The sequence below is a fragment of the Sprattus sprattus genome (genome assembly GCF_963457725.1).
Source record: "Sprattus sprattus genome assembly, chromosome: 11".
NCBI lineage: Eukaryota > Metazoa > Chordata > Actinopteri > Clupeiformes > Clupeidae > Sprattus > Sprattus sprattus.
The window spans coordinates 3,344,206-3,416,294 of NC_137909.1; the positions used below are offsets into that span (position 1 = coordinate 3,344,206).

General features: G+C 41.8%; 2 protein-coding genes across 3 annotated transcripts in view; one reads left to right on the forward strand and one right to left on the reverse strand.

The window, feature by feature from the left end:
• Positions 1 to 15,646: 15,646 nt before the first annotated feature.
• Positions 15,647 to 35,382, reverse strand: prag1 (PEAK1 related, kinase-activating pseudokinase 1). The gene is made up of 6 exons (XM_080847037.1): positions 35,283 to 35,382; positions 32,332 to 32,720; positions 30,699 to 32,152; positions 25,022 to 25,164; positions 20,514 to 21,385; positions 15,647 to 19,727 (listed from the first exon to the last, which is right to left on the reverse strand). The coding sequence occupies exons 2-6, from the start codon at positions 32,584 to 32,586 to the stop codon at positions 18,639 to 18,641; spliced, it is 3,813 nt and encodes a 1,270-aa protein (XP_080703163.1). The 5' UTR covers positions 32,587 to 32,720; positions 35,283 to 35,382; the 3' UTR covers positions 15,647 to 18,638.
• A 32,609-nt stretch (positions 35,383 to 67,991) lies between these two features.
• Positions 67,992 to 72,089, forward strand: part of taf1c (TATA-box binding protein associated factor, RNA polymerase I subunit C) — a 12,574-nt gene continuing 8,476 nt past the window's right edge. The window contains exons 1-4 of one of the 2 annotated variants that reach the window (XM_080848191.1): positions 67,992 to 68,360; positions 69,092 to 69,200; positions 69,294 to 69,352; positions 69,483 to 69,578. In XM_080848191.1, coding sequence (XP_080704317.1) covers positions 68,247 to 68,360; positions 69,092 to 69,200; positions 69,294 to 69,352; positions 69,483 to 69,578 — 378 coding nt within the window. In that variant the 5' untranslated portion in view covers positions 67,992 to 68,246. The remainder of the gene's footprint in view (positions 68,361 to 69,091; positions 69,201 to 69,293; positions 69,353 to 69,482; positions 69,579 to 72,089) is intronic. The other variant, XM_080848192.1, reaches the window with a different exon arrangement.

A 72,089-nucleotide genomic window follows, 5' to 3' on the forward strand; every position in this document is an offset into this window, starting at 1 on the left:
AAAGAAGAGGACACTGGCTACTACAGACTGGTAGAACATCTGCAGCAGCCTATTACATACTTTAAAGGACCTGAGCCGTCTCAGGAAGAACAAGGCGCTCTGTTCCTTCCTGTAAAGGGCCTCAGTGTTGTCAGTCCAGTCCAGTTTGTTGTTAATGACAATTACAGAAACTTGTAATTGTCCACCGCCTCCACCTCCTCCCCTCGGATGGTGATAGGGATCGGGCCCCTCTTCTTGCTCCGCCTGTTGTCCACCACCAGCTCTTTGGTCTTCCTGTTGTTGAGCTGGAGGTGATTGGTGTCACACCACCCTACAAAACTCTCTACCAGAGCTCTGTCTTCCACCTCGTTGTCATCCGTAATGCAGCTGATGATGGAGGAGTCATCGGAAAACCTTTGTAGGTGGTATGTACTTGAATCGAAGTGGAAGTCTGAGGTGTAGAGGGTGAACAGGAAAGGTGAAAGCGCAGTTTTAGGCTCTGGGCTCTGTTAAGCGCCTAGAGGCAATTGTATTGTTATGGCACTATACAAATAAAATTGAATTGAATTGAAGTTCCTTGGTGAGGTAGTCCGTGATCCAGGCCTCCAGGCCATGGTCCACCTGCATCACTAAGGTGTAGGAGACAGGATGGGGCTGTGATCTGGGGGGGGGGGGGGGCATGCTTCTGCCTCCTGGGGTAGGGTGCTGGTGGGGGGAGACAAGGTGTGAGTGGGGGCACTGGTGGTGATGAGTGGGGAATCAGGCTGGGGTGGTGGGCTGGGGGCAACGGGAGGCGAGATGTGAGTGGGGGAACTGGTGGAGTTGATGAGTGGGGACCCCATCTGCCCTGCTGAGCTCATGGGCGTTTGGAGGTCAAACCTGTTGAAAAACTGGTTCCTCTCGTTTGCACGTTCCATGGTCCCTTAAACAGCAGTGCTTGACTGTTTGTAGCCAGTTATTCCCCCCCCTCCCCACCCCCCAGGATTACTAGGCTACAAGTTGGGTTACACTATTTATATTGATAACAAACACCTAATTAGCGATTATTTTTTATGCGGTTGCGTAGGGAATGCTACGATACATATACAGTGGTGGCCAAAATTATTAGAACACCTGATAGATCTGAAAATGTTTGCCTCCAAAACATGATTTCATTTCATAATGTTCATGAAACATGCAGATGGTTGCTCTGAGCACAACACATATCAGATGAAGTGAATCCTACTGCTTTTATTCACTTTTAACTTTAATATTTGGTACGTCCACCTCTATGGAATCAGATCAATGCCATAAATATTTTGTAATCTGTAATATAGATGTTGTATCTCTAATATAGATTTTGTATCTGTGAAACCATCTACACTTTCAAAACCTATCTACAGATACGGATTTCAAATACGAAATATAACTACACTTTTAAAAACTATCTTCACTTTCAAAATCTATTTACAGATACGGATTTCAAATACGAAATGTATCTACACTTTCAAAAACTATCTACACTTTCAAAAACTATCTTCACTTTCAAAATCTATCTGCAGATACGGATTTCAGTTACGGATTTCAGTTACGCATTACGGATACGGATTTCAAGTACGAATTACGGATTTCTGTTATGAATTACAAAATCTTTTTGGCACTGTTTTTACAGCCTTTCTAAAGAGCCAATCAGCGCTTTTGGCAAATTTTCTAAAGCGCCAATCAACACATTGTATCCTGTACTGACTAGCCAATCAGTATTGCTGGCCTGGGAAAGTTGAGTGAAACGGTGTATGCAGCAGTCATGGATCAGAGACCGAGAAATTGTAAAACGCACAATCACAGTCAGTGGTTTTCACTCCACACTTCGTTCCACCTGTTTCAAAGGTCCTTTGTATGAAGAGAGTCGTTGTATGGAAGATATTAGGATCTGCTTTGGTAGCTAACGAAAGCTAACGTTAGCATTTTCGTGACCGATCTCCTATTCACATTTAATTAAGTTAACCATGAACAGTATTCATATGACCCATTATCACGATGAGAACATTTAGCAGACAGACTGCTATTGTCTTGTTCTACAGACACATGCAAAGTGATGGTGGGGGTATACCGTTAAGTGCATATGCATCCTCAACAACTGGATAATGACCGGCCTGATTTCAAAACCACCTTGCAATGTCATTTTCATTTCTTTTCATGGCACTTTGGGGTAGCCTATTTGTAACCATTTTCTGAAGTCCTTGAAAACGCTTTATTGTGTATTTTTTCTGGAAGCGAGTTTTCTAGTGTCTCAGTGGAAGAGATATATGAGGCAGCAAGCTGGAGTTCTCGCCACACTTTCATTAGATTCTATTTGTTAGATGTAGCTGAGACCAATTTCTTAGTTACAATGCGTTCTGCAGCCAAGCGATCTCTGAATCGCCAGAGCCTTAGATTAACTAAATAGTACAGGTGTTCATCAGCCCTTTGGGCCAGACATAAGGCATGCTTGTTTAACTTCCCCCACGGCGTTCGTACACCCAATTTTATTCAAACCATGCGGGGGAGACCCCAGATCTCTCCCTAGGCAGAGCGGTGGCAGATTTAGGTTAGAACTATTGAATAATGAGCGGGCCAGCAGTTGCCAGCAAGCTAGCACTGATTGGCTAGTCAGTAGAGGATACAATGTGTTGATTGGCGCTTTAGAAAATCTGCCAAAAGCGCTGATTGGCTCTTTAGAAAGGATGTAAAAACAGTGCCAAAAAGATTTTGTAATTCGTAACAGAAATCGGTATCCGTATCCGTAATGCGTAACTGAAATCCGTATCTGCAGATAGATTTTGAAAGTGAAGATAGTTTTTGAAAGTGTAGATAGATTTTGAAAGTGTAGATACATTTCGTAATTGAAATCCGTATCTGTAAATAGATTTTGAAAGTGAAGATAGTTTTTGAAAGTGTAGATACATTTCGTAATTTGAAATCCGTATCTGTAGATAGGTTTTGAAAGTGTAGATGGTTTCACAGAACTTCAACACTAATGTTATCCCATGCCTTCTGCAAGTCAACCCAAAGGCTTTTCTTTAAATATACAATAGATCTGTCCAGTTTATTTTCAAATTCGCCCCAGATTTGCTCAATGGGGTTGAGGTCCGTACTTTAAAGGGGCCAGTCCATTATTTTCAATGTTCCAGCAGATTCCTTGTGTCGCAGGTAGTTCTGGAAATAGATAGAAGAATGATGAGGGTCATTGTCCTCTTGGAAAATAAATCCAGGCCCAAGTCAACTCCCAGATGGTATTCTGTGCCTCAACAGAATGTTGTGGGATACTTTCTTAGCACTATGCACTCTTACACTGTTTGCTAAGCTCATGATGCCATCAATTTTCACTAAGTCACCTGTTCCTGAGGCTGAAATGGCACCCCACACCGTAATACTACGCCCTCTGTGTTTAACTGTTGGCAAAAGACACAAATTTTTATATCTCCCCCCCTCCCTCTGTCTAACATACACTCTTCGCATGTTGACAAACTGTTCAAACTTGGACTCATTAGATTACAACACTTTATACCAATCTTCCTTTGTCCATTCATTGTGTTCTTTTGCAAATTTCAGGCGTTTCACTCTATTTTTCTCTTTCAATAATGGTTTCTTTGCTGCTATTCTGCCAACAAGTTATTTCCCTCCCAGTTTCTGACGCACAGATCTTGTAGACACTGTTGCACCATTAGTCATCGTGGTGTTGATCTTGTAACGCAGTTCTTGTGAGGTCTTTCTTCGGTCATTCAGATTGAGAATTTTTAGATGTTTCACGCTCTTTTTTCTACCTCTCCCCTTTCGGTTTTGGTGTAAATTGGTGGTGTCATTGTGGTCTGAAGTGTACTTTACAGTGCTTGGGCTGCATCTCAAGTCCTTGGCTATACGGCGGTTCCTCCAGCCAGCATCAAAAAAGGGCATTTAATCGAACCCATTGCTCACTCGTTAGCTCCTTCTTCACCTAAGCCATGTTCAAAGAGCAACATGTCTTTCAAGACTACTTCTAGAGGCTTTGAATTTATACCAATTGGTGGTGTTGCCTCAGTGACAAAACCCTGATGTGACCAATCACTTAATGAGCAGGTTAGGCCTTGTACATTCAAAAGAATCACACAGCTGTGTCATAAGACTCTTGCATTACCATCAATTTAACCACAATTAAACCTTTCAATGATTCCCCAAGTAATTTGGCTTCTTCTGTGAAGGAACATGATTGTGTGACATTGACTGTGAAATAGGCCTAGCTTGTTTTTTGTAAGGAAAATTACCTAAATCTCCTTATGATGGCTCGTTTCTATGGTTTATAGAGCATATTGATGACTTTGTGGATATTTAATTAATTTAATGGGTATTCTAATTGCCAATTCAACAATACAACTGAAACCTCTTAAATATGCCAAGTGTTCTAATCATTTTGGCCACCACTGTATATATATATTTTTTGCGTTCACTAGGGGGGCCCGTCAAAATATCTTGCACCTGGGGCCGTCGTTACTACGTTACGCCACTCAGTAGAGTGGCAAAAAGTGTGTGTGCAAGGTGAGGAATGCAGGAGGTCAGCTCACTTGCGTGTTTGCTGCAGTCCATGGGAGGAATTTTCATGTTTACAGGCAGGGCCGGTCCTAGCACATTTGGCGAGCTTCACTCCTGGCACCCCCCACCAACCCCGGAACAATACAAAAAAACTAAATATGTTTTCCAAATATTTTCAGACGGTATTTTGCTCTTTCAGGCTGCATCTCTTTGAAATAAATACAAAAACTATCGCAACGATGAACAAACATTACTTATAGGACAAAATCACTTAGAAAATGTCACGTCTGGGCTGAACTCCGCTCCCGCCACGCCCCCATGTTCACACACACACCTCCGCTACAGCCTGTCATATTCACTCGCTCATCTTTCTAATCTCCTGCAAATAATGTTTTTTTTTTAAGTCTTCTGTTCCGTTGATGGATGGCAAACAACAATCTTAGAAGTTCTGGGTCACTTGTGGGACATATTATTCACTCATTTTAAGCCATCAATCTACCTAAGGGTGAAAAAATAAGCAATTATGTAGTTATTAAGCATTTTTTACTTTTAATTTAATTTCATTATATATTTTTTTGATCTTCATTGTGATATTAAGAGGTTAGATGAAATATATCTCTGCAGAGTTTTTTTTTCTATGTTATGCTATGCATTTTATGTATTCAATTTATTGTTCTCATCTTTATGCACTCTTACACTGTTTGCTAATCAGAGCTAATTTTAATAAGCATTATTCTCATTATTATTCTTTATTTATTTGATTTATTTGTTTTGCACTATATCTTATTTTTCATGTTTATTTGATGTCTATTTTTAAGTATTTGCTGTAAAGTACTTTGAGCTGCATTCTTTTGCATGCAAGGTGCTTTTCATTCAAAGATGCATAGCTCTTGATGAGTTGAATCATGTCTAATAAAACTGGCTAGCTCGCTACACCAAAACAAAAATTGTTATAATTCCTCAAATTTCAATTTCATGACACAACGAAAATGACGCAAATTGCGGTACAGCTGAGCTTGCACTATGTTTTGCTAAAGATAGCCTGATGTTTCGACTGAATGGCAATGACCTTTTACCCAACTCAGACACAGTTTTGAATTTGCAGTTTAGAAAAAAACAGTTACATATTTATTTACACAACATAAGACCCAGAGAAACACAAATATCCAACAAGGCAAAATCCTGGACAATTTTGGAATCCCTGCCGGACGCATTTTTTAGGTCTTGAAAAGAGGACATGTCCGGGCAAAAGAGGACGTCTGGTCACCCTACCATAGACATCCAAATTAATTACTGTCTGGCTCCGATGCCTGGGTACACACACTAAGGTACATACCCACACAAGGCAAATAAAGTGACACTCCTGCTGTGGAGTGCCAACAAGAAGGGCTTCGGTTTTGCTACTGTTTAACTGGAGAAATTTGTTTCTCATCCATGCCTTTATCTCCCCAAAACAGGCAGTGAGACATGACATGGCAGCAGAGGGGCTTGGGGCAGTTTTGATGTAAAGCTGCATGTCATCTGCATAACAGTGGAAAGATATCCCATGTCTGCTGATGTCACGACCGAGGGGGAGCATGTAAATAATGAAGAGGATGGGGCCGAGGACTGACTCTTGTGGAACAGTGGCGGAGTTCAGTGAGAGTGAGAAACAGACACTGCCACGTAAGGAGCAAGAGAGTCCAAGTTGAGCCTGGAGGAGTTCCGATAGTGAATTGGATACGGGACATATTTCCTGTCGCGAAGAGTGCTGGAGTTCGTGGTCTGGAGAGGTCTAGTGATGGCAGGCTTTTGTCTTAACGTGGGTTAAAGGTGATATTTGTGATTTTTGATAGTGTGTTTATTGTTCAGTTATTTATTAAATAAGCACTATGTACGTTTGAATCAACTCTGAGTTTTATCCTTATTTGCATTCACTAATTTTCGTTAAATTGCTGACGGTAGTATACACCTCAGTCAAGTGGCAGGATTTTGGGCCTGCCTGGCGCCTGAACTATTCACTACCTGGGGTGGCCACCGCTACATACTGCACCTGAATGGAATATAATACTATTTAACCACAATCAAAAGATTCCACATGTAAAATATGACTGTAATTAAGGTGTACATTAAATGTAATCACACACATGTTGATTGTGTGTATACATTTTAAAAGGTCTGAGAGATTACACCTCTATGTTAAAATTAGTGCTGTCAGTTTAACGTGTTAAATAAATAAAATGTTTAGATTAACGTTCTTTTGCCCTCCCAAACTGTGTAGCAGGCTAACCTTACGTTTGCGTGAATGGTGAGCGCGATACGGCAAAATGGATGATAAAAAGCTTCTGAATAGAAAGTTTACCTTTTAAAGTTGTGTTGTGCAACAAAAGCGAGCTTCACTGTTGTCTGAAAATGTCAACAGGCAGCTGGCTGAAAGCACAGAAGTAGTAGGCTTACCTTTTATTGGTAACCTAACTGTTACGGTTCATTGTTTTTGAAATAAGAGGCCTGACTTCTATGTTCACAGCAAACTTGAAAAAAAGAAAATATTAAGCCATGGTTTAACTGCACTATAGGCTGAGTCCTTGTTTATCTGAAATGTGCACTTTATAATTTTATTTTGTACCGCCCTGTTTGGCAATGTTGTTTTTCAATAAAATAAAACATTGCATAAAGCAAGCCAATCCACCTTCCCTGTTGATAAGAGCATTAAAATTAAATTAAAAGGATGGAAAGAGACATTTAGAATGTGCGATTAATTAGCTTGCGATTAATCGAGATTAATTTTGAGTTAACTATGACAAAAATGCGATTAATCGCGATTAAATATTTTAATCATTTGACAGCACTAGTTAAAATGTGTGTGAATTAACATGCTCATTGGACTGTTGTACTGTACGGATTGGAATTCCTCAACTTTTTCTGCAAATACTCAGAGTTATGCGACAGAAGTGCCAGCCACAATCATGAGCAACAGATCCCCTTTGATTTGAGAGGAAATGTCGACTCTAAGCTTAAAGGCACCCAGTGCAACATTAGGGCATCAAAATGGAAATATTCTGGATAAGACAATCTTTATGATATTGACATTTACTTCACCATATTAGCACATTTGCATCATTATTTGATACTTTGGGTGTTAAAAAGAGCTCTAAAACTAGCCGCAAGAGTGTAGCCCTTTATTTATTGGTGCCACCAATAAATAAAGATTTGAAAAAAAAATGGCCTCTCCTCACCGGTGGCGCTGGCAGCGCGATTTTCTGTCAGTTCTCACCACACAACGACGTCTCATCTTTGCTCCTCGAATGTCGATATGTAATGGTATGGAGTTATTGAAACTTACTATGTGTAAAAAAGACTAGAAATTGAATGTTTATTTTTCGAGTCTCAAGCCTCTAATGTTGCACTGGGTGCCTTTAAGCACAGAGATCCAAGCATTGGAAAATCATTGCAGGAGTTTGTCCGGAATCAACAGATAGAAGGCATTACAGTTAACTGTGTGGACAAACCCTGGTGGACATCTAAACACTTTTAAGCATGGACTTAATAAACCATGGATTTATAAACCATGGTTAAATCAAGACCTACTTCCATCACCATTTCAGATTAGTTCTGTACAAATCTTTTCGAAATTTCCAGGCCTTACCTTCATTCTTACAATTTAGAATCAAAACCGACTCAGTTCACTGCTGGCTTGTTGAGTTACATGCATATAAATTGAATAAATACAGTACCGAATCAGAAAATGGGTTTATTTCTAAGTAGGCTTTCACATACAAGGAATTTGTGCTGTTTGTGGCGTGCAACCAAGGGGGGCAAAGACAAAGACATAATATAGAAAGCAAAATCTGAATAGAAATGAACATATGAAGAATTGAATAAAATATAGGAGTGCATCTGTGATGGCTTTGAGGTGGGGCAGCACCGGATGCTCAAGGGGTCCAGGAGTGGATCTGTGATGGCTTTGAGGTGGGGCAGTACCGGGTGCTCAAATGACTTCATCACCACAGGGGTCTGCAGTCCCGTCCAGTGACCATTGGCTTTTTGGGAACGGGATTGTTGTGGAGGATTTGAAGCAGGCTGGCATATGATAGGTCTCCAGTGGGGGGTTGAAGCAGGCTGGAATATGATAGGTCTCCAGTGGGGAGTTGAAAATGTCTGGAATATGACAGGTCTCCAGTGGGGTGTTGAAAATGTCTGGAATATGACAGGTCTCCAGTGGGGTGTTGAAGCAGGCCGAAATATGACAGGTCTCCAGTGGGGAGTTGAAAATGTCTGGAATATGACAGGTCTCCAGTGGGGTGTTGAAGCAGGCCGAAATATGACAGGTCTCCAGTGGGGAGTTGAAGATGTCTGGATTGAATATGACAGGTCTCCAGTGGGCAGTGGCGGCGCCAGAGATATTTTTCTGCAGGTGCTATGGGGGTGCTCAGCATTTTACCGAGGGTGCTATGAAATTATAGCCTGACGATGTCATACTCATAATTATAGTCAGAATATGAGTCTGAAACTGAACCATTGGGCTGTGATTATGGGGCGTGTTTCAACGAACCAGGAAAGAAAATTCCTCTTTGCTGAATTGGATACCTAGAACCAATCAGAGCAACGTAGTATTACGATCTGATAGATTAAACTTTTACCTGATCCCGTAGGAAGGACGGCAAAAACATATTTTCAATCGACAAATGCCTTGATCGCGTTTCTCTGTTCCTCTTTCAAAATGAATGCGCTGTCAATATCTGTTGAGATATGCCTGCTCACGTTACTTAATTAGCACTCAAGGCTAGAAGCTACCATTTGTTTCAATGTTTTTTTGTCTACGCGTTAGCATAACCTATCAATAATGGTCTAGAGTGCTTCAGTTAAGACCTACAATCCTCGGCAAGATTTGTGTTGCACATGCACAACTAACCGAGTCAATGTAGACATAAAAAAAGTCGTGTAGATAGCTTAAATCATATAAAATATGTCCCACTAAGCTCCCGAGACGGCGCCATCTTTGTTCGATGTATATTCTATCTAATCAACTCAAGCGTTGGTTGGTCATCTGTCCATCAATGTATAAAGCCCGCCCTTACAATTTGATTGTTCAGATCACTTTTCTGAGACGTTTAATCTCTCCCAACTAGCTCAATTCCAGACTGAATCTCCCAGACCAAAAATGTTGTGGGCGGAGTTCAGGCTGGTATCCAGGCTAATGAAATTAAGGTGATACTAGCATATGTGTCACATGATTCTCTACTACAACACCTACCCAGCATATCGTCACATCTGTTTACATGTTTGCTTTCTGAAGCGTCTTTGTGGTCCATGAAAAGCACCATACAAATCGATCGTATTATTATTATTATCACCGACGGACACGCACATAGCCGCGTTCATCTGCGACGGTCACTGACAAATTGCATGCAGCATGTTATAGATTCCGCAATCCCAACTACTTCGCTTACTTCAGTTGGGGTTAAAGTTGGCGACAAATGACCACCAAGCCACCACTACCATGTCTGACAAATTAAACTAAACATAAATAGTTCAATACATTCTAAACTAAAGAGGGCAAATTAGAATAGCAGATAGATATTTCTAGATGGCCTATAAACATGTCCGTACAAAGTGAGACAATTATATTCACATATCAGTGCTAAAACAGTCAAAGAGTCAGAAATGCTTTCAAAAAGTATATATTATTTCAGGTCACAATCAATTAAAACGTAGAAGCGTATGTATACCTGGCTAGCACAGACAGACTGCTTCTCCTAGGCTTAGGGTTGCCACCTGTGTCTGACAAAAAACCGGGACATATTGATGACACGACATACCACGGCCCACCCATGGACGGATTATGAAACCATGGGCCCCTGGGCCTGGCCGTGTAAAAGGCCCCTAACTCTTCGCGCTGAAAAAAAATTCTTGTGCGCTCGCAAAACCTTGCAACATTGAATTGACATTGAAATGTTTTTTGTTGAACAGCACAATAACTTAATTCACCTGTACCTCAACAGTATACAGCGCACATATACATTTGCTAACACAGCGCAGGTACACTTAATAGTTAATAACAGCGACTTCATGCAGAGGCTCTGGCTTAGGGGCCCCCTGAGCTCATGGGGGCCTGGGCCCAGTATGCCTGTTCGGAAATCCATCCCTGGGCCCACCTGCATGAACAAAAATGTCCCTTAGACATCTAACCGACGCCACAGAATTGTCTTTGGTGCAGATTGTATGCACTGAATTTTTTAAACATAAAGCAATCTCATGAGTGGAAACAGCTTACCTAGTTCCTTAGATACAGGTGCATTACTTGTGCTTGCCTTCTCTACCCCTCAGCTAAACACATGAGGGATGACATTATTAGAGTTGCCTTTAACATACTTTGGCATCACATAGCCTCTTACGCTTAATGCATTTGTCATATAGGCCTTCTTGATGTAATAATTTTCTTACCTGGTCTTCCATTTATACTGTGTGTTTCCCTTTGTTGCAGCTATCAGTAGGTGGGTTTCCATCCCATGTTTTAATGCGCATTTTCTCTATGCGAATATAGAGAAATGTGCATTAAAACATGAGATGAAAACCCACCTAATGACACTTGACAGGTAGCTGTAACCATGTCGCACACCATGATAAGTAGCTGTTAATTCGGCAACAGTAACTTTGTCTGCTGAACATTTTGTAATCATGAATGAAATTGCCTTGGTTTGTCTGGTAACTTGAACACGATTCTGATGTTTTTTTTGTTTAAGCAAGTTCATCCAAAGCAGATTTCACTTCATGCTTAACGAGAATCTTAACTGAGCAATGTGAGCATAGGTTACATGTAGCAGAAAGTGGATCGCCTGGTGTGGTTATTATCCATTTGGAGTAATTTCCGTTTTTCATCCAATCATTATTAAAACAAGTGTTACGTTAAATGTTCTTTTTAACTGGCCTGTCAGTTCCAGTAGTGCCATCCTCGTCCTCAGTCACCCCTCCCATGTCAACATTGTTTCTATTCAGAACAACCTACTACAGTAACGTGCAGTAGCGATTCAACCTCTTTCACACGCCCTTCGATAGCAAGCATCAGTTGAATTATTGCGCGTGCGAGATTGGCTATGCTACGTCACACTCCTAGTGGCCGTGCAGTCTGCGCAGGAGAGAGAGGTTGAGCATAATGAGATACAACGCATATTTTGAGTGTATGGATGGACCCGCAGGAAAAAATATTTTATGATCAGGAATGTTCATGTTGATAGGCCCATGAAAAACCGGGACATGCCGTGTCCCGGGAGAATTTTGAAATTTTCCGGGACAGGCTACAAAAAAGAAGGACAATCCCGGTAAAACCGGGACAGGTGGCAACACTACCTAGGCTAGAGTCTCTGATGTTTTAAGGCGGATCCAGAAACCCCCAAAAAGGACCGCATTCATTAATTTTACACATCAAACAAGACCGTTCCACCTTAAATCTTAAACGGTGTAAAGATGCAGGCCCCTTTTAAAAGTGAATGAAACAAAACAGTTGGCACTCAAAACCACAATAATCAGAGCTGTATCATTGTACAATACAACTTAAAACTTTACTTCTTAAAGAACCGGCAACAATGCTAACAAAACTATGCTGGAAAAGCCATAAGCAAAACCAAAATCCGGGCAAGCCAGCAGACCAGGTGTAGCATGGCTAGCATCCTCAGTAGAGGTGTCTGGGTTCATCTCTTTAATCACGACGTCCCTCTTCTTCTAATTAAAATTCAGATACCCGTTGCATTCCTTCTTCTTCAACGTCACATGATTACTCTACTCGTGGAATTTTGGGTATCAAAAACCGTTCCATTATTGTGAATTTGTTGATCACTACCGCTTGACTGACTTTGACAGTGGACTAGCGGAACGGAGTCGAATATCGGCACACGTCGAATATCGGCACCATACCTCGTTGTCATGTTTACATTCACTCTCGTGATCAACTTCGGACACCAATGGAGAGAAACGTAATCTCCCACAAAAATATGGCATTTAAGCTTTACTTGTGGAAAAAATTAACTCTGTAGACCTAATTTAAGCTTGCGAAATAGTGTTTTTTTTATAGTGCACTTTTGCGTGTACCTAATAGTGTGGAACACTCAGTGGTGCGACGAATATTTCGTTTGGTCTTTGAGTTGTACCGTCGGATTAGTTCTCTCCAAGATGAAGTTTAACTGTCATTTTAAACTGTCATATCAAATGCCAAAACAGATACCATGACATAATGTAAGTACGGATGCTCACAGAGATCAAATCCGATTACTCTGGTCGTTTAGACCCATGTCAATATGAAAGGCACTAGTTGAGAAATTGGACGGAAGAAGTTCGCCTTCCGTAGTTGCATTTACAGTTTACCTAAAACAAAGTTGAATTAGATAAAATGTTTGTATTTCCACTAACAACAGTACAATTACAATACCCTTATATTGATGTCTTAATTTTTAATACATAACATACATAATCACGCCATGTTTGTTTTGTGCAGGTTTAAGTGAATAGACTGCACCTACAACTGAATCAGGTCAAAGCAAGCCCACAAAATACCCTAATTAAACGAAAATAACACTATTGAGATGAACGTTTTCTTGACAAAACATATTGTGACTAAGGCATTTGTACAGAAATTAAACCAGGATATGTCAAAGCAAGAGGAAAAGCATTTTATTATCACGAATTCAACGCGGTAAGTGGAACAAAGTGGGAGTGACGATATTCGACTCATTTAAAAACTTACTCGAAAACGTGTCACCGTAAACATTAACAGAAATATTTTGAAATACGGTTTCTTACGGTGTTAAATGAGTCGTACAAGTTGAAAAGGACAAACATCTCTCTCGAAAACCGTTGGTTTGGGTAAGTTTACACCTAACGTTAATCTATAAATAGACATAGTATAGCGATTTCTTAACAAAGCGGCCGATATCCGGAATAGTTACGCTAGCGCTCTTCCGTCAACATTCACGCGTGCAACCTGTCTGTGTCGTGCTACGTGTGAACTATCTGTTCATTTCAATCTGTTATTATTTTCTTTTGTGAATGAAATATTTTTATCACGCAATACATTTAATTAAGAACGCAGAATGAAACGAAATACTAATAATAAATAAACCATTATTTTCTTGGGGGTGCTTTGGGGATGCTATGGCTAATCCAGGGGGAGCTTTAGCACCCCCTAGCCCCCCCCTGGCGCCGCCCCTGCCAGTGGGGAGTTGAAGATGTCTGGAATATGACAGGTCTCCAGTGGGGAGTTGAAGATGTCTGGCTGCTTTGTGAGGGTTCTGTCTCTAATGTTTGTGAATATGACAGCTGATGCCAGTGTTGCAGGCAGTGTGTTTTTAAGCAGGTCAAGCAACAGACATTTTGATCTAAACCTAGCAAGTTAAGTTAATAACCCAAATGCATGCCATAACCATGCAACACCAACAGCCCAGAGATCACTGAACACAGAACTGCATAATGCCTCGATGGTTGGTGGGAACGATACATGTTTATCAGTCTTTCACATGACCATACGAAGATGATGCCAAAACTTGTGGGTAATAGAATCACTAGTGAGCAATGTAATGCAACAAAATCTGCTACAGCACAGAATGCCTTAATTCTAGATTGATAGCTATTTACAGAAAAAAACTTCAACCATTGTTTTCCTGTGCCTTTCCAGATTTGTAGATTCTCAAGTTCCATATTTCCAGACTTTCCAGACCGATACAAGGAGCCTCTGTCTGGCATAAGACCATTCCTTCAGTATCATGCTCCTGAAGCCCCCCAGCCCAGTACATCTCCAGTCTATCTTTGCTCCAGGCACACCTGATAGAAGCACATCTTCAGTCTACCCTTGCTCCAGGAACACCGGATAGAAGTTGGGCTAATTGAAACCTTCTTTTAAACTAGGTGTGTCCGTTGATTTGCTGGCAATGAAAGCTCAAAAGCATGACATGTTTTTCCTTTATTGGGACCATGTTTGATAGTTTACTTACAAGAGGCTCATTGGCCACAGCACCACAATTAACATGGAACGACAGCACAGGCACTAGCCAATCAGATCACGTTTCTGCTCAAGTCTAAAGAGCGTGAAGATCAAAAAAAAAAGATGGCGGACCAAACTCCATAGCTGGTCTTGTTTGTAACTATAAATAGTTAGTTTGACATTTTTTTGCTTAGATTTAAAAAAAAAAAAAAAAAAAAAAAGAGAAATAGACACTGTACAAGGTCAAAATATGTTAATTGTAACTGAAAAATAAGTCTGAGAGGATTTGCGAGGTGTATGAGCCCCCTACCTAATGTTAGCATGCTACTTCCTACAATCTTAACAACTTGCTAGCGGTGTGATTGGTTTGTTGACCTGTCAATCTCACTATAACATCTATGTTTTCAACACAACTCCATGCGCCAGACTCCTCCTCCGTCATCCGTTGGATCGTGTCAGTCAGGAGTCATTGAAAAGAAGATCTCACTAATGTGGGAGGATGTGTGCCATCGACAGATGCTTGAGGATTCACTGTCCCTTTTGTATGTATGATGAAACAAAAACATATATCTGTGAATTATTTTAATAAGTTGTTATTAATTGTTAGCGTTGTTAGAGTTGTTTGCAAGATGTAGGTTTATAAATGGCAGTGGCACACCCACCCTGTACCTTTCATGTTGTTAAATGTTAAATTAAATTCAAAGTTAAAAAATGTTAAGTTAAATTCATTGTTCAAAAATGTTAGGTTAAATTCAATGTTAAAAAATAAAAATGTAAATAAATATATTAGCCTTTGTATTATTTGGATAGCTTAGTATTGAATACACAATAACAGGGTAGCTATGTTTATTTGGCACTAGGCCCAGTATATTATAAACAAAATGTTTTTCAATTTATATAGTAGGGGGTCCCTGCTCATCTCGCCATCAGTTTGGGGGTCCCTGGCCTGAAAAACGTTGACGACCCCTGGTCTAAACAATAACATTTTGTAGGTTTTACCAATGCTTAGTTTGTGAAATTTGACGAAAATGCAACAGCGGATTCTAATCCATTCTTCCTTTGTTAGCTACAGTAGCCTAACGACACAATTACATATTCAGAACACCATTCACTACGTAGTTGAAGACAAATGAGCAAGATCATATTTGTGTGAAAGTATATTAATATTTATTGATAGATAGATGTATGTGAGGCTTATACATCAGTTAGTAAATGGATACTTAGTTGCAAATTCAGTTGATGTCTACATGATGAGCATTGTGACAGCAGTAACATTAGGCTCACATAACTTCACAGGTCAACATTGTCTGGCGGCAGCAAATCAAATGATACTGGTCAGAAGAAAAGCACATGGCAGGGTGTTTTTTAACAACAGAAGCAAATCAGAGGATTCCACGCAAGTAAATTGAGGGGAATTTTCAAAGCAAAGATAAAACACAGTCCTGACATACACAGAACTGAACAACTAGCCAACTAGCCGTCTGTTGCATTGTTTTACAATGCCCACAACACACCCAACAAAGAGAGTGGTGGTTTCACTTGCACTTAGTCAGCTATGAGGACAAATTATACAAATAATCACAAGTGAGCATAGCCAGAGCACTATGAATACAATCAAATGGAGTGACTGGTTGCATCAAGCTGACTGATCAGGACAGTTGTCCCTGCTATTAACAGTTGTGATATGGATGTTCAATTACCACAATAACTTTGAGTTGCAAAATGTGACTACTTCAACCACTGCAGTAATGAGACTTAAGAAACTTCAAAACAATAAATGAGTGCCTCCCGTCTAGAAACTCATTGCAAGTTGATGCAAGAGTATGTTCTTATGACAGCATCTGAGGGTTTGTTGGATAACCTACGTCAGTCTGGTACACATATACAAGGAATCTTTCATCATTACAAAAAGGAAACAATAATGCCTCTGCCAAAAACATCAAATTGTGGTTCAACTTTCAGCAATGTTTGACTGAATCCATACCTATCTGGAATTATCAGTGTGGATGATGGGAAATAGTTACAGCACCTTCATAGACTAAGAAATGCCAACAGCAGAACACGTTCCAGTTCATTGTATGGGCAAACCTGTTTAATCTTAAAAATGAGACTTAGTATGAATCTAATCATTTATGGTTAATTCAAGAACTACTCTGATCAAAATGTATCTTGGAAGAATTTTATAAAAATCTAGTTACATTTCTGGAACGTATATGTGAAATTCAATGCCTCACACAATAAGGGCTCAACACCGATTGGTGATTAATGGATTACATGTATTGAAATGGTAAAATGGAAATACAATACAAACATGTTGATACCTTTTACTGCTGGCAAGGTTTCCTGGTTATTACAAAATGTGCGAATATTAAAAAGGTTTTCCATCCATATTAAGGTGAATCTTTTTTTTTTTAATAATAAAAAAAAAATCAACAGATAATTGATGAATATGCATTCGCCAAATAGCCAGTTCACAACTCTACATGTGACAGTGCAGCAAGAATGTTACGTTATAAGCACCAAATCATTCATCGGAATAATGCCTTGTGTAAGCCATGATTTTTTTTTACATTTAAGTAAAAAAATGTCAGGTCCTTGAGGTACTCATGGGCAACTGCCCATCTCACAACCACTTCACCTAATGTTCCTGACTCATGTCAAGATCAGCATTGGAGATGTATGGTAGCCTCAGATAGCAGCTGCTGGAAAAGATGTGACCCTGAGCCCGACCCACATCAGAACAGGACCGTTTCCATTAGCAAGTAAGATGCTATTGTAGGTCTCAGGTTCTCAGTTCTTCTTTTTCCAGTCATAAGAGCCCCCAAACATGTTTTTCCATGGCAAGTCATATATTGGGGGGAAAAAAAAAAAAGAAAAAAAAAAATGCTTCAAATCCCCCAGTTGGAATTTGGATCAAACCTGTTTCTCGATCTTCAGGGCCGGATTATAGGACCCCAGGGCACTGAATGCATCCCTCCTTATGGTTTAATAATCCCCCAATCTACCTCGAGTTTACTGCCTGGCCATGAAACACTGAAACAATGGATTGGTGCCTGGTCAAGCCTTCAGCTCAGATAAAGGCCCATATGAGGTGCATACAGTCAAATGGAACAGAGTTGCTTCAATAAGACAAAATGGGCCCTATTATGAGGGCGAAAACGGCTGGCAGAAACGGCTTATTCCACCCGGTTGATAAACTACACTTCCCAGCCCTAGCATGGAGTCATATTCTTTGCTGACGGGGAACATCTGAATGCGCCAATCACAAACCATCACTGCCCAAGTTGAGGCCTGAATACATTATTCAGAATAGATATGAGATGGGCTATATTCATCTTGTCAAAAATAACTTTAGCTTCTCAAGGAATCCAAGTGAGCAAAACACTTTCTTCTTTTCCAGGCTCAAATTCCCATCCCCTGATGAACAACATAACATTCAGTCTGAAGGGATGAGACAAGGGTATTTTAAAACTGGTCTGACCAAGCTACAGTTTTGTGTCAACAAATTTAACTTGTTTGGAACAACCAAAAAAGCATACCGCTTATTCCTGGTGAACATTCCAGAACCTGCTGCAATATTGCCATTCTCTTACACTGTAATATCATTGGACACATTCAGTGTAAAGGGATTGCTCAACAATATTTTGGTTGATTTATCCTTTCACTTATTAAAAAGAGCTCCTGGCACTTTTAATGCTTGCTTTTTTCAGCAACAGTGTGCATGCTCTACCGTCTCCGCCATCAAAATAGGCCCCTTTCTGTTTCAGTCAGGAAGACAATATATAACTTTTAGCTACTTCACAGTTCATATTCATATTTCACATGGTGGAATGTGCCATGAACAAATGTTTGGGATTCAGACAATAGATTACTAACAGATTTAATTCTTCAATGGGTTCTCAAGATTACAAAAATCCTAAAAAAGTTTTCAGTGAACAATCATGGATATTGTATAATTCCGATACCATATATTGCGTGAATTTGAAAAGAGTAACCTCAAATCCTTAGCAACCAAAAAGGACTAAACTAAATCCAATGCTTACTTACAGTGTAGAAGACAGGTAATCTCCAGTTTAGTGTCAACAGTGCCCCCTCATTCACAGACATCACACACATACCTTGATACACACACACACACACACACACACACACATACACACACACACACACGCACCACATTTAAATTTCAGTGTGTGACTTTAAAGGAGTATAGCAATTCGGCTGTGTGACACAGTGACAATGGGTGTGCCGTGGAGAAGTACTGACAGCAGAGCCAATCCTCCAGCTCAGCATTCCTCTCGGGTTCTAGAGAGCGCTCAGCGAACTTCATCATCAGCAGTGCACGCTTGACATCCAGCCAGTTCAGCAGTCCCTCGTGCGTCTCCCTCCCTGTGCTCCTGCTGCCGCTCCTGCAGTGCTGCTCCATCAGGTCCCGCCGCGGACCCCACAACAGGCCCTGCAGCACCCGCTTAGCGTCCTGGATGTGGATCCGCTTGATGGGGTCAGACTGGAGCAGCAGGCAGGCCAGCCTCTGGAGGCCACCGGAGTACAGAGATACCCCTGGGATGGGGGGCAAATCCTCACAGCGGTACTCCTTCTCCTTCAGAGCTGGACTCACCTCAAACGGGTTGGGCTGGTGCAGTAGCTCATAGATCAGGATGCCAACCTGGAACTCGTCAAACTTGCGGTACTGGGCAGCTGACACGATCTCTGGGGCCAGTCGGGCGTGGTCCCTTTTGAGGCGGGGGTCGGTCCTGGCGGTTCCTTCAGTGCTGCGCTGCTTGGCCTTGGTGAAGTTGCTGATGAGCAGACGAGGGAGCTGTTGCTGCTGGGGGTCCAGAGCGCACACAGCCCGTCTGTGGGGGACCAGCAGCAGGTTCTCCAGGCAAAGGTCACGGTGTGTGACCCCATGTGCCTTCAGATGCTCTAGACCGTTGCAGAGTTGCAGTAGCAGAAAACAAATGCGCCGCTCATAGACTTCTGGCTGAGCTTTATGGAACGATACCCACCCCTGCACAAAGTCTGATGCACTCTGGTAGGGAACCTCACTGGTGATCACTACTACATGTTCCTGCTCACTCGGGGCAAGAGAGGGTACCGTGGGTGAAGGGCCCGGTGCCCCGGGCAGCTCCCCGGGGGGCAGCATGCTCTGGGGCACACAGGCAAGGAAGTGGCCACAGTCTTGCTGCAGGTTGAAGTGGGGAGGCAGACTCTGCTTGATAGAAAGACCGTATAAGTGGCCCTGCTTCGAGTCAGCAGAAGTGATCTTACAAATCTGCAGATAGAGAAGAGAAAGGAGCGGGTTTTTAAATCATAAAAAAAGTCCAAAGTACAAAAACACCATTAAAGTTCCCACAAAAGAATCTGTTCAATCATGTATCTCATTACCACTTTCACTGAAAAGCACAATATAATAATTAATATAACTTACTAAAAGGTACTTACTAACTTGCATAGGTTTAACTTAGATACGCCAATTAGTTCATATCAACACATCCTGGCAACTACCAACAGTTAAGATGGCTAGAGGTAGATATCTAGGATAGCTACGTTAACTGACATGAGACCTTAACTATGACTGACTGCGTTATGAATTATAATAATAAACACTTCAGTTGGATGGTCTGCCAACAAAGACTTTCCAGATGGTTTGTTGAAATTCAAGTTGACTTCCTAATTGTTCACTGAACATCACCTTAACCAAACTCAAGCCCTAACCTTAATGATTAATTGTAGTTAACAGACATGCATTTCTGTGGTCCTTCATCTTCAAATGTCGAGAATTTATGTTACAACATTGGCACAGGTTTGCAGAAGAAACGGGTTGTGTTACCCAATTTCAAACTATACTATTCATTGGTATAAACGGTATTGTCTCATCCTATACGTATCTCAGTTGAAATTTATATATGTATAACTTTATTATAGTCAATATAGTGCCCAACCCTACTCGCAATGCCTTACACACATATCGATAACCAGCCTTTTCACACATTACCGAACATGGTTCTTAAGTTCATAGATCCCCTTAGATAAACACCAAAACACTACTGCTTGTTACCTTGACAGCGTAGGGGCTGCTTGCATCTGAGGCACAGGAGGCTGAGTAGTAGATGGCATCCCCTGCCTGGCAGCTGGGCGTGTTGCAGGTTAATTTGAAGAGGGACCAGTTGCTCTCGTCAAAGCGCAGGGTACTCCTCTGGCTTCGACTGAAGTGATCTTCACACTTGATGGCCAGCCTGCGGAGTGACTCTGCGTAGAGCCCACCCAGCTTGGAGTAGATGCCCTCTCGACTGTCCATGTTGCTCAGCAGGGTCTGAAGTTGCATGGTGGGGCCAGAGGAGGCAGGAGAGCTCAGCTGAGGTGAGGAGGCTGTCGTCACACTGCCACGGCCGTGAGTACCCAGCCGGCCCACCACACCCAACCTGGCCTCTTCCACTATGCAGGAGCGCAGGGGCCGGTTCAAGGACAGGGGGGTGTTCTCCAGACAGTCAGAGGATGAGTGGAAGGGTCGTGCCACCTCAGGGCTGGTGGGGGCACCTTCAGGCCCAAAAACATTCCCCTCTGACCCATAAAATGGCAAGTGTGGTCTGCCACGCATTGTCACCCTAACCCCTGTCTCGCCAGGGGCGGACACTGTGCGGTTAACTAGCTTCTTCTCTGGGAGTGGAGGTGGCTGCAGTGACCGGTCCAGGCTGTGGCTTGGGAAGGTGTCGGAGCGGGGGGAACTTGGGAAAGTGTCGGAGCGGGGGGAACTTGGGAAAGTGTCGGAGCGGGGGGAACTTGGGAAAGTGTCGGAGCGGGGGGAACTTGGGAAAGTGTCGGAGCGGGGGGAACTTGGGAAAGGGTCGAAGTGGGGGGAACTCGGACTGGAGACAAGAGGGCTGCTGGGAAATGGGGAGGGGCACAACTGTGCTGTGCCATCCGGCCCACCTAAAGAGAAAGAAGGTGATAAAATAAAATTAATTTGGTTTCACATTTCCATTTCCAGTTAAGTGACAAAGCAAGGGCTACAACTACATATTTCCATATAGTCCTTAAGAACATTTGTCCATAATTAACAGCAAAGACCCTTTTATTATTTAGTATAGTATCTTTCGCAGGAAATTATATTTCCTCTGGAATCTTTATAATCCAAATCTGAGTCCAATTCTTCATACATGCTTAATAAAAATAATGTCACATATCCCAAATCAGTTAAAGTAGTTACTTTTCAAATCCACAACTGTGACTTTTCAAATCCTTATGTGGCCCTTTTATGTCCATATGTTCTGTTTTAATATGGACTGCTTCTAAATACATTTTAAAGTGGAAAATTTGAGATCCGAGAAATCCAACATCAACATTAAAATACAGGTAAAACAGTAATCCATGTACAAAGAAATAGAAAACTCTTTGTACATAATTACAAATGTCCAACTTGTATATTATGTTTTCATGAAAACACTCAAGCTGTTGTGGCTAAAGTCTGTGTGTACTTCTCTCTGACTGGCTGAGAGTTCACTGAAGGCTCAGCAAAATGAACAATACATTTAAACAGTCTGACTTAGGACCTCTGTTTAACAGAACAACTCCTTAAAAAGTGCAGTATGGGGGATTTTCAGCAATTAATACAAATAGTGGTTTTTGGGCCACGGTAACAGTACTAGAAGTGTTTCCACTCAATTAGCCAACAGTGGCAAAGCAATGCTTGTAGACTGTACTTTGTTTGTTTACAATCTTCTTAGCCTCATCATCGTATTGAACGCTGAATCCAAAAATGTTCCCACACAGGCTCCAGAGATGTTCTGAACGTACAACACGTGTGCAGTTTGCAACACAATAAGCAAACTTTGGAAATGAAAACATCTGACATATCATAATACCACAGTTCACGTATTGAACCCTAGGGGCTGTACCGAACCAAAATACCATGTACTGTTGCGTCCCTACTATAGAGTGGGTCCTCTTCCAAGAAAACAGCCATGTTTCTACAGTAGCCCAGATAGCTCAAACCCAAACACTGGCACTGGAGATGGCTTTTTGCGTTTGAAAGGCTCCTGCTTTCCACCATAGCTTCTCCTACACACTTGGTAGAGGTATTCAGTTTGGTTGCAATCTGCAGCCTCACCGCTAGATGCCACTAAACCCTGTATCTCTAAGCACCTCTATCAACTAATACTTTTAGGATTGTATGTTCCGGAAGCACTCCTACCATGGACTCTTAAGGGAAGCAAAAATACTTTTTTTGACCTTGGCGAAAAGTAAGCAGAAGAATTAGGGAATAGTTGTAAAGTAGAATGGAGCGGAAAATGGGCAGTGTCACAAAAACTGAAATGGACCATCATGTGTAAAACCTCTCAACAAGAGAGTGAATGGTAATTGCAGTACATGGTGGTGAAAAGTCTGGAGTTTTAATAATTGCGATAAAAAGAAAGTCCTTCACCGATACAATCTGGGTCATTCTGAGGACATGAGCAAATGACTCACAGGTCACCTGTAAATAGAGTTTTGCTTCCTTGAATTCTGGTGAGTGGTAAGTTTGAAGTTGTTCATTCCAACACACACCCTCCCAGGACATACCAGCATGCCTGAATCTTCATCTTTTGAACTTCTCCTTAATATTTAATTTGAAGAAATATGTCCCATTGAGACAATCTCAGAACAACAGCTTTAAAATATGCTGAGGTAAGATCATGTTTTCTTGATTAAGGTGTATACTCATTTGGGTAAGAGTATACACCTCAATACGTGAACTGTGGTATTATGATATGTCAGATGTTTTCATTTCCAAAGTTTGCTTATTGTGTTGCAAACTGCACACGTGTTGTACTTCTCCTTAATATTTAATTTGAAGAAATATGTCCCATTGAGACAATCTCAGAACAACAGCTTTAAAATATGCTGAGGTAAGATCATGTTTTCTTGATTAAGGTGTATACTCATTTCTCCAAGTACTTCCCGAAACCTTGAGAAAGAACAGACATTTGAAACAGTAGAGGATTCTGCAACTGTAATACCAGCATGAGTTTACCTTTATGTAAGAAAAACTGACTTCTATCTCATAGAACATCATGACTAGTTTTCTGCTTTTGAAATCAAACACCAACGCTCGACAAAGCAAGCCCACCTCTGCTCTCTTTGGTTTGAAGGGTAATACCCAGCTGGTCTCTTGATAAAGGCCGACCTTGTTTGGGTAAAAAAAACAGCTACAGAACAATTTCCTTTAATTTAAATGGAAGTTGTTTAAGTTGTTTAGAGAACATGCCTACAGATAGCCCCTAATTTCCTGTTGGCACAGGGGAAGGGCTCCATGGTTTATGATCCTGATACCCATCAGACAGAGTGATGTGGTTATGGTGCCATTAAAGTACTCAAACTGTTGGGTTGGATAGTTGGGCGGGGGGGCGGGAGGCCGGATAGTACATACTAGTTAGCACTTATGTCCCGTTATAGTGCTCCAACAGCTGTGGGTGCTGAAAACAATTCATTACCACAACTGCAGTAGCGATTTACTTGCCAAAGAAATGCAATTCCATGGCGTCTTTCTGTCGTTGGTTAGCATTGCCTCTACACCACAACCGTCACTTACCTACCGTTGTCACTGGTCAAATGCAGCAGGTGTCAGCAGACATGTAATATATCTACATTGTCTAATGTTATATATACACCTGAAAGGGCAAACTTATCTCTATCATGGTATTATATCATCAAGGTATTTTTTGTGGGGGAAACTGTAGCAATCTACAACAAAATGATATGCTTATCTTACACTATAGAAACTATTAAAAAACGATTCAATTAAATGCATACATTCTTATTTTCTTATTTCCGGTATTTGTCAGATTTTCAATGATGATTTCTGGGTAATTTTTGTGTTGTTGTCCAATGTCAAATCTCTATCTGATCATGTGACGAGACCATACGATGTGTAGCCTAATGTATGTTTACAAAGGGGCAACTGCTATCTGAATTATACAATAAATAAGTTGTGAAATGAGAGAAAACACATCACAGTTAAAGTTGTATGAGTATTGATTGATTCACATCGATATGAATGGATGACATTCCAAGTGGTTTTTAGTGGAGAAAAATGATCGCAACATATTGAAAAATCCCGTGCTTACGTTGTATACGTGGACTTCAAGTTTACAAGAAAAAACAAATATCTTCAATGGTAAGACCCTTTTGTTGTCTTCTGGTATAGCATACAATGTAAGTTTTATTTGGGCATAGCAGATGCCCATCATGTGTAATGTGTAGGCTATTTCATTCCGTTCTTGCAATGTTAATCATTTAATTTCAATATGCTTATCTCCCTCTCGTGCGCGGTTGTACTTTACACGGGGCTTGTTTGTGAGCCTCTGCATGTCGTAGTGGGCCAATCACGGCCAAGTAGTATCCGTCGCCATGAACGGACTGACAGAAATTTTTGCGGGGACATGGAGAGCTGTCCGAGGGCTCTGGAGAGCACGGAGAGGGCGTTTCAGCTACCTGAGAAGGCGTTCTAGCTACCTGAAGGCGTTCCTATGTGCCTAAAATCGTGCTGTACGGAGAAGTAAAATCCAGCCTTTAGCAGTGTCCACTCACGTGCGTCAGGCGTCAGGCTGTCAGTGGAGGCAGTGGTCAGGCTGTTGGCCAGCCCTCGCAGGGACTGCGTCAGACTGTCCACTGATCCCTGTTGGCTCACCCGGTCCAGCTCCACACTGCTCTGGCTCATCTTAGAGAATGGCCTGCATACACACAAAACACAAAACATTAAAACATGTTATTGAGTCTGTAACAGCACTTCTTAAAATCTCTTTTTTAAATATTTCCTTTGCACACTTTAAGTATGGAAGTTTATGGTTTAAATTAGCTGGTAAAAAACAAACAACAAAAAAAGTCAACAACGGCAAAGACTGGTACTGATGACATCTAAAAATGCAAGTCATTATCCATTGATTCACAAAAACTCTAAGCACACAAGGATTCTAGAACTGGGCACTCCTAATAACTGGCCTCATTCCTGTCGGCTGGAATAATGCAGTAAATCTTCCCCTCCAAGACAATAACTCTTCAAATGTTTTTAAAAAGCCGTCACGGATATTGTAACAAAACCACAGGAAGAGGTGACTGACTTTTAGCTATAAAGGGCCATTGCAAGACACATGACTAGTTTCACTTCCTCCTGCATTTGCTGCTTTTTCACTGATGGTTTCGGAAAACAGTGTATAAATAAAACTTTGCTTCGTGCAATGTTTGCGCGCATAGGCACACACACACACACCACACACACACACACACACACACACACCACACACACCACACACACACCACACACACCACACACACCACACACACACCACACACACCACACACACCACACACACCACACACACACACACACACACACACACACACACACAGTGTGATAGGAAAACTGCTGTGTGAGGCAGATATTCCAGAAGTGTGCGGGAAGCTGTAATTGGAGATGCCAACAACGGGAAGGGATAGGACAAGAGAGGAGAGGAGCACCTGCTCGCTAGCAGTAGGTTTAACCATGCCATCGATTTACAACCCTGCACCACCAAATCTGCACAATTCTGGCTCACATTCACCTCTAGGATGGCCTTGTCCATCTCAGCCTGTAGGCAATGGGAGTACAGATTAGTCACCACCTTTAGTGACATCCATATTTATGGACAGCTTAATTTACAAGAAAGAGAGCCTGCATCTCCCACCTTCTTGGTTTCTAGCCTTCATTTTATCTCATTATTCATTCACTTAACTCTTCCCTTCTTCCTGTGGCTCTTTTCATCTCTCTCCCCTCACTCTATCTGTGGCCCTGCTGGTTGTCCATCATCGAAAACTTTGATCTTTCTCTCTTGGTGCCACACTGGGCCTCTTCACAAAGATCTCACAGAACATCTACTGACGCCAATGCGGTCTGCTGTGTGCAGCAGGGTGTGGTATGCAGTGTTCATCCTGATATCTGTGTGTGAGGTGTGGTATGTAGTGTTCATCCTGATATCTGTGTGTGAGGTGTGGTATGTAGTGTTCATCCTGATGTGTCTGTGTGGTGTTGTATGCAGTGTTCATCCTGATGTCTACCACCTGATGTCTGTATATATACTACGTACATCGACCAAATGCTGGCTGTGTACAACCCCTGTTGTTTCCCTTCACCTTCTGCCCACAACCCTCCCCCTTCCCCCCTTCCTATCTCCACCCGGCCGACCTCAAGCAAATGGGTCCCCCCTTATGTGCCGTGGTTCTGCTTAAGGTTTCTTCCTGCCTAACAGGGAGTTTTTCCTTGCCCCTGTTGCCATTGTGCTTGCACAAAGGGGGTTCAGGCTCTGGGCTCTGTAAAGCGCCTAGAGGCAATTGTATTGTTATGGCGCTATATAAATAAATTTGAATTGAATTGAATGTCTCTGTGTGGTATGTAGTGTTTATCCTGATGTGTCTGTGTGGTGTGGTATGCAGTGTTCATTCTGATGTGTCTGTGTGGTATGCAGTGTTCATCCTGATGTCTGTGTGTGCAGCAGGGTGTGGTATGCAGTGTTCATCCTGATGTGTCTGTGTGGTGTGGTATGCAGTGTTCATCCTGATGTGTCTGTGTGGTGTGGTATGCAGTGTTCATCCTGATGTGTCTGTGTGGTGTGGTATGCAGTGTTCATCCTGATGTGTCTGTGTGGTGTGGTATGCAGTGTTCATCCTGATGTGTCTGTGTGGTGTGGTATGCAGTGTTCATCCTGATGTGTCTGTGTGGTGTGGTATGCAGTGTTCATTCTGATGTGTCTGTATGGTGTGGTGTGCAGTGTTCATCCTGATGTGTCTGTGTGGTGTGATACAGTGTTCATCCTGATGTGTCTGTGTGCAGGTGTTGCAACTGCTGGTTTCTCAGCAACAGAGCCTAGTGTATAGGTGTCTGTGGGTCTGCCACCGACTCATCAAACCAGTCAGATTTACAGCAGTATGACATGGCTTTTATAGAGGGAGTGCCATGCTCTGCCAGTCCAAGACCAACCCTCAGCAAACCTGCCTCTCTTCTGTTCGCCCATTTCTTACCAGGAAGTATATGTGTGTTTATGCAACCAAATCCCAGAGATCCCTTCTTATACATGAAAGCTAGTAGCAGTTTGCAAAGAGGACCCCTGGACATCATTTGATGGTACATGACAGTGATCACCTACATTTGACTTGGTTTAATGAGTTGACAGTTACCACACGTCACACATTCTCTCACAGTTACTAACTCATTCATCTTGAGAGACACCCCCCCTTTAAAATGGTTCTCTAGCTTATTTAGGAAGTCACAACACTAATTGCAGATTGCCTTTAGACAGCACAGCTGATAAATTATAAAAGTTCTGCATCCCCTGGTTGATCATAACACGTACACAGACGCCAATCTGCACTTGCAAGTATAATACACAAACTCTCTCTACAACTCTAACTGAATTTGAGTCTTAACCACTTCACTTTCCATAAATACAAAAGTACCAATTCAACACTACGAAAATACATGGTGTTTGCTTCAATTGATAACATTAATATTTTCCACAAACAACAACAACAACAACAACAACTTACCTCTGCTGAAGGTGTGCATCGGAAAAGCAGTCCTGCTAAGATGCTACTAAGTCTTTGGTAAACCAGCATCATGAAACAGAACACCATCTCTTTGAACTCCTGCTGTGGAGTATTTAGAGTCAACCTCCGCAAATAATATCACCGCACCACCAAATAAACCAGTTGCGTTACAGAAGCCACACACATGCACCTCTTCCTCAGTGCTAGTTCTCTATTTGAACCTAGCACCTATATGCTATCAATTTCCATTCATAGAGTGGGGACACAGTAAGCCTTGAGGGCAGGGGGCTTGGCAAGGAACCCCGTGAGAAGCTGCTGGAGGGGACAATCTGCTCACCAGAACCACAGAATCCTTGCTATGCCTCTGTGAGCCACCTGCTGCTCACGGGTGACTAACTACCCTGTAAAACCCGCACAGAAATGGAAAGGTAAGCTTATCATCCTGGAGCAGTGAATGCAACCCACACTGTAAGATAAGAGTGGACAACATTGCATCAAATGCTTCAGGTCATTCCAAACTCAAGCCAAGGTTGTAGAGGGAAGCAGATTTCCGAACCATCTGGTTATTAAATGATTCACTCGCACAAAACAACCGGTAGTGCATAGCTCACAGCTAGCATGACTCGTTCTGTACAGTCTGTAGTGAACATGTGAAATGACTCACCATTATCAAAAATTCAGTTTCAAATATTTCTCTGATGAAACCCTTTTGAATGGTGCTAATCTTTATGGGAAGCCTGTATGGAGTTATGACTTAAAAGCCCTTACCTTTTAATGAGAATTTTGCTCATAACTATGTGTGTGTGTCTTTTTTTAGATACTGGACTATTTTGATTATTTCTTCGAAACCTAAAGGACTGTAAATGTCTTCTCAGCAGCAGAGCTCACCCAATAGCAGGTAAGAGTAAACTGCCAAAAGAATGTCTGCTGTTGGCCAAGACTTTCTTACAAGTTCTTACATGTTCTCAGAGGGAGTATTTTTATCAGCTCCTCATCTTAGAATGTAATAATAGGGGGTACATAGGCACTCTCTAAAAACAAACACAAGGATCTTGAGAACAAACGGATCCCATGTAAGGGCAGTGGAGCCTGTTGAAGAAGGGATGCTAAAACAGATTAGAAAGGGGGACTTTCACAACTCCGTGTTCAAAATTGAGGATTATGCTAACTTTTGACAACAAGTAAAAGAAGGCCCAAATCTCAGTCATCCCCCAACATGACATGTCAAAGTAATCTACTTCTAAATCAGCTTTGCTCTGCACAGCAACAACACTGGAATATCTGATACATATTGTACACGTCCAGCCAGATCTGGTTTATTTTAAAATGGTCATATGACTACTTCACAACATGCTTTACAACCTCCCGCCTGGCTTGACCCATGGCTAGGTGTATAAATAATGAGCCACTCATCCATATCAAAATAGCATTCTGAAACGTCAGCAGAATATTAGAAACTACATGGGAGGAGGTAAAACCAGTTCAGGAGAGATGAATTGGAGCCCATTCCAAAGCCTAACATTGCAGATCTATGACTGGGAGACCTGTCGTCTAGTAAAAAAGCCAACTGCATTGTGGGCTAAGAAAAATCTGTTTCACCTGAACTGAAAGGCCACCTTGTGAAATGTGTTTGCCCGCCTGTCTGTCACCCCTTAAAATTAGCTGTTTTTTCTTGTGTGAAAATGTTAAGCAGATTTTACAATTATAATTTCTGATGTCCATTTAACCATTCAAGGAAACGTATTGGTCTTTCCCCATTCATTAAGGTAGGAGCCTGTTCTTGTATTGCTGAAATAAATGCCTAAAGGAGTTACCAAAATGGCTGCAAAGTGGACAGACTATAGAGACTTTGAGGATGCTAAATACCATTACAACTGGTGGGTGAAGGCATTAAAAAATGTCATAACACTGAAGCGTGACATAATATATAGAAAGATAGAGGGTCTACTGTATTAAATGAGGCACTGGCATTGTCCATATTCTCAGTGAGACATCTTCCTCCAAAAACAAACTAGGCGAGTTTAGTGCATATATCTGAATGAACATGTACAACACTGTCAGTGAAACAAGGAAGTCATTATTAAAACATTGGAACATAGAGCACCATTTGGATGATCCAGGATAGCAGCCTTAATAGGCTGAACAATCTCACAATGAAAAGGGAGGAGACAAAAGAAGAGGGCCAATGAAGAGATAGATTGTTCGAAGTACTGCCAAGAATTCTATTATTTGTCCACCAAGTGCACATGAGACTGGTTTGTTGGTGTACAAGAACCAGATCAGCTGAATTTATGACCTTGGCTAAAATAAGACAGGGTATCAACCACTGCTTTAGAATGTTCCAGCTCAAATAACATCACTCATAGGATCTAAATATGACATTTTGAAAAACTTTCAAAGATCTGTAATATGAAGCATGATTAAGAACAAAATTGTTGACAAGTACAACTTGTCTTGCAACATTATCAGAACACCAAAGCCAGTATCGTACAACAGAGACAAATAATAATGAATGGCCAGTTACCTTTTGTGGTTTGCCTATTTCTCCATTCAAACACATTACACAAAGCAAAAATCACTGAATAAATACCACTCAAACACTGGAACGGAATTATAACAACTACCTGTCTACTTTTCCACAGAAAAAGTTTGTACAGACTGTAGCTCATGTACACAAAAGCCATCTTACCTGTGCTGCTTCTTTGGAGGAGGTGGAGGTGGTGTGGCCTCCCGGTTAACAACTTTTCCTTCCGAACGTATACGTGGGTGGCCATGACCGTGGATCAGAGATGCTGCTGTCGACCCTGTTGCCAACATGCTGCCACCCCAAGTGCCCTGCACGACTCGGACGACTGCCTGCTCCTGACTGGCACCATTGTCTGTGGTGCCCTCACCCTGCATACTGGAGTTACAGTCCTTGTCCTCTCTCCAGACAGCAGTCCCATTGGCAGGATGCTCACTGAGCCTAACCTTTTCAGCCACACCCTCCTCTGCCTCCTTCTCCTCTTCCTCCTCTATGCGGACCTCTGGGGTCCAGGTGCTACTGGACAGTTTGTGCCTCCTCTCCATGCTCCTCTCCATGCCATTGCCGGCCAGAAAGCCAGACAGGCTATTGGAATGGTGGGATTTGCCCACTGTGGAGATGGAGATGAAGCTTACATCAAGAAGAGGGACAGGGGAAAGACTAGAGGCTCCCAGCTTTGGGGAACGGGAGTTCCTTTTAGGGGGAAGGGGAGGGCTACACTGGGGTTTGGGCTGAGGGAGGCCTGATGAGGGTGTCTCCATAGAGAAGGTGGGCGTGGGCCACTTGAAGGTAGGACTGCGGGGGTCTTCAAGTGCTGTGGGGCTGAAGTGTGGCCACTGTGTGCTAACAGCTGAGTCTGGGCTGCTCAGGTAGAAGGTACGATTATTCTTCTCTGTGTGGGCAGCCATAACGGTGATGGCGGCCCTTTGACTCTCACCAGCCTTGACCTCTTGCTCCAACTGCTCCTGTTGCAGTTCCTTCTTCTCCCATTGTGGCCTCCTCTTTCGCTTACTGCTCTCTGCATAAATGGGCTCACCACTGATTGGCCCATTCTGCTCAATAGAAGCACTTGGACTGCTCTCTGGGCCAATCGGAGAAAAATCTGCAAGTCGTCCCGTGACTGAGTCAGTGCTGCTGTAGAAAGAGCAGGAATCAGACAGGCTGGCTGGCCGGGAGTCTGGGCTGAGTGCGGGGGAAGGACAAGTGGTGGACAGCTCATTGATTGGACAGCTGGTGGTGTCACTGGAGAAGGCAGTGATTTCATTGATCCCGGTACCCAGAGGTGATGAGAGTTCCTGCTGCTGCTGGCTTTTTGATGTAGACGTGTGATTTACCCTGTCAATCTGTGGCCTGTAGGATGTGCTCCTTCCATTTTCCATCAGAGTTTGAGGGCCAGGGCTGTCATCCTGAGTTCCAAAAATGCTCCTGATGATTCTAGAGTCTTTCGGGATCAAGACACCAGGAGAAAAGCTGCTGGAATAATCAGTCTTTCCAGGAATAACATTCTGGAATACTGTCTCCTTCCCCACACTGCTGTAGGTGTTATTGTCGATGTAGACTGGGCCAAAATCCAGAACCTTCCGTAGCTTCAATCTTTCTGTAACACTCTTCTCATTTGCCTGAAAAAGAATTCATGTTCATTGTTCATTGCTTTTCCTAATCACAATAACATCTCACACAATAGCCATCGCATTAATTGGTAGTGACAGTATTATTAAGTGATTGTGTATGTAATCGATTTAAGACATTTAAAGGAAGAGCTTAAGAAATGACAGTTGACCAGTATGGTTCCCTCTATCTGCTCTGTGTTCATGTGGTCACTAGCCTGCGTCTCAGAAGACTCCGAGCTCATCATGGTGGGCCGGACAGCAATGGTGGGCTTGGAGTAGGGTGAGGGAAGGGTCACGCCGCCATCGTCCTCCTCACCACCCCCCACGCTTGTCCAAAAGCTGATGGGAACAGTGCTGGCGCTGTGGGCACTACGTGGGTGAAAGCAGTTCTTACATGAGCCAGGTTTCCACACGTGTTCTGCAAACTCACTACACGTCGACATCTTCCTTGGCAATGGGGTCTGCTCTCCAGGTCAGTGTGCAGCCGACACTGATAAGATGAGGCGGGGAAGCGTTGACATCATGCCCAGTGTTGCAGACTTTGTATTTTGGAAAATGCTCTGGTTTCAGGGTTCACCTGCAAAGAGGCAATACTAACATCAGAACACTCATCAACACCTGAATCTGAGCAAAGGAGGAATTGGAGAAGATAATAATTACAATAGGGAATTCAAAACTGTAATGTGATCAGTGATATAGTAGAAATAGTAATATTAACTTTTCACCAAAAGATCATTGGCTGCAAATTGGCTTACGAAAGAACAAATTTACACTGGTTAAAACAAATTAAAAAATAGCTTCTTTTAGAACACATTCCATATTCTCTGCCCAAAAGATCTCGTCTCTGGGGCGCTCATAGTGGGACGGCTGAGGATTCAAAGAGAATTCGGACTCAGGTGTTAACATCCATGGCGGCAGTGAATCTCACCAAGCAGTGGGAACCGACAAACAGCACGAACATCACTTGAAACCCCTTGCCTTTCTTTCCATTCATTTCATCTGTATATACCAGATTACCACAAACATAACAAAGAACAATCGGATAAACTCATTCAACATTCAAATTCAACAACACACACACACACACACACACACACACACACACACACACACACACACACACACACACACACACACACACACACACACACACACACACACACACACACACACACACACACACAAGCAGGCCTGAGGTCGCTGTGAATTTAGCCTCTGCTTTTTCCCCATCACGGACTGTCCTTCCTTTAGGACCCCAGGAGCAGTGGACTTACTCTTATGTCTGACACTTTCTTAAACCTTCCATTTAGTGTATGTCCACCCTTTGGGATTTCCTGTTAACATTAGGACCTGAACTCACTACTTTAGTCCAGAAGGTGTAAGGGAAGTGAAGGGCTAGCTGGGGCACTCTGAGCGTCGGTATGCAGGGAATGTGAGAGGCGTGAGTCACATGGGGGTGAGTCTCAGCAGGGGAAGCCCTCCCACACCAGACCCTGAACAGTACAGGGTGAGAAAATCAACACAGCCAGCGGCCAAATTTGTTCTCTGTTCCTTCTGTGGTTCACTGTCTCAATCTACACAAATACTTTGGGGCAAGTCATACCAAAGGTAGCTTTCAGATTTGTCTTATTCTGTAGTTTTCTGTATGTCTCTCATGCACACGCTTTTACTAAATTTGCCCTCACAGGAATCTGTAGTTGGGTTAACTTTAGAAACTTCTAATTAATCAAAAGATAAACAGCAACAAATAATATGCTTACTGGATGTTAATCCAATTACTGAATTTAAAACTCTTTGACCTATGGTTTTTGAGTTTTCAATATGTAGTTGGTTCCCTGACACTGAATGGCAAATCAAGGTGTCTAAACAAAGCAAGACCAAATCCAGTACTTTAGTCTCCTTCATCAGTAGATAGAAACCTCTATGGGAGGCAACCACAACCAAAACATTAGCAAACACAAACTGTTAAGTATGAGGTCTCCCAAGACCTTGCAGATTATCTCCAATCTTAAACTTTGTACTCACTTACTTTAAGTGTCTAACGTTGAGAAAAAATAACAAAAGCAGTCTTTCATGTTGACATAGTCTGGTGTGGTGAAGCTAGCTTTGCTTTGACCCTTATACTCCCATCCTTCATGGCTGATGCCCCCAGGGTGAAGTCTGAGGGCAGCACCCTAAATGACTACACGGTGTTTACTCAAGGATATGTTTTGTGAGATATGCTTATGTTTGACTCACTGGCTACAACTCTGAATTGTGAAAAGGAAAAGGTAGGCTAGGTCTTTGGTTACTGCAAAGTTGACATCATTACATCACTATCAGATTGTTAGAAATGATGTTTCTTGGAAACAACTCAGTCCGTTTTAGAGTCTAGTTTTGACTCGAAACTGTGATCATCATTGTTAGTATGGGTTCTTCATAAATTGGCCTAGGCTACCTACATTGATGTTCCGCAAGAGCCCCAAACTTACAGTAATTTGAATGGACATCGCGTACACACATGCATTTACCACATTCGACCATCAAAACGGATATACATCATTCTGAATGGGAAATGAATTTCCGATAGAAAGTTGACCTTCAAAATGTGCCACTAATTCCCTCATCTGAGTACGGACACTGCGATGTTTCTAAGTGTACTCAAAGTAAAAAAAAATTAAAAAATAAAAAAAGTATTCATCCACCTGTTCGTTTAGTTTTCTGGGCTGCCCAAGTGTTTACACGTGGTTAAATTGTCGGTGTAGGTGGCAGCCGTTTGTTCCTGCCAAGTGGTAAGCCCCTGGAGTCTGCCTATTGAATCTGGGTCCCTGATGAGCTTCCACGATCGTACTACATTCATCAGGCCTGTCTTTCGCTGGAACGACAGTTTTGTACCCCAACTCGCTTTGTATGAAACAGTGCACATACAAGCTTTGAATTAGCATCTCGCTCTAGTCCAGTTAGGCGCTGGTAACATAGGCAAAACGTATTTGAATGCAACATTAGGCTTCCACGCGTTGCCTCATCCTAAGCGCAACGCTAAACAGACTGGACATTTCTTCAAAACAAATGCAGTTCACAGTGGCAGTCTGTAAGGAATTTAAAAAACACATAACGATAGCCTACAACAGTTATTCTCCCCGTGCACCACTGGGCTTACCTGTGGACGACGTGCCTCGAGACAACAGCCTGTATGGTATCAGCACTGCCATTACGGTCTGCACCTTTGATTTCAGTAGGGAAAAGACATCACACTATAAATAACACATCCGACCGACCGCTGACAACTAGCACGGCGAGGGAAACCCCGAATAATCAAAATGATCAGGGCAGTATGGTCTGCGGTGGTTCGGAACAGTGAGCTGAAACTCCAGCCGCGAGAGGGGAGGAGCTCCTTATGTATCTGAATGCTACCAAACCTGCTGACGTTTGAAGAGGGAGAGAAGTTTATTTTCTATGCTAACGTCACAAGAATTTCGTTTTCTTTGTGGTTTATTGGGATGAGGCTTATTTTATTGAAAATGTGCTATATTTATATGTTCACGTTATGACGTGATCCGACATCATAAAATAGCACATAGTAATCAGGTATCCAACAAATAAGATAACGCCGATGATGTGAACAAATTGAGCTAGTCTAAACTGTCGAGAGTAGTGATGTAGCAAGGTGTCGTTTTTCAGACGGTTCGTATCTTAAATTAACGAAATATTATTTGTTCAGAAAACTGGAACTCTTCTCCACATAATTGCGCTAGTTGTCTTTTGTTCATTCAGTTAAAACTGCATGACGGAGTCCATTACACATATCTGGTACATTAGGCATATATTTTTCATATTACAGCTGCCCGGATTTGCATGTTAAACTCAGTAGGGCTGAAATATCCTCATCAGCAGCCACGCGGACAGGTGAAAAAGTAGCATGTCATGTGGAAGCCTGTGCCATTTTGTCAGGCTGACCACTTTCCCCCCACTTGATGATGACATCTTTTACAGGAGGAGATGGATTCCTGGATTAGCCTACAGTATATCCCAGACTCTTACTACAGTCTCAGGGGTCTCTCTCTCAGTGCATTGGGGTGTTATTGAAGAGACAGTAAGATGAATGTTGATGCTAGGTGCCTATGAGCACTGGTAGCCTTATTTGACACACCTAAACAAAAACTGATTTACAGTAGCCTATGTGGCCACCATCTGAGTGACTTTGTTGTATCCTTTCTTGACTGAAGTGATTATCACTTTCCAGTTCCATACGCGTTTAGCCTACTACACTCATCAAACGACATAAAGGGTGTGGATTTAGAGTGGTTCCTGACATGACCCCCCCTCCCATCTCTATGTGTGCTTTATAAAGCGGATGTAGAAGGTAGTTGTTTAGGGTGTTGCTGTGGTATCTGCATTATGAAAGCATGTGTTTGCCCATCCATATCTGAGATAGAGGAAGTCATACTGTATACATTATGCATCAGAATGGTTATGAAAGCCACACAGATGATTTCTTTTCAACATCCTTTCTTACCCTCTGACACGTTCTCCACTGTTCTTCTTCCAGGACGCTTAGCCATTTTCTGTGAAGCCCTGTCATGCATCACTTTGGGGAATAAATAATTTAAGGCTAGAATCCTATTGGATTAAAATCTGCTAACAGGAAAGTCATTTTAATAAAGGGTATAGAGTGCTTCCACTTGACTGGGATAAGCACATGGGTCAGTTTGGGACAGCTGTTCCAGAGGGATCACATTGGACACTGGAGATTCCCAACGTCTTCTCCCAAGAAAAAATCATCCTCTCGCAGATTCAGACTGTTAAACAGTTAGATTTAGTAATCGTACAGCAAAGGGGAGCCTGAACATTAATAATGTCTTGTATAAAAAATATTTCTTCCTGGTTTTTTTCCTGCTGCATTTCACCATCAAAATAATCTCAATATAATATGGCTTTTGTTTGGCTCAATGCTGTTTTGTTTTCAATATGCTCTGTCCCTATGTTGAACATGTAGTTTTTATCTAAGATTTTAGGGCACTTCCTGGGGGGCTAATGTTTGATGGTCACAACAGGGCCAGCTTCATGTTCCAATGGTTCAGGTTTTGAATGTATCATTGGTTTAGTCAGGTCTAGGGCCATTCAGGCAACACTATTCTGGAGTCTTTTGTCTCCTGGTACTCATGGACAACAAATAAGTGGCCTGCTAGGTAGTATCAGGTTTTTGTTAGGTTTCATCACACACACACACACACACACACACACACACACACACAGGCAGGCAGGCACAGTGAGGGTGATCCCTGACCATTTGGATGTCAGACCTCTTCCCCTCTCTGTGTTTGTTGATGGCTCATTTCTAAAACAGATGGTGCTGAGACTCATGACACAGACAATGTGCTAGACGCATCTGATAAACTAAAACAAAACACAGAAAACAAAACCATTCAGCTGTTGACAAATGTCTTGACAAAGACCAAGTAGGAGGCTAAAAGCTAATTAGCCACTGTCATGACATGACTTTTGCGTGTGATGATTGTGGTTTATTTACATTCCACTGGACTTAGAGGGCTGTGGTAAAACAGAGGGCTGGCTTGGCCCTCTCTGTTGGCCAAGCAATTCTCAGAATTAAGAGAAAATAGTGTTCAAATAAAACATTTCTTCTTGATTCTCCCCCCTTTTTGTCCTTATCCTTTATCACATCCTGTCCATCATTCTCCCCCTGTACTCTGGTTCTGTCAGTCAGTGCGGTTACATGATGGCATAAACCCGATTTTGGCTAAAGCCCGACTTCTCTATCCATGGGGGGTTAACTGTGTTATCTCACGTTACAAGGCAGTGACAAATCCAGATCTTGGCCGTGTCAGTTCAAATCAAATGTGGAATGTTTACAAGCGGGCATCTGCTACCGTTGATTATACAGTAAATACATTGTGAAATTAAACAAAAACACATCACAGTTAAAGTTGTATTAGTATTGATTGATTCACATCGATATGAATGGATTACATGACTAACAAGTGGTTGAAAAGTAATATGAAAATATTTGTTCAGTGAATTAGCGCATTCTGTCCAAAACAGTCGCAGTCAACGTTTCAGTTTCAATGTTTCAGTTTCGTTTCAGTATTTCAAAGTGAATGAGAGGGAGCACAAGAACAGTGAGTGTCAAGCAGCGATTATCATATCATAGACATCTGGACACATGTAACCGCACTGAGTGTGAATACATGGAATCTAGTAGACCAAGCTCTTTTCAATTTATACTGTAATCCCAGCAAAAAGCGATATGAGGTAAGGGTGCGCCAGTCTGCCTAACTGGGAGAATTACTTCTAAATATATTAGAAGTATTAGAATTACTTCCAAAAGTATCTGTTACTGGTGTTTTCAGAAAAAAAAGGTGTGACCCAAAAATGAAAAAGTCCAATCTAACAAATATATACATCTCGTACAATATGCTTCTGAGACTGTACTGTAGAAAGACATTAAAAGCATGTTGTGGGAGGGAGATCACAGATGGCCAGTAAGTGAGAGGAGTTGTTCTGTTTTTTTTTCTAGCTGTGGACCGTTCTAGTGCATGAATGACAGGGTAGGTGTGGTTTTGGAATTCAGTGATAATGTCTGCCTTGTGTTGCCACACCTTATCAGTGCTTACGCAGAGGGCAACAGAGTATACTCACTCTCTGTCTCACACTGCCAAGACATTTCTTCACTGCCCCTTGTAATGGTAAATGCATGCAGAAACATGTTTTCTGAAACCTCCAAGCATTTCAGTCGGTAAGTAACTTCAAATCAAGCTATAGACATCAAAGTCTAACTCATGGAAATAAATCTAGAATACAGAGTAGACTGAGCTTGAGTGTTTTTTTCTTGCCTTTGTGTAGAATGGTGTTAGCATGTTTTTAAAGCCATTTTCCACCATTCTACACAAACTGAAATTCCCCCTTTATGTGAAGGCAAGAAAAAAAAACTCAAGCTCAGTCTACTCCCATGGATCAGTGCTTCTGGATAGATGACCAAATGGATGACCCTAAAAAGCACTTCAGATAATGTGTTTGACATGTGTACTCCCTCACAGCTTCCAATTCATTTGAAGTCCCATTTCGTCAGATTGTCTATTTTCGTGGGTTTTTCATTTGTGATACGGCCCCTAGAGTTTTGGCCTGTAGCTCACTGTCATTAATAGAATTATCTTACATTTTGAAATATTTATCTTGTAACACGCTGAAGGATTTTCAACAAACCTAAGTTACACATCGAGGTTCCATACGGACTAAAAAGGATGCTTTGCTAACCTAATCAGAACAATGAACATCTAGTGTTAAATATTAATAAAAAAATTACTGGCCAGCTTAACAAAAATTGAACCAACGGCCCAATGTATTGGAAAACCGCCTTAAATGGCGTTTAAGGCGTTAATGTTTCCGCACAGTGCTAAAAGTGACGTGAGTTTGACTGGCGCCTGGTGTGCATGGTGTCATTTTGGCTAGTCATGCACCAATTTTTGTAACCTGAATGGCTCATTCACAAGATAAATGACTACAGGATGAAAGTATGCTTGTTTTGCTAACTCGTGTGATGAGGTGTTTGATTCTTTTCTCTCTGGCACACAAGTTTTTTTTTTTTTTAAGAGTGTAGGCCTATGTATTTGTACGTTTAATGTATTTGTTTGAACGATGCTGGCAAGTTTGTTTTGTTTACAAACATTATTGGATCTGGTACCTTTTTTTATGTCAAGAAAAATGTGCGTACACAAAGAAACGCTGGAGCTGTGTAGTTGAATCCGCTGTAAAGACGTCATGGCGCATGTGCATAAAGTGACATAAGACAGAAGTCGAGATCCAACTAGCAATCTTCCGATTGCTGAACTACCTCTCTACCACCTAGGATGACCAGATGTCCTCTTTTACCCGGACATGTCCTCTTAAGAGACCTAAAAAATGTGTGCAGTAAGGATTCCAAAATTGTCCAGGATTTCGCCTCATTGGGTATTTATGTTTCTCTGGGTCTTTCACATACTAGTTTTTACGCCCTTACAAGTTTTGGAAAGGGTATCTCCCTTACGTTCCACCTTCTCGGCGAGCCATGACTGTAGAGAGAACTGTCATTGGTTGACTGCCCTCTCAGTGTTGCCAGATGCACGATAATTATCCTCCAAAGACGATCATTTTGAGCATTTGGTACGATACTTTGCCATTTCCAATCTGGCAACACTGAGCACCTTGCCGCTTCCAATAGTAACAAGTATCTTTTCCACATGCAGATGTCTTGTGCATTTGAAAAAGATGGCAAAACCTCGTCGTCATCTTTATGCTATATACTACCATGGCCCCTCTCCGCGACAAAGTGTCCTCTTTTTCTCAAACTCAAATATGTACACCCTACTACCACCTGAAATCAGAAATCACTCAAACAGGACGAGTTAGAATCGCGTATTTAACTGTGTTAAATTCCCGTTTTAAAACTTCCGTCTATTATACAAATCTTTTCTATCTCCGCCATGGGACGCTGCTGTAGTCTCTCCACCTGGTCTACCTGGAGAAACCCTCGGCCAATCGCACCCACCGCCACTGCATTGTCGTACACCTACTCTATCCAATACCCTATGCTAGCATTTATATACAATATACATTATTGCCACCACTGAAATGTTTCTCTGTCCCTACATCCCTTACCCCTGTAACAGTAACCCTATTGGTACAGTATTCTGGTCTTGCCTGTTATGGAGGATTATCGGGGCCAAAACTAAATAAATAAATAAATAAATAAATAAATAAATAAATAAATAAATGAATGGTTAAATACTTGGATAAATACATAATTAGATTTATTTATACCTACATTTATTTATTTATACTTACATATATTTATTTATACTTACATATATTTATTTATACTTACATTTTGACATACATTTTGTCATACATTTTGTCAAACATTTTGTCATACTTACATTTTGTCATACATTTTGTCATACATTTTGTCATACTTATTGTCATACTTATTGTCCACGGTGTAACTTGCTTGCAGCAAAATAAATCCGTCATCCCCCGTCACCAAGTCAGGGGGCGGGTTAAAGCCTCTGATTGGTGAATGAACAGTATTACACACCAGGCAGGCTCAACCAGTCGATCAGGCTCGAGGGATACTGAATTTTGGCGTTTATGGATGCCAAGCGCCAGATTTAGTTTAATGAAAGTTATTGAGCATTATTTAATAAATCAAGATACCAGAATGTCCCAGAAGACATACCCTCAGCTGCTGCGTGAGGCTGCATCCTTAATTTAAGAGGCCCTCAACTCGTCTACTACTAGTAGTATTTCTAGTAGTGTTATGAAATGTTGGGTTTAATGTATGGAGGATTATCGGGGCCAAAACTAAATAAATAAATAAATAACTAAATAAATAAATAAATGAATGGTTAAATACTTGGATAAATACATAATTAGATTTATTTATACCTACATTTATTTATTTATACTTACATATATTTATTTATACTTACATTTTGTCATTCATTTTGTCATACATTTTGTCAAACATTTTGTCATACTTACATTTTGTCATACATTTTGTCATACATTTTGTCATACATTTTGTCATACTTATTGTCATACTTATTGTCCACGGTGTAACTTGCTTGCAGCAAAATAAATCCGTCATCCCCCGTCACCAAGTCAGGGGGCGGGTTAAAGCCTCTGATTGGTGGTTCAACTTGAATTGACTGCTTTTGACTAATTCAAGATGGCAGCACCCGGTGTGGATTCAATAAATGGAATATTGCATGCTACAGTAGTCGAAATGTTGGCTGTAGCTGAGGAGATGGAGGCAACTGCAATTCACATTGTTTTTAAAATCATATTGAGGGCTTCGCTGAGATTATATCAACGGTATCGGCCCTGACTGACACAGACATAGATGAAAATGTGTTCACGATCCTCAGCGAGATGGTAGCAGATGAGGCTGAGTGATAGCCTACAGGCCATACATCCTGGAGGTGGTCGTACTCTGTTTGATCTTCGGCTGGCACAATTGAACACTTCGCACTCTCTGGCCTGAAAATACAAGATATTGCGAACCTTTTTCGAGTGTCCAAGCGCACTATCAAGCGACAAATGCAGCAGAGTGGTATCAGGTATTAATAAGAGTAGACTGTGTCTGTGTCAGGGGTATAGATGTTCGGGATCTGGAGAAAGTAATGGGTAAACGTCCCTTGTCATGACTAAAAGGAGAGCTCCAACTATTAACTCTCTAGTCTGAGAGTTGTCATTTGTTGGGGAGCTGTGAGACTCTTTCTCTGAGACTGTTGTAACGTCATTACTGCTTGACTGTCACTATGTTTACATTATTGTGCCCTATAAAAGATGGTCCTCCGGCCTTCAGAGCGGAGAGAGACATGATTGAGACCTAAGCCTGGTGTTGTGTTGTTTTTTATTGTCAGAGGTCTGGGTTTCTCTCCCAATCTACAGATTGATAAACGTATTAAAATCCAGAACTCAACTGAACGTAGACCCCGTTTATACGGTGGGAAAACGTATATATTTTCATGCGGTTTGGCCTTTCATTTACGAGAAAAAACGGAGGTTTTATCACGGGAAACGATCATTTCTAAAAACTCCGGCCAAAGTGGAGATTTCAGGAAAACTCAGTTTTTGCGTGTGCACTGGGTCAAACGGAGTTTGCGTCACATATGCGCCTAAAATGCATTCGTGATGTGAGTGTCCTATATTTACTGTTTACTGATCATGGATGCTGTTAACGTAGTGCTCATTTATACGTTAATGCAAACGCAGGATTGCATTCTTTCAACCCTATAACTGAATCTCTCAACCCTTCCCCAGTGTGTGACTATTGGCTTTAACAATGGTATCCCCTGCACTTCCACCAGTGGACTACGAGTTTTACATTCCATCTTGTCTACCTGTTGTAGCCAAATAAACGTAAAGGATCCACATATCTAGGACTCATAGCCAATTTAATGGATTAGCAGCCTACTTATGCAAACCTACAGGTTTAGCATAGTTATGATGGCGTTTGGGGGCGTATATGCGGGTTCATGTAAACAGAAAGTTTTTTGGAAAAAGACCTTGTGTGTACGACGTTATTTTTGAACGGAAGGGCAGAAATATTCTCTATTCTGTAATTACCCGGCTATGTGTAAATGTGGTCTTACTCTTAGTCATCCGTTTATGAAGAGACGGACAAAACACTTCATCTTCAACTCTTCATCACTGGTGATTCAAAAACTGAGGACATAAGAACCATGCTACAGCGTAACATTCTAATAGCAGCCTGATGCAAACTATGGAAGAGATAGACGTGATGGGGTAACGACAGCGCTACGACCTGGCTACGACTACTACGGCCAGTGCACCCATGGCTAAGGCCAGTAGGCCACATTAAACCAAACATTTCATAACACTACTAGAAATACTACTAGTAGTAGACGAGTTGAGGGCCTCTTAAATTAAGGATGCAGCCTCACGCAGCAGCTGAGGGTATGTCTTCTGGGACATTCTGGTATCTTGATTTATTTAAATAATGCTCAATAACTTTCATTAAACTAAATCTGGCGCTTGGCATCCATAAACGCCAAAATTCAGTATCCCTCGAGCCTGATCGACTGGTTGAGCCTGCCTGGTGTGTAATACTGTTCATTCACCAATCAGAGGCTTTAACCCGCCCCCTGACTTGGTGACGGGGATGACGGATTTATTTTGCTGCAAGCAAGTTACACCGTGGACAATAAGTATGACAATAAGTATGACAAAATGTATGACAAAATGTATGACAAAATGTAAGTATGACAAAATGTTTGACAAAATGTATGACAAAATGTATGACAAAATGTAAGTATAAATAAATATATGTAAGTATAAATAAATATATGTAAGTATAAATAAATAAATGTAGGTATACATAAATCTAATTATGTATTTATCCAAGTATTTAACCATTCATTTATTTAGTTATTTAGTTAGTTATTTATTTAGTTTTGGCCCCGATAATCCTCCATAGCCTGTATCATGTATTTACCACCGGATGTCTGTATACATACTATGTCCAGCGACCAAATACTGGCTGTGTATAACCCCTGTTGCTTCTTTTCCCCTTCTGCCACACAACCCTCCCCCTTCCCACCTTCCTGTCTCCACCCAGTCGACCTCAAGCAGATGGGTCCCCCCTTATGTGCCATGGTTCTGCCTAAGGTTTCTTCCTGTCTAACAGGGAGTTTTTCCTTGCCCCTGTTGCCATTGTGCATGCACTAACTAACTTGAATTGAATTGAATTGAATTGAATTGAATTGAATTGAATTGAATTGAATTGAATTGAATTGAATTGAATTGAATTGAATTGAATTGAATTGAATTGAATTGAATTGAATTGAATTTTCACGTCAGATTTGCTCATATTGGCTATTGCTGACACTTTTAAAAAAAGTTTTTTAACAATGGTCTGATAGATTTAACATTGATAGATTAAAGTGTGGCTTGTCATCCCTTTCCTTACCAGCTTCTTAACAACATCGATTACATTTATGTTGTTGCTGTTGTGAAAAGACGCAGCAGGGTTTATAAGGGTTCAGGCTGAGGTTGCGAGGCGTTCACACGGGGCAAATACGTCATCGGGTTAGAAAGTGTGCGGATTCGAAGTTTACACGAACACAGATTCGCTGGCGAGTTCGAATCTACCCACTCTGGAGACCTGATTCAAAAGGTTGCGGATTCGTGTAAACGAGAGGCCGATCCAGCAATATTTCTTTCCGGATTCAGGCAATCAAGGCTCCGTGCAAAAGGCCCCTCAGTTTGGCAACACATAATGCCACCCCTTTCAAAGTGAATGGGACGTGCCTCCAACACGTATGTGGGCCTTTAGGAGAAGAGTGCAGCAAGGCAAACGTGCCTCTAGCGCAAGTAGGAAAGGTTGTGGTGCTGTGTTGTTGTCACAGTTTGTGCACACAAAAAACAATGCGTCAAGCATAATTGCGGCTTTATGTGGCGGACCTCCACATGAAGATACAAAGAGAGAGGCAGTGGGCAGGGAGAGGGTGTAGAGGTAATTGAAATTGGGCACAGCTCTCGTACCTTACTGACTGACTACAGCTATTTGCAGGAGCTGTATGTAGTTTTGGCTGAAAGTGTGACGTTCGCAAATTAATACTTCAAAGGGACTTTTTTATTTGTTCACAGCATAATGAGTTGATGACAGGGTGAATGAGAGACCCAGATATGTATGACTGAAAAGGACCCATAGCATTCGACTGACTGACATACCCCATCTACTAGTGTAGTATATGGGTCATTCCACAAAATCTGTGCCTTTTATCTTCCCCAGGAAAAAAATCCACAATACAATTACTATAACAACAAATAAATAGGCTTGTGTAATTTTAACAATACAAATACTGCATTTGGTTTGATTTGAAATGTCTTTCATGAGACCCAAGGTCACTTTCCAGCTAACACACAATGTTTTAGCGATGTTGCCAATAAGGGTTTATTTTACTGGCCACATTTCTATCTCACTTGGACCATCAGATCACATAAAGAACAGTCACTTCCTGGGAATGCTGGAAGAGAGGAGACCTCCTCTGACATGGACCTCACATGGGGAGAGTGTCCTCTCATGGGGTCAGTGTCCTGACATGGGGAGAGTGTCCTGCCATGAAGCAAGATTTGCCCTCAGATGATGAGGTAGACTGGTCAGGGGCCACCGCATGGGATGTCATTAATAGCCTTAATGAAACCTTGACCTCTGACTCTCAGGAGGATACAGGATACAGGATATGTCCTTGGCAGATGAACTGCCCAAGTGGGACAGTGAAACTAACATTAGACACAAACTACTACAAATATTACAAAAGCATGGACATGGTAAGCTCCACTGTACTGCCTGCACTCTTCTGCGTACCTCAAGAAAGGCCAACACACAGCAGGTTTCCAGAATGGATTACATTTATTTTCCATTACATTAGAACAAAAGCTCCAAGACACACTGAGAACCACCACATAATGTTGAACGCTGATGGTGTATCGCTGTTTAAAAGCTCTCGAGCAACCATGTGGCCAGTTCTTTGTGGAGTGATATTAGAGCCTGAAACACATTTTCCAGCTGTCTAGCTGGGGAACATGAAAAGCAACAGATCTTGCAATTTTAACAGACATTGTAAGGGAGTAGGTCCCTCTGCTCAGAGAGGGCCTTCATTTCAGGGGAGAAACCATGAAGGTCACTCGAAGGGCATGTGTGATGGGCCAGTGCAGGCATTTCTTAAAAATATGAAGCAATTCTCAGGGAACTCAAGGTGTGATACCACCAAGAAGGTGTATGGCTTAAGAGAGTCACATATTAAGAGACATCTAACCTGACTGTCCGAGCTGATCAAACGCAAATGTAACCTCTGGGTGTCCTCCCCATTGATATGGTGGCATGCTTCCCCATCGATTAGGCTCCTGCTAATCTGGTCCAAAGGAGACGGAGCAGTGAAGATTTCAGTTAAGCAAGGAGACAAGAAATCAGAATAACACGATTGCTGTCCCTCTGAAACAGTATACAGTACATTCTGCTTTTGCACAAAAGGCCATGCAGCACATACCAAATGATGCTAAAAACTTTGGTGGGCCAGATAATTGCAGTGCTTTCATGTACAAAAATTACTTGGCAAAGAGACTGGATGAGGAGGGCCAAAGGAACAAAGTTGACGAGAACAAGGTTAGGAATATATCAAGAAAGGTGTAAGACAGGACAAGCATTCTATCAAATGTACAAATGTGTTAAACTTCCACAACGCCAATATTTTACCGTGTATCATGCTGTTTCTTTAAAAATGTGTTGTTTTAGATAGAATACTGCCGGACTATACCACACTTTAGTGTATGTCTATAATCATACCCCTTGTCATCTTCAAGTGGTTATGGAAATATGATCAGCTATGGATGATATGGATGATTTGGCCTTGTACTGTACATAGAGCAGTTAAGTCTTGCAAAATGTTATGGTAACAATAATCAATAATCCATAAGTTCATAATGAACTAATTATCATCCAAATGTTTATATGTTTCTTAATAATTAAGAAAGGGTATGTTAACATTTCTTACATATGTTATATGTCATTTATAAATAAAAAATAATCATTCATGAATTATAAGTAAACAATAAGTAAACGATTTGTTAATAAATAATGAAGTGCTTGCATATTTTTTCAAAGCATTAAGAGATTTTTTTATGTATATCCAATGCACACATGTAATGCTTGAATGTTTACTTGCGTGAAATATACTTCTGCATCCTTCTTCGACCTTCTCCGCACTCGAAAATAAATGGGCGGGTGGTCGGATTCAGAAGGATTTGATCGTACTTACAGGCCATATACACTTCTACGACGGCTGGCGGCAATAATAATTATAAGGACAGCAAAAGCGCTTTAAAACGACGTTTTACATTATTCAAAGGTGGAAGATTAAAGGCAAGAGAATCGCCAGGTGTAGGCTTCTCATTATGTGCTGTCAGTGTTTGTAATACAATGGTGTTAGCTGTAAATAAACTCCACTTCGCGTTTTTGACAATAAAATAAATCCCATTTAGGATAACAGCCTTCTTCATATGTGCAGGAGTTTGTTTAACAGTTTAACTGTGCGGGAGTTGTCCCATTTCCCATGAGGCTTTGCTCCGACCATTCTACATTAAGAAACAAATGAATTCGCTGGCCAATTTATATTCGTGGTCATGAAAGTTATGTAACGTCTGAATAAAAAGAAATAGATCAAGATAGGAGGCTAAACAAAAATCAGTAGGCTGGATTAATGAAAGTGAGTTAGACACACACCGTGAGTGAGATTCATATAGACAACAAGTGTTGTATATAGTGGTTGGAATAAGCCGGATTACGCTGTTGGAGAACTTGGCGATTCTTTTCTTTTATGAGAGACAATAGGCCCATATACATGTGTCACGTGATCCGATCAGTTTATCGTATCGTATTCGCGTGTAGGTGTGACATTTTTTAAGGGAATCGGCTCTTGTCGCTACGTGTCTGCATGTGCAAAATGTGATCCGGTTACCTCGGGCATGCGCAAAGACAACGGAGATGTGCTCCCACCTGGTTTGTTTACTAACAACATCAACGTGGATCTGCATCGTGCACAGGCAGTGTAGTGGTTTAAAGTTCCCTTCTTTCTATCAGCATATACTAGTTCTTAATATTTTCTTTGAATAACCACTCTCAGACGGAAAGAAAACGAGTCTACGCGTGGATGTGTTTCAACAACGGTAGAAAACGGTAGTGTTTGCTCCGTCTTTTACTGAACTTATATGACAGTGGTATTAGTACAGTTAAGACATGGGTACAGTTGATACACCCGAAATAACTTGCATGCGCAGCAATCCTGAGACGTGATTTTTAGTTTGCACATGAATACTAACGTCTTCTTTGATCCCAGGAAATTTGAGCACATAACCCATCTCCCTTACGGAGATATTGGCGAAAGTTGTTTTACCTACTTCATTGCAAACGTCTAGTTTTGCAAACGTGTCTAGTTTTTGTGCAGTAGTGAATAGAGTCTCAGTCTACTACACCATACAGTGGGGAAAATAAGTATTTGAACCCCTGCCGACTTCGCAAGTTTGGCCACTTGCAAAGAAATGTGTGATCTAGAATTGTAATGGTAGGTGTATTTTAACAGTGAGAAACAGAATATCAACAAAAAAATCCAGAAAACTGCATTTTATAAGATTTATGACTTTATTTGCATTTGATGCAAAAAATAAGTATTTGAACCCCCAAGCAAACAGCAAGAATTCTGGCTCCCAATGGCCAGTTATGTGCCCAAAAAGCACACAGATTAGTCCTCATTAGGTCTAACAAGGTATACCTGATCTCAACTGGTGACCTGTTTAAAAGAAGCCTGTCCAAAGAATCATACTTCATACCTTCAACCTCACCACCATGGGCAAGACCAAAGAGCTGTCCAAGGACGTCAGAGATAAGATTGTAGACCTGCACAAGGCTGGAATGGGCTACAAAACCACCGGCAAGCAGCTTGGTGAGAAGCAGATAACTATTGGTGCGATTATTCATAAATGGAAGCAACACCAAACAACTGTCACCCGCTCTAAGTCTGGGGCTCCATGCAAGATATCCCCTCGTGCGGAATCAGTGATCATTCGAAAGGTGCAGAATAACCCCAGAACTACACAGGGGGAGCTTGTGAATGATCTCAAGGCAGCTGGGACCAGAGTCACCAAGAAAACTATTGGCAACACACCATGCCGTCATTTTTTGAAGTACTGCAGCACTCGCAAGGTCCCCCTGCTCAAGGAAGCGCATGTACAGGGCCATCTGAAGTTTACCATTGCACACTTGAATGATTCTACAGAGGATTGGGAGACAGAATGTGGTCAGATGATACCAAAATCAAGCTCTTTGGCATAAACTCGACTTGCCATGTTTGACAGGGGGGGGAATGCTGAATATGACCCCAAGAGTACATCATACCCACCATCAAGCATGGAGGTGGAAACATTATGCTTTGGGGCTGTTTCTCTGCCAAGGGTACAGGACGACTCCACCGCATCAAGGGGACTATGGATGGGGCCATGTAACGTGGAATATTGGGCTTGAACCTCATTCCCTCATTCCCTTCCATTGAAAACACAACCTTAAAGATTTGGAGAGGATCTGGAAAGAGGAGTGGACCAAAATCCCTCCTGAGATGTTTGTAAACCTGGTGACCAAGTACAAGAAACGTCTGACGTCTGTGCTTGCCAATAAGGGTTATTCCACCAAGTACTAAGTCATTTTTGTCAGTCAGTTTTGGGGGTTCAAATACTTATTTTTTGCATCAAATGCAAATAAAGTCATAAATGTTATAAAATGCATTTTTCTGGATTTTTTGGTTGATATCCTGTTTCTCACTGTTAATATACACCTACCATTACAATTATAGATCACACATTTCTTTGCAAGTGGCCAAACTTGTGAAATCGCAAGGGGTTCAAATACTTATTTTCCCCACTGTACATAGCATATCATGTTTGTAGAAAATGCCAATAAGCATATTTAAATTAAATGATTCACATTGCAAGTAAAATGGTGCGGCTGGAGCACATACAGGGAGGGACAACGGTGACGCATAGTTTGGATGTAGCGACAAACATTTATGTGCTGTAACAAACAGTGTTAACCAGTATGTGAGTAACCTGGGTTTTATTAAAACATAGCGTGTGTAATGTGTAGCTATTTCATTCCGTTTGTTAACCTTTCCGGCTGTCTGTATTTACTAGCCAGCATTAGACGTAAAGGAAAGGGAATTAACCCCGAAGTTAAAAACATGTAATCTACTTCGGCAGCGGAGCATTTTACTCCCCAGCAATCTCTCTACAAACTTCCATATAGACGGGGGATCAGCAGAGGAAAATCTACTTTCCTTTTGGGAGAAACAAGGCCAGTCGTTCCCACGACTACAACACCTTGCAAAACGAATTCTTTGCGTTCCAGCAACAACTGCTGCGAATGAGCGCTCCTTCAGTGCAGCAGGGCGCGTTATAGAAGCCAGGCGCTCTCGCCTGAATCCTGACACTGTAGAGGCTATTTTATTCCTGCATAGTGCTAAGACAGATTCTAAATAGAACGAAGGTTAGGCATATCAGCAGAGGTATATTTTGGTTACATAAGGATGGCTACGTTTATAGCTTGCGTTTTGGGCGCACCACAATGCCAAGAAGTTTGTTGCGACTGTAATGGCATATTTCATTGTGGGGGTGATTGATAGCTTAAGGCTTACGAGACACTGTGTTTTCCGATGTTTCACTGAGTCCTCTCTGTCTCTATCACACACACACACACACACACACACACACTAACGGAAGCAAAAAAGGTTTAAATTAAGTGACGATCCCTCAAATGTCGCGTCTCCTTGCAGCACCGCAAACCTGCAAGCTATGAGTCAGCTGTCAGTATTGGAAGAAGCCTTAACGTCTCGTAGATGAAACTGCCTGGGTTATTTTGTTTCGTTAGGCTATTAGTTATATTTTAAAACAGCCAGTCATTGTAGCCTACCACTCGTGGAATAAGGAATTTCAAAGAGATGATGAAGTGACATTGGGCATTGGCAGCACGAGATGTTCAGAACAAGTTAAACTTCTAGCTCAGTAACATCAACAGCTAAGAAAGAAGGTAAGAACAATAGTCGGAAAACTTTGATTTGGAAATGGAGCCCTAGTGACTAGTGACTGTTTTAACGGCAGAGATAGTGATACACACACACTCTGAATTTAGTCTCTGCATTTTACCCATCCAGGGTAGTGAAGCACACAGTGAGGCACACTAACCCGGAGCAGTGAGCTGCCTTCAGCGGCGCCCGGGGAGCAGTGATCGAGGTTAGGTGCATTGCTCAAGGGCACCTCAGCCGTGGATGTGGGCATGGGAGAGCAGTGCTCTACCACTTCCCCCACCCACATTTTTCCTACTGGTCGGGGATCGAACCAGCCACCCTCCAGTTACCAGCCCGAAACCCTAACCAGTAGGCCACAGCTGCCCCTGTCCCATTTGCAAGGGAAGCAGGCAAGTGTTGGGGTTGTTACAGTATGTAGCCTACAATGTGGTGAAATTTCGGAATGAATAGGCTCGAGTCAGCGTTTCCTTAATATGCTTTCTTTCATTTTTCAAAAAAACAGTAGGCTATATTACCATCTTAAAATGGTGTACCAAATTGCGTTTCATTACAAATGATAAATAATTGTAGGCCTACTAGCCTATTGGATCAGTCTCCTTTCAAGAACAGGCAAGAACTTTCTAGCCTCTAACTTTCTAGCCTCCTGTCACCGCCTCCCCCATGGCACATCGGCCTTATTTGACACGCCCTTTTCTGAGCTGAACGATCGGTGTAAACCACCTCTCTCGAAAGGCTCAGACATCGGCGGAAAAACGACCGGATCACATCTAGGCGTGTGCTAAATGAGGCAATTGTAACCGCATCGCGAGTTTCTATCGGATCACACGCGATGTATAAGGGGCTATTGACTCGGTGGGTGATGATGTCGTTGGGAAATAATGTCGTTAGTGGACCAATCACAGCCAAGGGGGTATCCGACTCTCTACAAAAAGTTAGAAAAAAGCGTTCCTCTCCGACCAGCTCTCCGAGGGCTCGGATGGGCGTTAACACCTGGGTGAAGGTGTTGCCAAGGCGTACCAAAGTGTCCCTCTACGACCGAATCGTAGAAGTAAAAAACGGCCTTATAACCAGTTTACCTGTCCCATGCAAGTAATTGTGAGTGATGGGCTGTCAAGGAATCTCATGCTTGATTCTGCACCAGCATCTCCTAACGGTTGCTGTGCATACTGCATGTATGGAACGAAGGTGGGGTCTAGGCAATTATGTGAACCTTTAGTGAGGGTCAGAACGTGGGCTACATATCTGAATAGGCACACAGCTGTCTATACAATTTTTCGAATGGTCATTTAGAAGCACTGCAATACAGATACAGTGGGGAAAATAAGTATTTGAACCCCTTGTGATTTCACAAGTTTGGCCACTTGCAAAGAAATGTGTGATCTATAATTGTAATGGTAGTTGTATATTAACAGTGAGAAACAGAATATCAACAAAAAAATCCAGAAAACTGCATCTTATAAGATTTATGACTTTATTTTCATTTGATGCAAAAAATAAGTATTCGAACCCCCAAAACTGACTGACAAAAATGACTTAGTACTTGGTGGAATAACCCTTATTGGCAAGCACAGAAGTCAGACGTTTCTTGTAGTTGGTCACCAGGTTTACAAACATCTCAGGAGGGATTTTGGTCCACTCCTCTTTCCAGATCCTCTCCAAATCTTTAAGGTTGTGTTTTCAATGGAATGAGGGAATGAGGTTCAAGCCCAATATTCCACGTTACATGGCCCCATCCATAGTCCCCTTGATGTGGTGGAGTCGTCCTGTACCCTTGGCAGAGAAACAGCCCCAAAGCATAATGTTTCCACCTCCATGCTTGATGGTATGATGTACTCTTGGGGTCATATTCAGCATTCCCCCCCTGTCAAACACGGCAAGTCGAGTTGATGCCAAAGAGCTTGATTTTGGTATCATCTGACCAAATTCTGACTCCCAATCCTCCCTAGAATCATTCAAGTGTGCAATGGTAAACTTCAGATGGCCCTGTACATGCGCTTCCTTGAGCAGGGGGACCTTGCGAGTGCTGCAGTACTTCAAAAAATTACGTCGTGGTGTGTTGCCAATTGTTTTCTTGGTGACTCTGGTCCCAGCTGCCTTGAGATCATTCACAAGCTCCCCCTGTGTAGTTCTGGGGTTATTCTGCACCTTTCGAATGATCACTGATTCCGCACGAGGGGATATCTTGCATGGAGCCCCAGACCTAGAGCGGGTGACAGTTGTTTGGTGTTGCTTCCATTTATGAATAATCGCACCAATAGTTATCTGCTTCTTACCAAGCTGCTTGCCGGTGGTTTTGTAGCCCATTCCAGCCTTGTGCAGGTCTACAATCTTATCTCTGACGTCCTTGGACAGCTCTTTGGTCTTGCCCATGGTGGTGAGGTTGAAGGTGTGAAGTATGAGTCTTTGGACAGGTTTCTTTTATACAGGTCACCAGTTGAGATCAGGTATACCTTGATAGACCTAATAAGGACTAATCTGTGTACTTTTTGGGCACATAACTGGCCATTGGGAGCCAGAATTCTTGCTGTTTGCTTGGGGGTTCAAATACTTATTTTTTGCATCAAATGCAAATAAAGTCATAAATCTTATAAGATGCAGTTTTCTGGATTTTTTTGTTGATATTCTGTTTCTCACTGTTAAAATACACCTACCATTACAATTCTAGATCACACATTTCTCTGCAAGTGGCCAAACTTGCGAAGTCGGCAGGGGTTCAAATACTTATTTTCCCCACTGTATAAGATGGGCTATATGCAACAAATTTGCCCCACTTGTTGGGATTTATTTGTAAATGAAATTCAACACATTTACAAAGCCTTCTGCAGCCCTGAACATAAAGTAGAAAAAGAGTTCATCAAGCATAAATGTCTCCTAAACTATTTATAGATCTTCCTTTTATAAATGATCTGTGTATGTATACAAGTCATTTCAAAACTTTATTGCACCCCCTTTATCCAAAGTGTTAACATGTTCACTATGTACAAATACCATTACCATTCCCGTTTAAAATCCATAATTTATTAGTCATTTGGTGGATCCTTCAACATATGAAATAGGCTATACAAAAAAATATAACTTTTAGATATATATTATATGTATATATTATATTTTTTATATACTTAAATAGGTAGGCTAAATTTGGACGTATGGGGACACAAGCATTTCAGATATATTTATGCATACAGAAAGTGTCACTGAACAAATCAGAACGGGTATTTTAGGTGAACGAAATCAAAAGAACTGTGTTTCCTACACACATTACAGTTTTTTCAGATCATTTTCACACTTGTCTCAATACCATGTGCACTTTTCCAAACTCTTCACACAGAGGGCTTTACAGACACACACCTCAGCACATCAGTTAACCTTTGGTGCAAAATGCACTACAACCACCAAAACACTTCTTACTTCACCCAAAAATGACTCATGCTGCTGTAACTTTAGCAAATGTTCTCTCTCAGGACTACTTTGGCACTCAATGTACAATGACCTAAAAAACACAGTAAACTTGAAGCATTGCTGTATCCTTTATTTTTGCACAGTTTAGTGTTGCATTGCAAAAGAAAAGAAACATGCATCACACCTCGTACACATAAAATATGTTATATAAAATGAAATACAGTAAATATGAAATTCAGCTATATGCCTCAAGACAGCTTCATGCAATGTTTTTGTGGTACACTTTAGCACAAAAAAAAAGTGTGCAGACACTTTTCTTTCCCAGTACAGTAAGTTAAACAACGACACATGAGACTACCACTAGAAGTGTCCTGCAGCCCTAATGCTGATCCATGGTGACATTTTAATAAACTTAGAATTTACAGTACTGCAACATCCTCCCTTGCCTTGAATCTTTAAAAAAAAAAATCTTATCCACCTATATTCCACAAATATTTCAAGGCAAATTGTCATGATACCAAGAACAAACTTTTCTGTTGGTTCACCTGTCACAATACTGTAGATACCATTTTTGTGTGGCAAGATTACCAGGTGTGATCAATGGTACAGTGGTTAATATTGTTGGCTAACAAGTAGCTCATCTGGGTTCAATTCCTGGGCAACGCGAGTTGTTATTGTAAGTCACTTTGGATAGACATGTTTGTTGTAGTTACCTTTTTGGGTAACTTTGTCTCGTTGATGGCCCATGACTTTCATATGCAGCTGTAATAGTGGGAACATTTCTTCAGCGAAACCTACATCTAAATTTTTCTTTCATACATGCACATTTCAACGCAAAAGCTGTACTGCACCATTGTTGTATAGTTGTCTAGTTGTCTAGTATAGTTGGTAACAAGGCTGCAAACAAACAAAACAAAGCAGGAAACTAAATACATTTATGAATACATCAGCGAAAACTATGGAATAATCTGTTTTATTTCAAGTGTATAATTTAATTTGTCTGTGAAAATACAGCATCTTTCCACCTACAGTTATCACAATTAGGTCTGGTTTTGAACTGAAAGTTAACTGTTTTTTCCCATGGTCACTTTTCCCTAACACTTAGTGGGCTTTACAGACACACACCTCAGTTAACCTTTGGTGCAAAATGCACTACAGCAACCACACCACAACCAATTCTACCGTAACTTTAACACATGTTCCCTCTCAGAGTACAATTACATAAATAACAGTAACAACTTGAAGCATTGCCAATTGCATATATAAAATGTTGCTGTGTCCTCCAGTTTGGCATATATTCCTGTAGTGTTGCATTTAAAAACAGAAAAAACACACACAGACAAACACTTCTTTGGACTACAGAAATAAAGGTTGTAATATTACAGTAAACAAATGATTCTAAAATGCTGAAATATGTCAATCCAAGCCAAGTATCTGCTGACAGTGTTCATACGTCGGTTTACCTCCCACAATATTTGTCACAATTGAGTGTGGTACATTTACTGTAATTGTAATACAGTAAATGAGTGTTTTATCAGAAACTGAGAATAACAATTTTCAGTTTTTGTAATGTAAATTACGTAATATATGATCCAGAAACAAATCACAAACACAACAGTTTTCTTCACTGTGCTTTACTTTGTGGATATTTGGTCATAGTGCAAGTGTTTTTTTTTATGCATTTTTTTATCCTTATTTTTTATTGATTTTAAACAACCAACAATCTTTAAACATATGTGATATACATCAAAAAGATATACTTCTTGCCCACTTCCCAACAACCCACCCACAACTTTGAGCCAACTGTTAATAGAAAAAAAATAAAATAGTTGTAACAATAATAATACTACTAATAATAACACTGGTTTACAATAAAAATAACAATAGTAATAATAATACAAATAATAATAATAATAATTAAAAAAAACACACACATTAAAACAAACAAACAACAACAACAAAAACACAACCAAAAAAACGCTTACATCAGGGTAATGTCTCACTTATTATTGTGACATTTAAGGACATAGGTTACTTGGAATTGATTCCAAAAATGCAATGAATGAATCCCATATTCTATGGAAAATATGACTTTTATGTTTCATAGCATATGTAAGCGTTTCAATCGCAATACATGAGGATAGTTCTAACCCATAAGGTTACAGATGGACAACAAACACTTTTCCACTGTCTGGCAATTAGACATTTCGCATGTAGTAAGCAGATGTTGACTAATTTGTTTTCATGAATTCTAAGGGATAATGCCTCCGGGGTAAGGCCAAGGATACAGATTTCAGGGCATACAGGGATTTATTTCTGAATGATGCAGGAAATTATTTCAATTATGTCATTCCAAAACTTTTGAATATGTGTACAGCTTCAGATACAATGGAACAAAGTTCCTTTCTCTGTCATACATTTTATACAAGTGTCCAGTGTTAGGGTTAAACTTTTAGTTTTTCAGGAGTTATGTATGTTCTCATGAGCCAGTTATATTGAATTAACCTCAATCTACTATTATAGTTTGTGCTTGACAGCATGCCTTTTTCCATTATATCTCTGAAATGTCTGTCTGAAAATCTTCTATCCAGGCCAATCTCTTATAGTCTGAGGACTCCTTTGATGACATAAGTAATTTACTGTATACTTTTGAGATTGTCCCTTTAGCATCGGGATTGGGTGTTACCAGTTTATCAATACCATTTAAAGCAGGAGGTTGATATGATTTGTTCTTAGAATGAACAAAACTCTGTATTTGAAAATATTTAAATAAATGGTTCCTAGGAATCCCAAAATTGTCTTTCAGACATTCAAAAGGCATAAGGGTGTTGTCCATAAAGGGATCTGAAATCTTCTGGGCAGCTCTGAAGTACCATAGTAGGTTGGGTAGTTGTAACCCTCCCCTATCATAAGGTAGATATAGTAGGGTTAAGCAAAGTCTTGGTCGTCTTTTATTCCAGATAAAATTTGTGAATGTTTTCCTCATAGTAGAGAAAAAGGCTGGCGGGGGTGAAAGAGGAATTGACTGAAACAAATATAAAAATTTGGGAAGAATGTTCATCTTAACGGCATTGATTCTACCGATTAATGTGAGGGGGAGAGACATCCATCTTATCCAAAGTATTGTTTACATATGAAACAATGGGGTCATAGTTGTGTGGGATTATGATTTTTATTTGAGGTGTGAGAATAATCCCCAAATATTTAAAGCCAGTTTTAGATACTGTGAAAGGGTGTTGGATTGCTGGATTATTTCTTTCTTTTTCATTGAGGAAGAGTATTGAAGATTTGGAATGATTGACCTCATATCATGAGAATGTTCCAAAATTATTAATCATATTGATCAGAGTAAGCATTGTGTTTTTTAGATCTGCAAGGTATAGTAATATATCATCTGCAAATAATGAAATCTGATGCTCTTGACCCAAAATATCAATTCCCTTTATCCCTGGGTGGTTTCACATGGCTATCGCCAGGGGTTCAATTAACATCACAAAGAGAAGTGGAGACAGTGGACAACCCTGTCGCGTACCGCGTGATAAATTGAAGGGTTCTGAAGTTAAGTTGTTAGTGGGAATTTCATGGATGATATTCAATGCTCGGCGTATATTCTGAAAGGCCTGCCTGCTCTTCACAAATCCATTTGGGTCATTATGAATTACTGTTGGTAGATGAACTTCTAGTCTCAAAGCTAGTGCCTTGGCTAGTATTTTGGCATCAGTATTAAAGATCGGTCTATAAGATTCACAATGGTGTTGTGGTTTGTCTGGCTTTGGCAAAAGTGTAATTAATGCCTTCCTTAGTGATGGGGGCAGAATTCCAGCTTCTAGAGATTCCTCAAACATTTCAAAAAGAGGGCGAATTAATTGATCTTTGAAGGCTTTGTATATCTATGGGTAGATTATCTGGTCCAGCTGTTTTGCCCTTTTTCATTGTAGCCTTCAGTAATTCTTCTATAGACAAAGGTGAATCTAAATTCTGTTTCACTTAATCTGAGAAAGCAGGTATTTGAAGACCATCTAGAAAGCTAGTTTGTTGGACAGTAACTTCAGGAGATTCTGATTTGTATAGTGATTTGAAGAAATGGGCAAAAGCTTTGTTGATCTCCCGTGGATCAGATGAGAGAGTCCCTGATTTTGTTATCATGCTATTAATGGCTTTATTAGATTGCATTTTTTTAATTTGCCAGGCCAAAAGTTTGCCAGATTTTTCACCCTGTGTAACAGAGTTGAAAAATGTACTGAATATATATACAGCCGCGGAAAAAATTAAGAGACCACTTCAAAATTATCAGTTTCTCTGGTTTTACTATTTATTGGTATGTGTTAAAGTAAAATGTGCATTTTTATTTTATTCTATAACCTACTGGCAACATTCCTACCAAATTTCAAATAAAATATTGTCATTTAGATAATTTATTTGCAGAAAAATGACAATTGGTCAAAATAGCAAAAAAGATGCAGTGTCTTCAGATCTCGAATAATGCAAAGAAAACAAGCTCATATTCATTTTTAAACTACACAATACTAATGCTTTAACTTAGGAAGAGTTCAGAAATCAGTATTTGGTGGAATAACCTTGATTTAAAATCACAACTTTCATGTGTCTTGGCATGCTCTCCACCAGTCTTTCACATTGCCGTTGGGTGACTTTATGCTACTCCTGGCGCAAGAATTCAAGCAGCTCGGCTTCTTTTCATGGCTTGTGACCATCCATCTTCCTCTTGATCACATTTCAGAGGTTTTTTATGGGATTCAGGTCTCGAAATTGGGCTGGCCATGACAGGGTCCTGATCTGGTGGTACTGCATCCACACCTTTACTGGCCTGGCTGTGTGGCATGGAGCATTGCCCTGCTGGAAAAAACACTTCTCAGAGTTGGGGAACATTGTCAGAGCAAAAGGAAGCAAGTTTTTCTTCCAGGACAACGTTGTACTTTGCCTGGCTGAGGTTTGTAAAAGACCATAAAGATTGAACCAAAGCGGACTGGAGGGTCTTCTAGTTTGTCTTCTCTGATGAGTCCAATTTCACAGTAGGTGCAAGACTCTGTGGCTTGTAGGCCTCTCCAGGTCTCCGTCTAACCATCAGACGACCATGTGTTGGGCAAAGCTGAAAATTGGACTCAATTTCTGACAAGGAGCCTGTGATTTTCAGGGGTGATAATACGGACAAATACTCAGTGATGGAATGGGTTGAGTTAATGAAAGCATACATCAAGAAACAGAACTTTGACGTTTCATCACAGGTGGAGGCTGTAATGGGGAGGTTGATGGGGAAAGCCAGGGATGTAGTTAGGGTAGGCCTGAGGAGCGACCCCTCACTTCAGTCGTCATGCACACCAGAGGTCATGTATGGCATGCTGACACAGTATTTCAGTAACACATCCTCAAGCATGCCCCTCCAAGATTTTTACTCAACTCTGCCCAACCAGAGAGAAAATCCTGTTCAAACATAAGCAGATTCATGAATGGTCAACAAAGGAAGTGCAGGCGAGAATAGATGAGTATCAGCGTGAGCAGGTGTCCTCGGTGAAAGTACACGTGTCTAAGACTCATGCAGCTACACTGATTTGCCACGAATCACACATGGAGTCCCGTGACACTTCTGACATGGAAACGTCCTGTACTAATGTATTCTCTCCTCCAGCTATCTCTTCTCTCTCTCCCTTATCTGTCCTGTCACAGAACCAGCAGCATTCTCTCTCTCCTATTTCTCAGAGCCAGCAGTCATATGTGCCACCACAGCATCGGCAACAACAAACTCTCTCTTCACTGCCACAGTATCAGAGGCCGTCCCCATCCTTTGCACCTCAGGGCCAGTTGCCGCTGAAACAACAGCCAGGCAATGATGCTATGCTTGGCGAGATGATGTCAATGCTCAGACAGCTGCTGTCTAATGTGCAGGTTGGACGGCAGACAATTTCGAGGCCAGCCTCATGTCCATGCTACGAGCTGTCAGGTCTGTAATGATACAAGCCACACCACCGAGGCACACTGCCGTTCTAACCGTCTCTGCTTCACATGTTTCAAACCCGGCCATACAAGCCGGTCGTGCCCCAGTCATTCCCCTGCCCGGGGCAACGTACAGGAAAACTAGTTGGCTTGTGCTTTGAGGGAGGTCGCACAGGCCATGACAAAAACTCCCACGTTAATGATGCAGCTAAGCTGTTTAACAAAGTAAAGAATTTGGATAAATCAGAGACCGTTGTTATTCAGAATACCCAAAAACTCAGGAGCAGTGACAGTTTATTTTATACTCCTGCTAAAGTTGAAAACAAAGTCACTCTTGGCGCTATGTTAGATAGTGGTTCAATGGCCTGTTCATTATGCGCTGAAGCGCGTAAAAAGCTGATTGATGCTGGTGTTTATTTGAATAATCAAGAGACGACTGACGTTGTCTTTGTTGGATGTGGAGGTGTGCGTGTGAAGCCTGAATCGGTGGTGAACCTTGAGATGGCAGTGTATGGATGCAGAGTGTCAGTGCCCACTTTCGTTGTACAGAACCAACAAGATGATTTAATCATTGGCTCAAATGTCATTAGACATGTAGTTCGTCAGTTCAAATGTGATGCAAGCTACTGGAAAGCCGTGTCATCTTCTGGCTCAGGCGACCAAGAACGTGAACAGTTTCTCTCCCTTATCGCTGGCTTAGAACGTTGGTCTGATGATGAAGTACCAGACAAGGTTGGAACAGTCAGGTGTAACAGAGCTGTCACCCTGCCAGCTGGCAGTGAGTTTCTAGTGTGTGGTATGCTTCCTAAAGATGCCAAGATATCCCCCGGTAGCACTGTTTTAACTGAGCCGACGTCATCTCATTCCGCGCCCAGAGGCATTATGGTTGCCAGAGTCGTAACACCTCTCTGGGGCGACAGGTGGGTCCCTCTCAAGATTCTTAACATCTCGGACAGCCCTGTCACGCTGCGGAGGAATGCCAAGCTCGCCGATGTCTACACTTGTCTAGCGCTGGAGGACATGGAAGCCCCTGAGCTCAGTGCCGCTCAACAGGCCATATCTGTCAGTCCTGCAGGAACGTCTGCGCCGACAGAGTACATCAAAACTGTGCGGGAGAGACTGGAGCATGTTGGCCTGAGGGACCTTGACCTGGAGTCTTGTGAGGTGACGGCAGAGTGGCAAACTAAGCTGGCAGACCTCGTAGTCAAATATGAGGACATCTTCTCCCACCATCACCTGGACTGTGGTGAGGCCAAAGAGTTTGTACATCGAATTCGACTCACAGATGAGAGGCCGTTCCATTTACCTTACCGACGTATTCCACCTGCTGAATATCAGAAGCTCCGCCTGGTCCTCAGTGAGATGGAAGAGAAGGAGATAATCAGGAAGTCCGCTAGTGAGTTCGCCTCACCTCTCGTCCTGGTGTGGAAGAAAAATGGTGACTTGAGGGTGTGCACAGACTTCAGATGGCTCAACAAACGAACACTGAAAGATGCCCATCCCCTTCCACACCAAGCTGCCTGCCTAGCTGCCCTGGGTGGGAACACGTTCTTCAGCACAATGGACCTCTTGTCCGGGTTTTACAACATGCCTCTGCATGAAGACGACCGCAAGTACTCTGCTTTTACAACACCCATGGGCTTGTACGAGTACAACCGTCTCCCGCAGGGCTTGTGCAACAGCCCAGCCAGTTTCATGAGGATGATGATCAGCATATTCGGTGACCAGAACTTTCTAAGCTTGCTATGCTACCTGGACGATTTGCTAGTATTTGCACCAACTGAGGCGTTGGCTCTCGAGAGGCTGGAGCAGGTTTTTAGTCGGCTTCGCCTACACAACCTGAAGCTTACCCCGAAGAAATGCAGGCTGCTCAGAAGGTCTGTGAAATTTCTGGGACACATCATCGATGAGTCAGGTGTGTCAACAGACCCAGCAAAAGTTGAGGCCGTCAACAAGATGGGGGCCACTGACATGATGGAACTTGATGGAGTGACCCCGTCTCAGACTCGTGTGAGGTCTTTCTTGGGAATGGTGAACTATTACCAGCACTTTGTGCCCAATTACTTCACAGTGGCTAAGCCTCTCTTTGACCTCTTGGCTGGTCAGAAGCAGAAGCGCAAGGGAAGACCCTGCACAAAACGTCCTGTTCCAAACAGAAAGTTGACCCCTGATGATTGGATGCCAGACCATCAGAAAGCTTTTTAGGGCCTGAAGACGGCGTTACTGACCTCAGTAGTTTTAGCGCACCCAGACTTCACACATCCCTTTGTCTTATGCACCGACGCCTCCTTGGATGGCTTGGGAGCAGTTTTATCGCAAGTTCAGAAAGGTGACACTGTGGCCCGACCAGTGGCTTTCGCCAGCAAATCCCTTTCAAGAGCTCATAAAAGGTAACCTGCTCATCGTCTGGAATTTCTGGCACTGAAGTGGTCCGTGTGTGACAAATTTAGTAATTGGCTTAAGGGTCATACGTTCACTGTGTGGACAAATAATAACCCCCTCACAAACATCATGACCAAGCCACGGCTCGATGCCTGCGAGCATCGCTGGGTGGCTAAGTTGGCATCATATGTGTTCGATGTCAAGTACATCCCGGGCCCCAAGAACATTGTCGCAGATGCACTGAGTCGTCGGCCTTTTGTGAAATCAGCCACTGGGAGACAGCTGCTCCAAGACCCCTACAGTGAGCTCCTTGCCAAGGCAGTCCCTGTCTCAGCTGACACTGTCCAGGACACCTTTAGGCAGTCCGCCAGTCAGGATGATCTAGGATGTGGAAGAGGGGAGCCCTATGTGTCTGACAGTGCCAAGAACCAGTCCTTCTCCAAAGAGGAAGTCTCTGCCATTCTTGAGACACAGAGTCTGTGGGAGTCAAGTGCCAGGGTGCGAGCTGTTGGCACTCTCCAACAATTCCCACAGCTGGTTCCCACTGATGAAGAGCCTCTACCTGCAATTACAGAGAGAGAATTGCGTGAAGGGCAGTTGAGTGACCCTGTCCTCTCTAGGGTGCTGTTCTATGTGGACAGAGGCCGACGTCCTTCCAGGAGAGAGAAGTCCAAGGAGCCTACTATGGTTGTAAGATACCTGAAGCACTGGGAGAAACTGACCACCTGCAATGGCATCCTGTACAGAGTGTCCAAAGATCAGGTGACCAGGAAGAAAAGACACCAGTTAGTTGTCCCAGACTCCTTTAAATCCGAGGTTCTCAAGGGCATTCACAACAGTGCTGGTCATCAGGGGCAGTTCAGGAGTTTCAGCTTGGCCCGCCAGCGTTTCTTCTGGCCTCATATAGTCAGGGATGTTAAAGAGTATGTCCGTCACTGCCCAAGATGCGTCATCAGCAAGACTGCCGATCCAGAGGGAAGAGCACCCTTGGAAAGTATTAAGACGTCTGCTCCTCTGGAAATCGTGTGTATTGACTTTTGGACTGCGGAGGACTCGAACAACAAGTCTGTTGATGTGCTGGTAGTTACAGACCATTTTACCAGGCTGGCTCAAGCCTTCCCTTGCCGTGATCAGTGTGCCAAACAGGTGGCGAAACAACTCTGGGACAAGTACTTCTGCCTATACGGCTTTCCCGAAAGAATCCACTCCGATCAGGGGGCCTCGTTTGAAAGTCAACTGATCAGTGAATTGCTGAAGGTCGCCGGTGTGAGGAAGTCCCGAACCACCCCATACCATCCGATGGCCAACGGTAGTGTGGAACGCTTCAACAGGACGTTGGGGAACATGATTCGCGCCCTCCCACCTGAAGCCAAATGCCACTGGCCCCGTCACCTCCAAACACTGATGTAGGTGGAATGGGTACCATTCTCATTTGGGAGTACCAGATAATGTAGGTATCTTACCCAGTGAGCAGGCGCCGGGTGAATGTGGGTGCAATTGTGTATGAATTGTGATATTGACTTCACGAGGGCCACCAAGACACACTGGTGCTGTCCTTGCAACAGCAACAATATGTTGGTAATCTCACCCGATTGGACAGGGATCAACCATTCAACACAAAGGCAGATCAATTAAGTTGATAATTCACAAATCAGTCTCATAAAATATAATATACTATCAATTTGGAACTCGGATTTATAATTAAATTAATAACTACAAACAAAGTTACCTTATTAATAGTATGGTTGAAGGTCATTGGAGTTCTGAATAGAAGAGGTTGACAACGTCCATTCTTGTGTAACATTAAATAAACCAGCGTATATAAATCAAAGTATTTATTTACACAATGATAAGAGAATAACACACAATATGTAATCTAGCTAAATGTATCTAACTAATGCATTGAAGGAGTATATGTATGTGTAAGGGAGAGAGGGAGTGTGTGTGTTTGCGAGCTAGTAAACTCGGTGTTGCGCTTTTAGAAGCGCCTGAAAGTATGTGTGTGTGTCCCTTTGTCTGACCACGTAGTTCCGCGTGCATGTGTGTACGCGTTCGTGAACATACATGTGTGGTATGAAAGGGACGAGCCTATACTTGCAGCGCGAAGTTCGAGGATGTGCTTCGCGTGTGTGGCTATATGAAGGCCAATGTATTTGTAATCGTATGTGATTTAAGATGCCATGTTAGGAAAAAGAGATGGTTAGTGATGCATGCAAGACTTGTGTGTCTGATAAGCTATCCTAACGATTTCCCTTGGATGGTGTGGCGAAGCCAACTACCAACTAACAATGAAAGTATATAACAGTTATGTTCGGTAAACAAAACAGATACAATACATGAACAGTGGCATATGTAAACAGTCCTATGCTTAGCCAGGTTGTGAATAGCTAAATAGCTAGCTGCCCAGTCGATGTTACCAGTCCTTTGGAAAAGTGTTGGCGCATCCGATGTTCCTGAGGCAGAGAAAAGATGATGCTGTCCGGAGATGGAGAAAGTTGTCCTTGTTGTGAAGTCTTTGTTTCACTGCAGTTCAGTTCGGAGGAGTTGATCGCTCGGAATGCTGCAGTATCACGAATACTGTTGTGCTTTGTTCCCGTTGCAGAGTTAGCTGTTAGCTGCTTTGCTAAACTTACTTTGTCTCAGTTAGCGGGCAGTGTTGGGCTAACGACAAATCCTAGAGAGTCTTTGTTTGTTCTCTTCCGTTAAGAACAAAGAGAGTAGGCCTTCACCAGATGACGGTGGAAGGACAGATGTGAGCATGGCCAAAGCCAGTGAAGAGAGAGAAAGAATGTATCATTTCAACGCAGTTTATAAGCAAAAGTACGTCACGATTTTAACACCTTGTTTTCAGCCAATACTTTCTCTTGCAGATAAGACTTTAGGTGATAAGGGAATTGTGGGTAATGAAGTCTTTTGTAGGACTACCGACACTGACGTTTATGTACAATTGCACGGTACATGAAACCACAGACTATCCCCCATTTTACCTTATGTATGGTAGAGTCCCACGCCTGCCTGTTGACATTCTCTTCAAGAACATCCTGAAAGATCCAGAGATTAGCAATTATGACCACTATGTGGTGTCTCTGACTAAAGACCTGCAAGAGGCCATGGCTATAGCTTAAGGGCATGTCAACAAAGAGCAGAATCGGCAAGCTGAATTCTACAATCGCCGTACAAAAGGGAAGCTGATAGCTGTGGGTGATCGTGTCCTGGTGTCCAACAAGCGGGAGAGAGGGAAACGAAAGACTGCAGACCGTTGGGAGTCCACAGTGTATACTGTTGCCAGCATCAACGCCTCAACCCACACCTACCGGATCCGACAAGAAAAAACTAAATAATAAAACATTTTACAAAACGAGGCTCTTGTACGCAGTTGACCCGAACGAACCTGCGACCCTTTTCCCTCCCCCCGCACGTGAAAGATTCAATCGTGGACTCGCTCCACTCCAAAACAGCCCTATAGACAATATTACTTTCATTCCAACTCCATAGATAGGCTAAACTTTTACTCAAAAAATGTAACGATATCAGATCAGCACAGTCTTAACAAAAAATTAAGCACCCAAAACAAAACAAAACAAAACAGTAGCCCATGTAATCTCACCCGAGAACAAATAGTCTCATAGTTGCCTATAGTTAAGCCAGTAATTTTGTTATCGTATGACTAGGCTAAACAAGAAAGTGGGCTAGCCAGCCATCACAAAATCAACACGTTATACATTTCACAGTATCCTACTCTTCAATATCTCCCTGCTCCTCTGCGTCGATGGCCCCAGCAAGTTTCTCCACTTCCTCTGGTGAGTTGCAGACGGTATTTTGTATTGCGGGAGAAATCTGTACTCGATGCTCAGTGATTGTATACGCTTTTTCACCCCATCAAACTGCTTTCGTTGCTTGCGCACCTCCGTAGAAAAATCCGGAAAGACTCGGTGCTCTTGGAATTTTACCGTTAACATTTCTCTGGCAGCCCCCATTACTCGTTGTCGATCTTGAAAGTTCAGGAACTTCATAATTAGCACTCGGGGATATGTTTGTACGGATTCAGGCCTACTTGGGAGTTTGGCAATTCGATGTGCTCGTTCAATTATAAATGGACTTGATAGTGATGCTCAAAACACGTGAGGCAGCCATTCTTCCAGAAATCTGACAGCATTTCTCCCCTCTGCCTTTTCAGGGAGGTTTACCAGGCTTAGGTTGCATCGTCTATTTCTATTCTCCAAGTCCTCAATTCTGGAGTTGGTTCTCCATAGTTTGCACCGTTATTTGCATAGCGCTGATAACATCTTCTGTACTGCTAATTCGATGTTCAGCTTCAGAAAGCTTACCTCCAAAGTCACGAACTGATTTTGTAAACCGCTCGGTAGGATGGCTGATAAGGCTAAAATGGCTATCCCAGGGTAACATACAAAGTTATTACTAAATTCTTTAACGGTATATTATTTGAACGAATGCAAGTATAATACTCAATGTATCCAGTAATCTGAAAAGCAAAGTCCGCCGTAATAGACAAAAACAGTGATAGAGTGCATTAAGATGAGAACAAAATTAAATCAAAATGTAATACATAAAATACATAGCACAAGATAGAAAATAAAACTGCATAGATATATTTCATATAACCCCTTAATATCACGATGAAGATCAAAGTAAGACACAAAAAATACATATAATTAAATTAAATAAAAAATATTTATATAAGAAATATATATAGTGCGAAGTTGAGCTAGTTAAAGCCTAATGTGAAGGTACGTTTCTTTTACCATATGACCACTAAGAAGGCCTAAATACCAGCTTGCAAATTGAGTCTGGAGTTTTTTTTAAATCAGCTGTGTGCATGACGCCACATTTGTTTGAAATGCGCTAAACTGATTGGCCAGACTACCTTGCGACGTAAACAGTTTTCCGCCTGTTTAGTTGACAGATGCGGAACTTCTCTGTATGACTCCGCCCTAGTCTGTGTGTGTTGGCGCGGTGAAATTTCAGGAGCCCACGCGGTTGTGCAGGATGATTCAAGATCCACGCTTTTTTTCGCTCATTAAGAGTCTGTAAGGCAAGACATAAGCCAAATGATAGAACAAAAAAGTATTACACAGTGCAGTGAATTGTGAACGAGGTATTTTGTTATAGCGTGGCAGACGTAGAGTTGCAGTCAGTATAACGTGTGGAAACCAACGACATGCCCAGACTTGTCCCTTGTGGTGGCTAAGCCGGACTAACTGAAATGCGTGTATAAAATCACTGACATGGATAACGAATTTCCCAGTCCGCTTTTTTCTTGTTTTTTCAACGACGGTCCTCCTGATCAGAAACGTGCTGGGAATATTGGAGGCTGGAGATCTTACAACCATGTGCTCGGAGTAAGTGTAACCGGATGTGGAGGTTACGTTTTCTGTCTGTCTATCAAGTTTACAGGTAGTTTATTTTCGTACGGGACTAACATTAGCCAGCGTGAGATCAACAATTATAGCCAGTACTAGCGTTTGCAGTATCGGGAACCTAGTTGTTGTCAGGATGTAATATCTGGCGGAAATGTCTGCAATATCTTTATGGTGGCGGAAGTGTGTACTAGTTCGTGCGTTGCCAAGTGCGTAGCGTAAACTTAGATGGCCTCTTTTCGCTGCCCAAACCTTGTAAATGGTATTTACAAATGATGAATAATTGTACGCACAACGTGTCGAAGTCGATTCTAGAGATTTTAGATTTGGGTGCTGGTGTGATCTGCAGACGTGGCGTGACTGATGGAAGTTATCACAGTGAAACGTTCTGCCCATTGAGTAACGTCACTAGTTGTCGTGTAACATTCTGCGGGTTAACGTTTTTTTAAGAAGAAATTATTAATATTGATAGCTCCTGATCATAAATGCATAGGCGAGTCTTTGGCTATTACAATTTACATTAATTTCGGAAAGTGTATACAAATGCAAGACTGCCTGGACGAATGACTGTTATTAAGCTGTTCTGGATATTTAGGCTATTACCGTTTCACTCACACGTCCATCACACTACGTTTTAACTTAGGAAAACGATGGCAACTATGCATATTGTGTAATTTCGTATATTAAAAATACCCGTGTTTTGTTTTTCACAGCATGAGCACTTTAGTCAGTCAGTACAATGGCAGGCACAAAACCATCTCAAGGGAGAGCGATGGTTATCCACGCAACCTATTGTGGTGCCTCTGCTGCCACCTAGCGAAGGTAAGCGCAATCTTGTTTGTATTTAGTTAAATAAAGTGTATGGTTTTTCCATGTGAATTCTGAAACAAATTTTGATTCACTTTCCCACAACAGCTGATATCTATTCATTGGGTCCTCACACCAAAACCAAGCCAATGGACTTCCCTAAACATGTAAATAGAAATTATTTTAGGAGAGTGAATAACGTTTTCTACCTTATCATCTGGCTTGATGCATTCTGTACATGCCATGCTCTATTTTCAAGTTAATTTTCCCATCCAATAATGTGTGAATATTTTATAGATGCAGAATTTTTACCTTGATCATTCCACACATGCCTTTCAAACAATGAGCCACCTTCTATCTGAATCCTTTTATCCGGGGGAGAAACATAGACAGGTGAGACTCAGTGATCTGTTATGTGAGCTTGCTGCACTAGAAGTTATTGTTTGCATGCGTGATCATCCTTGTGCTATGAAGAGGGTGGGGGGGTGTAATACATACTATGTGTGTGTTTCTGTTGTGATGGAGGTGGTAATACATACTGTGTGTGTGTGTGTGTGTGTGTGTGTGTGTGTGTGCTTCTGTTGTAATGAAGAGGGTGATGGTTATTCTGTGGTGGTAAAGGGGGTGGTAATTAGGGGTGTCACGATTCCAAAAATTCAGTAGTCGTGCCAATACCAGTAAAAAAACACGATTCTCGACACCAATTTGGATACCACGGTAAATAAAAGAAGGATTTTCCAAGATTACATGCACTTGAACTTGAAACATGAATTTCTTTTTTAAAATATGTGAAAAATAGCAAAATGAGACATACAAAACATGTGCAATAGACAATAGCACAAAATAATAAAGTGCAATTAATAGTTATAGTGCAACAACTAGTGACCCAGAGACACATTCCAGACATCTTTTCAAAAAGTAGGATACTGTGCAAAAACAACAATAGTGCAAAACAAAACTATGGATATAACACTGCAGCCATCTATCTATAAATCCAGAAATCTCTGTGTATCTGTCTGTCTGTCAGTCTAGGGCGTATCTCCCTGACGTTAGTTATGAGATTTCGCATGTAGCTTACGCATGTCATGAACCTGTGCATCCTTGATTTTGAAGATTTCTGAATTCATAGGTCGTGAGATATTTGTATTTGATCGTTTGCCGTAGGCACTTTGGGTTATCGTTTGCCGTAGGCACTATGGGTAGTGTAGTAATTCAGAGAAAGAGGGGCGGACCCGCGTGACGTGAATGATGTCATAGTCATAGAACAGTCGTGTGGTTAGCCTAGACCACTGACCATGCGTTCATGCATCTACTGACGCAATGAGAGAGGTTTTACGATGTATTAGTGTCCGATGTATCTGTTGTAATTCGTGTGTACTTTGTTTTCTCATTATTGTAATATTATAAACCTCAGTCTGCATTTACCCTGGCTGGGAGAGGCTGTCATTCCGAAGATACTGTGTGTGATCGCCTTTGCTCTGTGTTCATTAAACCTGTCCGAGTGTATGAATAAACGGCTGGGTGCCAATCAAAATCACAACGCAAGAGTGGAGTACTACACCGCTACAAATGGTAGCTTATATTGATAAGCCTCGGAGGCTTTCAGATTGTCCATTGCTTTCCCATCTGTTGCTATGGAGTCCACGAAATACGCACAAATCTCGCTGTAAGTTATGTTGGGCCACGTCGTCATGTTATCCTCCCAGTTCTGCACTGAATTCGGGTGGGGGATAGTAACGCCATCTCCAGAGTATTTAAACTGTGTTCCCATTGTAAGGACATTATTAGCTTAGAGAGTGGTCTGTCAAAGCTAGCATCATCGAAGTCATACAGTACAGTACATACATTCAATAAAAATTAACCTACATTTGAGTCCAACTGCATGACCATTCTTACCCTACCCTTACAATAAAGAAGTGATCCTATTTTAACCATAACTTCATTTTAAATAATTTCTTTCTTTATGACATTTAGGCTAGCTTTACACGACAGCGATCTGAACACAAACCGCAAAAGTGGCGTTGCGTTCCCACTTTTAATTTCGCCTTTAGACGAGAGTCTTTGGGTGGAAATCTGCATGCAGACGGTGACGCAAAAGTGCGTGAAATTGAACTTAACCGGTGTAGACGTGGAGGTACTGCAGGATGTATATGTGTCCATTCTATTCCACTATGGCTATTTTAACGCGATTGGGAGCTTATTTATGTATTCATTCACTTACATTTGCAGTGTTCGTGTACATTTACACTTAGTCATTTAGCAGACGCCTTTGGCCAAAGCGACGTAGGCTACAAGGGATAGAACAGTCTAGCTACGAGACCTAGTGTAATTAATGCGCCTTCTCTGTTCTGTTTTATCTGTGATTACTCGGCTTATTTGCTGAAATGACTCCTGGATAGATATCAAGGCAGCTTGAATCTCCGAGTAATGGAAATAATCCGACATGTTTGTTGTTGTTTGGCTGTACTGCACATGGATATGATGTCAACGCGTATGCGAGGATAGCCAGCGTGAGCAGCTCAGAGCACACTTTTGCGTTTTCAACCCTTTAGACGGGAACGCAACGGTGGAGTGTTTTTAAGATTTCCACTCTGGAGGGTGGGTTCATTTTTTTGCGTTTTTAAGTCCCCAAAACGCTGTCGCCATCTAAACGAAAGGCACATCTGATAAAATATTTTGTCGTTTTCACCCGGGAGCGTTGTCGTGTAAAGCCACCCTTAGTTTATAGTTTAGACAGCAACTTTGACATCTATATTCAACTGCATCCACTACATAATCTCAAACTTTATTTGTTGGTATATCTCCAAAAAGGCTATACAACATTTAAACATTTCTTAATGAAAAGGAAACATGCATCACAATAATACTTCAGTGTAACCTGTACCTATGTGGAGTGCAAATATG

Excerpts from the sequence above, each read along its gene's own strand:
- prag1 (XM_080847037.1), bottom strand. The coding sequence starts at position 32,586 with ATGTCGACGTGTAGTGAGTTTGCAGAACACGTGTGGAAACCTGGCTCA. Across the intron at positions 32,153-32,331 it reads ACCACATGAACACAGAGCAG|GCAAATGAGAAGAGTGTTAC; the intron begins ATAGAGGGAACC and ends ATTCTTTTTCAG. Across the intron at positions 25,165-30,698 it reads CCTCCAAAGAAGCAGCACAG|GCCATTCTCTAAGATGAGCC; the intron begins GTAAGATGGCTT and ends GTGTGTATGCAG.